Source organism: Ziziphus jujuba, chromosome 2 (genome assembly GCF_031755915.1).
Source record: "Ziziphus jujuba cultivar Dongzao chromosome 2, ASM3175591v1".
Lineage (NCBI taxonomy): Eukaryota > Viridiplantae > Streptophyta > Magnoliopsida > Rosales > Rhamnaceae > Ziziphus > Ziziphus jujuba.
In genome coordinates, this window is record NC_083380.1 from 4042933 (window position 1) to 4115021 (window position 72089).

The 72089-nt window shown below is 33.6% G+C and overlaps 5 protein-coding genes across 5 annotated transcripts; all 5 read left to right on the forward strand.

Moving 5' to 3' along the window:
• Positions 1-257: 257 nt before the first annotated feature.
• LOC107403907 (ABC transporter A family member 10-like) lies at positions 258-13730 on the forward strand. The gene is given in 19 exon segments (XM_060814869.1): positions 258-339; positions 637-876; positions 972-1054; positions 1167-1273; positions 1369-1529; positions 1635-1765; positions 1871-2035; positions 10472-10634; positions 10720-10845; positions 10957-11034; positions 11202-11533; positions 11792-11992; positions 12211-12320; positions 12453-12532; positions 12654-12787; positions 12878-12983; positions 13110-13198; positions 13454-13689; positions 13691-13730. Coding segments are annotated over 19 exon segments (2664 nt in total).
• A 3973-nt stretch (positions 13731-17703) lies between these two features.
• On the forward strand, positions 17704-20457 carry LOC132800661 (uncharacterized). The gene is made up of 4 exons (XM_060814870.1): positions 17704-17960; positions 18085-18189; positions 18369-18495; positions 20134-20457. The coding sequence occupies exons 1-4, from the start codon at positions 17704-17706 to the stop codon at positions 20455-20457; spliced, it is 813 nt and encodes a 270-aa protein (XP_060670853.1).
• Positions 20458-22022: 1565 nt separating this feature from the next.
• LOC125422391 (deoxypodophyllotoxin synthase-like) lies at positions 22023-23243 on the forward strand. The gene is made up of 3 exons (XM_060814871.1): positions 22023-22408; positions 22502-22826; positions 22998-23243. The coding sequence occupies exons 1-3, from the start codon at positions 22023-22025 to the stop codon at positions 23241-23243; spliced, it is 957 nt and encodes a 318-aa protein (XP_060670854.1).
• A 28746-nt stretch (positions 23244-51989) lies between these two features.
• On the forward strand, positions 51990-53959 carry LOC132800427 (probable inactive 2-oxoglutarate-dependent dioxygenase AOP2). The gene is made up of 3 exons (XM_060814021.1): positions 51990-52449; positions 52561-52885; positions 53257-53959. The coding sequence occupies exons 1-3, from the start codon at positions 52070-52072 to the stop codon at positions 53503-53505; spliced, it is 954 nt and encodes a 317-aa protein (XP_060670004.1). The 5' UTR covers positions 51990-52069; the 3' UTR covers positions 53506-53959.
• A 16585-nt stretch (positions 53960-70544) lies between these two features.
• On the forward strand, positions 70545-71855 carry LOC132800662 (deoxypodophyllotoxin synthase-like). Its single transcript, XM_060814872.1, has 3 exons — positions 70545-70924; positions 71023-71344; positions 71495-71855. Exons 1-3 carry the CDS (start codon positions 70545-70547, stop codon positions 71756-71758), a joined length of 966 nt encoding a protein of 321 aa, XP_060670855.1. The 3' UTR covers positions 71759-71855.
• The last annotated feature ends 234 nt before the right edge of the window (positions 71856-72089 follow it).

Sequence of the window (72089 nt, forward strand, 5' to 3'; positions counted from 1 at the left end):
CCTGGCATTTACGTGGCACTGACAGAGTACATATATAGTACAAAATGTAGAGACTAAGATACAATCTGTCTTTTCCTTTCTTCTCTTTGGTAAGTATTTTATCCTCAGAAAATTGGAAAATCCGTTTCTGTTCTTTAATTTAATTTCCAATCTGAATATATGTTTTTTTTTTTTCAATAATTTATTTTGAAGAATGGTTTTTGACTGGAAAAATCAAAGTTTTGGAAGATAAGTAACGTCCTTGATTTGGGTTTTCAATGGCCGATCGCTCACGTGGTCATGCAAGCTTTCTGATCCAGTTCAATGCTTTGCTCAGAAAAAATTTGACTTACCAGGTCAGTGACAATTGCTCTGTGTATTTCTCTGTTTTTTTTTTTTTTTTTTTTAGTAAAACTGTTACTTGTGTATCAATTAGACAAACAAACAAATAAAAAAAAAAAATAGTAGAGAATGTAAAATGTATATATATATATATATATATATTTGTTTAATTATGAATATAATTTCTGATTATGATATCAATTCCATATTCATCTTTACGGAAAAGAAGATGGTGTGGAAATTTGGTGCTCATTTTATTTCCATGCATTTTCTGTCTGTTGGTTTTTGCTCTCCAACAAATGGTGAAAACTGCAGATGATAATCCCACCAACAATAAGTGTGGCTCAAACAACTCAATTATCGATCGGACTAATGGTTGTCCAATTCCAAATCCTCAAGAATGGCCTCCTCTGCTGCAAATACCGGCACCCCAATTTCGTGCCTCGAGTAATGGTTTCGATCAGTTTCCAGATTTGCCAAATGAGTCTTGCAAGCTCAATGGATCATGTCCTGTAACCATACTTATTACAGGGAACAATCAGTCTATTGGACAAAGTATGTCTAATGTGAAAATTGTTCTGTTTTATTATTACATGTGATTTAATTGTTTCATTTCTAATGGCTTTTTAATTTGCAAAATTTTGCAATAGTTTTGGATGGCAATATGTTCATGAGTCCGGAATTTATGAATTCCTCTGATGATGATACCTATGATTTAGCCTATCATGTTCTGGTAAATAGCAATTGCTTCTTGTTTCTTTTGTTTCATTTCTTTTTGCGGGGGGGAAGAAGTTCATTATGTATTAAATTTTCTATTAATATGAAAAATTTGTACATGTTTTCAGGGCTCAGAATCCATGCTTGGTACTTCCTATTTTTACGATTCTGCTTTCTCTTCTGATTTTCCTATCTATTATGTGCAAAAAAAAGTGCTTGCCAAACTCTACTCTAGATATTTCTAATTCACTGCAACAATTAAACATCTCAGAGGGACAAGGTATAATTCATTATTATTATTTTTTTTCGAACTTTGTAATTGTATTTATATCTCAAGTTTAAACTTGTACACTTTATCTTGAATCTAGAGGTCAGATGCATTGAAGGACTGCCCTTGTGGCGCAACAGTTCTACTGCAGTTAATGATGAACTATTTAAAGGTTATTACCAGAAGATAAAACCAAAGGGGAACATCAATAAGATACTTGCAGGTTATTCTACTTGATATTTTTATGATTTATTTGTTGATTTTAATGTAATAAAAGACTGTACCAAGAAAAAAAACTATGCTAGACAGTTTCATTTTTTCCTTACAGCCTATGATTTTCTAAACTCAAGTGGGAACTATTTTACTGTGAGCATTTGGTTCAATTCAACATATAAATTTAATGATGACAGTACTGGTGATCAAAGTAATTTACTACGAGTTCCACGCTCTGTGAATCTGGTAAACATTTCGTACATGTTATAAGTACCGTGTATCTCTATCTCATTGTTATGCTAGATTTGATGATGACTGCTGCTGAACATACCCAATACATGCATTTTATAGGCATCCAATGCCTACCTTCAATTCTTGAAAGGTTCGGGTACAAAGGTCCTGTTTGAGTTTGTGAAAGAAATGCCCAAATCCAGTTCAACCGACCCAAATATGATCAATATCTCTTCCTTTCTTAATTCACTTTTCTTTACATGGATCTTGCTACTGTTATTCCCTGTAAGTAAGGCAACGAGTTGACATTCTCATTCAGATTTTTGTGGTTTTTTGTTTTCTTTTCTAATGGTTAAAGGCATTCGGATTGTTGCATATATATATATATATATATACAGTGAGTCTAGAATAGGGACCGACTGCACAGAAATCATGCGGACCAAAAACATGCTTATTTTGCTGGCCGTTGGATTGAAATTGATGGTCCAGATTAGATCGCCATTTCCCTCCCATTCCTTTCCTTTCCCACCCATCTCCGGCCGTGTTCGACGCCCATTTCCCACCGTGTTCGAGCAAGCAGCCATCCCATTCCTTCCTTTCCCTCCCATCTCCCATCTTTCCAGCCAGAAGTAGGGACCGTTCGATAGCTAGAGCCACTGCCGTTCAGCCCATATCGACATCCTAGACCATCCAAAACCCATGGCCAGAAAGAGCCACCGTTCAGGCCAATGTTCGTCCGAAACCACTGCCCAGGCCACCGCTCAGAGAGACCATCTTTCTCTTTTTGATCTCTTTCCTCAACGAACGGCAGCGATTGTGTTAAGGCTAGGGTTTTTAAATACATTATTAAAAATTTTCATTCAATTTTTTATTTTTTATTATTTTTTAGGTTTTGATCGATCTTATTCTTTTTCTATATATTGATTTATTTATTTTGAGATTCTATATCATGAAGATAGGTTTTTGAATTTGTATGTAAGATGCACCATCAGAGACACCATCGACAAGGTTCTTGTCTTCTGATTTGGTCGTGCTTCCTATTCTGTTTGTCTCCTTCTCGACGATGTCGTATGCCCCCCCCCCCCCCCCCTCCTTCTTTTTCTTAGGGTTTCCTTTTTGCTATTTTGCTTGATTCTGTGTAATTTGTGAATTTTTGGTACTATACTGCTATCTGAACAAGCACCCCAGCTTTCTAAGTTCGCAACCATCGTACATGTTGATATGGATTCGAAGGACGTTCAACCAGGAACCCAGAATTCTGCTACTCTCTCTGTATGTTTATTCCAATTTATATACAGTATCAGAGGAAACAGTGCTGGATACCAGAGAGAGATTTCTTTTGGAGAGGATGTTGTGATTGTGGTGTGGGTTATTGATTTCGTAATTTCAGATAATTTAATAGCAACTCTCTTTTCTTTTCTTTTCTTCTTCTTTTTTTTTTTTTTAATGGAAGCTTTTGTCTTTCATTATCTCCAATAATTCGCTGCAAAAATCATGGTAAAGACAGTGCATACCGCACTGCCATTTCCAAATCAAATTAGGGGTGGTTTCAAGGACACACTTCCTGATGATTTGCTTGCTGCTATTTTGAAGGTTGGATACCTTTGATCAACTTTAGTTAAAATTTTCTACAATTTTCAATAATAAATGTTTAGAATGAAGATTGGTTCTGCTGCTTGGAGATTATGCTTTTCTGGAAGTTTGGTTATTGTGAAGCTATAGTTTTTATAATTTTACACTTATATATTAAAGCTTATCAATGCAGGCAGTGATAGAGAAAAAAAAATTTGAATACAGGTGAAGTAGGAGACGTAGTTGTTGGCACAGTTTCAGCAACTGGTTTGCAGAGAGCAACTGAATGTAGGAAGGCGGCATTTTATGCTGGATTCCCCGGTAACTTTTCTTTATTTTTCCTTTTAAATTTATGTTTTATCAAATTAATGTGCAGTTCTTCACTACATTGTTTTGAACTTGATAAATTCTGCTTCATGGTATAAGACTACACAACTTGTATTTTAAAGTGTTCATTACCTGTATTTGGAACCCATATTGTAAACTAGGATTGGATCAATAATGAGTAATCGAATATTACAAGTTACTCTTCACGTTTTCAATATTATAATCTTTCTTGGACATTTGGTGCCCTGATGTAAGATTCCATTTAGCTTATATTTCCACTGTACTGTTTAAAACAGAAACAATGCTCATAAGAAGCATCAACAGAAAATGTTCATGAGGCCTTTAGGCTGTTGCTGATGTTGTTGCTTCTATTAAGGTGGGATTTTATGACATCAGTAAGGAACATCCTCGAATATGTTTTACACAACCTCAACTTTTGGCTCTGACCATTTTTGTATTCAGTGCAGGAATTGGAGCAGTATTGGAGTCCATGACAATAAATAAAATGAATAGGGTTACTAAAGTTAACCCAAAAGTATATTTCAAAGGCTCCATTTTTGTTCTTCATTTCTTTTTCTTCTTCGAAAAGCGATTGAAGTTGAATAACTTGTTTGGTGTATGATACGGTGTCAAGAGGTGGAGATCTTTACACATGCCCGTGATTGTCTTCTTCCTGATGGTATTACATCTGAAAATGTCGTACAACGTTATGGTGTGACAAGTGAAGAGCAGGATATGGCTGCTGTGAGGTCTATAGATTTAAATTGTATCTTTATGATTGTTTTAGTAAAATTTAGTAGACCATCATAAGGATAAAATATATAATAAAAATTATTTATTTATTTTTTAAAGTAAGTAAAATAGAAGGGATATTGTTGGGAACTCTGATTCTGATTACTCACATTACCTGCGAATTATAATATGCCAATTTGTTGTGGATTACATTGTTCTAAAAAATATAACAGAAGTGAAAGGGAAAACAAATTACGGTACTAAATGTTACAACAGGTTATATTATATTTAAATTTTGGAATAGAGTTCATCCAAAATAGATTTGGAACATCAAACATTAACATAAGAATTCTCATTCATGTATAATTCTTACACAACTTGTCAGCTAAAGCTAATATCCAGGTCAATATCATCATTTAATAGGTACATCCTCTGATTGATGCCCCAACGGTTTGTTGGGTGCTTAAATTGTTATATTTTTATACATTGGATTTATAAGCTGGAAAGTCCCCTTCCAGCATCACCTTCATCTTTACCAAGGCCTGGAGCAAAAATCAAAGTTAAACACGAGTTATATTAAATTGCATCATGCATGATAAACCTCAATCAATCACCACAAAATTGACCTATAAGTGTCTATTATATATATATATATATATATTAAAAAACAAAGAAAAAAAAAAAGGAAAACAGAGTGCAAAACCAATTAAAAGAATTCACTTGCCTGAAACCGTATTCTGAGATGAGTCACTTGCAAAGTTATAACACGTTACCAAGCTTTTTTTTTTTTTATTACACATTCCTAAGTTTTTAACTCTAAAGTACCATATACTCCAGGTTTATCATATGCGAGAGACCACTCCTTAACAATGGCAAGCAAAAATTCACATCGTAATTGAGAAAGTCCCTCTTAAAGTCTTCATACCAACACCCAAAACCAAGGGATTTATGCAATGCTTGCATATAAATCAAATGACTAGAGAAAATTTAATACCTTGGAAGCCCATGAGGCTCTTACATAGAACTACTTGCTTAAGCAACAAATGCCTGATGCTCACACCCAAAGGACTGTCCACAAAAGAAGAAAAAGATATTAACAAAAGACTCTGTTGGCAAAATATCTTAGCGGGAATAATGAAGAATAAAAAGTATGTACTAGTAAGAATTTTATCTATCTTAGAGGGAATTACCTCTCAGACATCCTCATGTAATAACTGATATTTAGGTATTCTTTCTAGGGGCAGAAAGTAATTCACTATCAGCTTCCTTGTCACTGCTCCCTTAAATATTGCCTGCAGAAAGTGCAAAGAAACTTCATCTAAGACCCATCATACATATATCTAGAAGCACATATATGAAAGAGCAAGAAGAAATTCTTAGAATCACAAAGTAAGAAAAAACATAGAATCTAAAACAATCATATGAAATGGTTAAAAGTAAAGAAAACTGCAGCAAAGAACCTTATATATACTTTGATGTATCCTAAAATTACCAGACTTTTGTCACTTAGATACAAATAATATTGAAACACATATTTTGCCTGTACAAGCAAATTTTGTCTAATCCAACATACTAATTGAGCTAAAATTTTATATATAGTTTATGAATGTTTTCTAAAAGCCTGACTGCTAATAGAAATGGATTACCATTAAGACATATACAAGGCATGTATTAAGACCATGATGTGACATGGCCAACAACTACAAGAAACGTGGCTGCTAATAGAAATTAGAAATAGGCATCTAATTTCAATTCAGGAAATTATGTGTCCTCATATTTATATGGCATCAAAAACACCCATAACTTGGAACTAGTGTTGTATTTGAAGAAAGTTAAAATAGTTATACTAAGAAAGTCAAATGGTTTATCAGAAAAAAAAAAAATTCTTATGAGAGTGCCAGTTCATTCATGGTTTAATTTATAAGAACCAAATGCCATTTACCTCCACAACATCAATGAAGTCCTGCTTTTGGTAAAATGTGCCAACACATTTAGTGTGATCTGCAATCCTGCGTGACAACAAAATAATAGTCCAATGTGAACCACTATTCTCTCAAGATCTCACTTGCGGGATGCTACTTAATATATCTAAAAATTTAAAAAGATTCTCCTTTCCCCCAAAGCCCATCTAAAAAAAGAGATAGATTCTATTTCTTTAAAATGCAAAGTCACAACTTTTATCCACTCAATTCATCTATAATGTACAAAACATCAATAAAGGAGTGCAAAATGCATAAGGTCCCATTTGCAGTCACATATATTACATAAAAATCAGTTCAATTCAAATCCAATGACGTTCAGCATCAAAAAGTAATTTACGAAGTGGAAAGATGGGCCTTAATGGAGGGTTTTTAAGATCTGATGGTTTAAAGAGAAAAAAATACAATGAAACAAATGAGAGGGAAAAAGGATTAAACCGTAGAATGAAAAAAAAAAAAAAAGAAATAATATCCAGAATCCATCGTCGAGAAGGAGACAAATAGAATCAGAAGCACGGCCAAATCGGAGAATGAGAACCTTGTCGATGGTGTCTCTGATTGTCAGGACCCGTCCAGAATTCCTTCCCCGGAACCCTAGACAAGCCCTGATCCTAGGGAAATACCACCGAACCTTCCAACGAAAAATCCGACAGCACCTCCCCTAAAGGTAGGACTTACCAAAAATCACCTGCATTGAAAACACACTTCTATACTCAACCCCTTATTCCTCCGGCAAAACTACAAATTGATTCCATAAATTTACAGCACTTCACAACAATAACGGCAAACCAGTGCATAAATAAAACATAAGTGTCCGAATAGTACACAGAGCTTCATGAAGTGATAATCAACAGAAAATACAACAAGAATGGAAGAAATAATACAATTGAAATGAACGAGTACAAAAGTACTTCTCGAAACACGATAGCGACGGAGAATTTGTTCGCCCCGGAAGAACGTTTACCACCCCTTGCACCTAAGGGAACGGAATTTAAAAACGTGAGATGCTAATCATCTCAATGAGTGACCCTAGCTACTGAACACTTTTAATAATAATAATAATAATATAACAAATAAAGAAATTGAATTAATACCAACAATTAATTAATAAATAATAATATCAGTTGGAAATAATAATTTTCCCTCAAGACTCTCACTAATCACTCCTTTGGAAATGTTCCATTTTTAAAACAATTTCATAAAACCCGATATTCGTACTTCCCGAAAACCAAAGGATCAAACCATTTGATAAACAATAAATAAATAAATACCCCAATATAATTAAAATGTAATATATCATAATAAATGATTTTTGAACACTTTTGGGGTTTGAAACTTTATCTGAAAATTACACTTGACGCACCACACCATATACCGGTGATGTCCTCCGATACCCAGCGTCCTGAGCACCTACTGGAGGGGAGATTAAAGAGAAAAACTTGCAAACGGCACTTCGGCGTCCCGACAGTACCGCTGCTGAAACCGTCATCCCGGCCAAGAAGGGGGGCGGCTGTGGCCAATATCAAACTTGCCTGCCCACGGTCCAATGGCAACTCACGGGAGACATAATAATACTTGCGCGCTGAACCACAATACATATACCAGAACACCAATACTGTATGAATGCGTCTAAAATAATTATTAAATCAACCGTACCGTTCTTTCCAAAATTTACCGTGGGAAATATACCAAATTTTCACACTTACCATCCCACATATTTTTATTTAACAAACCGGTACGAAAACATCGATAACCAATAAAACCATAATTTTTCTCGTAATACGAGGTCCAACAAATAAAATACCGTGGGCATAATTATAAAATTAAACCACCAATTTAACAAATATTTTCATAAAATATTTAAACCAATTATGCCCAAAAATAATACTTGAAACCACATACGATTATCACCGAAATATACTTTGCTCATGCATAATAAATAAATTAAATCACAATCAAATCATAATTAAATTGTACCACATGAGCATAATTTAAATACCAATTAAACATAATTAATTGCCCAAAATATTTTTTAAAGGTGGGTCACTCACCTTAAGCGCGTAAATTAGCTAAGATCCTTCGCAGGATCAACTCCACTACTCGTACGCATACCTAAAACACCCACAGTGCACCAACCAAATATATTAATATTTTAATCGGGTAACTCCCAAATGCGTACCCGGGGAGCGAACACAAAAGACGACTAAAAGTTACGAGTTATATACCCAATCGAAGCTTGAGTGATGAGGATCATGGATTCGGTCTTACTTTCTGGAGATCGGACCCGAGGTGGCCGGAATCTCGCCGGAAAGCTTTCAGGATTCGACTCCTCAATTCTCCCAAACTGTCAAAAATTGGCGGAAAAGGATGCCGAATTTGGATTTAGGAGGTCGGAATCAGTGGATAGGGACCGGCGATGCAACTGGGTACTTGCCGGAACAGTTACTTTTGGCGAGCCGTAGCGGTCACTGGCAACCGTCGCCGGCGGCGGCACGTGCGGTGGCCGTTGGCTGAGATTTTTGGCGGTTTTGTAGATCGAGGGGAGAGGATTCCAACGGACTGGCGGTGAGGCAAACGAAGGCCGAACGGCGGAGAAATCGGGGTTTGAAGATTTTCGGCCCCTCGCAGGAAAATGCTCCGATCCCGGTGCGTCGGAGGTCCGGTGGCCGTGAAATTTGGTGGGTAGGCCGGACTTGAGGAGGTGGTGAGGGGTGGCTGGCCCGTGTGGCCTGAAAATGGCCGGAAAAAGGGCAAACGACGGTGGCCGGCGGTGGAGGGAAAAATAGCCGCCGAGCTTCGCCGCCTCGATCCGGGCGCGTTTGGCGACCAACGGCTATGAGATTTTGGGGTTTGGCCAGAAATGGGAAGCCGCTTCCATCTGCCCAGTGCGTGTAGCAAGATTCAGCCGGAAAAGTGGACGATTTCGGCGGCCGGTCGGTTCTCTCTCTCTCTCTCTCTCTCTCCTCTCTCTCTTTCTCTCTCTTCCCCGACGTTTTTGCCAAATAAAAGCCACCGTGGTGATACTATTCATCCACGTGGATCAATCAGGTGATGACACATGGTGTTACTGTGCATTTAAGCCAGATATAATAAAATATTACGGTATCCGGCGAACTTCAAACGTCCATAACTTTTTAACCAGATGTCCAATTTAAGCATGCCGCTAGTCTATGAACTCGTATCGACGAGTACTTTACAACCATACAAGAGTCAAAACAAAATTACAGAACAAGAAAAAGTCAACTCCCGGCACCTTTTGGACTGTTTGCACCTCGACTTGTTTTGCCCATAACTTTCAAACCGTAGCTCCGTTTTCGACGTGCTACTAGTCTACGAACTCGGGGTATCATGCACTTTGCCACGGTACCCTGGTAAACTAGAAATTCCAATTGGAACAAAGAGTCAACTTTTGACCCACTCGGTCAACGGTCAACCTCGGTCAACGTGCATGAATTCTAGTGTGATTTGGGACGGGGTGTTACACTGATGGTGCATCTTAAATACAAATTCAGAAACCTATATTCATGACACAGAATCACAAAAATAAATAAATCAATATACATAGATAAGGAATAAGATCGATCAAAACCCAAAAAAAAAAAAAAATTGAATAAAAAAATTCGAATAAGGTTTTTTAAAGCCCTAGCCTAATGCCATCGCCGCTGCTCGTCGAGGAGAAAGATCAAAAAGACAAAGAGTCTCTATGAGCAGTGGCCAGGGGGTGGGTTTTGGATGGTCTGGGACATCGATATGGGCTGAACAGCGGTGGCTCTGGCTATCGAACGGTCCCTACTTCTGGCTGGAAAGATAAGAGATAGGTAGGAAAGGAAGGGAATGGGATGACTGCTTACTCGAACACGATGGGAGATGGGCGTCGAACACGACCGGAGATGGGTGGGAAAGGAAAGGAATGGGATGGAAATGGCAATGTAATATGGACCATCAATTTCAATCCAATGGCCAGCAAAATAAGCATGTTTTTTGTCCGCATGGGCTTCTGTGCGGTCGGTCCCTATTCTTGACTCCCCCTATATATATATATATATATATTTTTTTTTTTCTCTTAAATTGTAAAAACCATTGGTGAAAAAATATTTATATTCTGATGTAGGTTATCTTGACATCATTGGTTTATGATAAGGAAAAAAAACTCATAATCATGATGAAAATGCATGGGCTTGGAGATGCAACGTATTGGACGATATCCTATGCTTATTTTCTATTCATATCCTTGATCTACATGTTATCCCTTGTGCTGTTTGGCTCGGTTCTAGGTAATCTTTTTTATCAATATATTCCCTGCTTTCTCATACAGATTATGCTTCAGGTTTACTTAATTGCTGTTGATTTCCTTTGCAGGGTTGGTTTTCTTTAGAATGAATGACTATACCATCCAATTTGTGTTTTACTTCGTCTATGCAAACTTGCAAATTTCTCTTGCTTTTCTAGTAGCAGCATTTTCTTCAAATGTTAAGACTGCTTCAGGTATATATATATATATATGGAACAGTTATTTGGATTTGTTCTTTCACCTTTCAAGCATTGAATTTGCATAAACTAGCTAATCATTTTTGGTTCTGATTATTACAAAAATAGCTTACATACTCGTATTCGGAAGCGGGCTTGTAAGAGAGTTTCTATTCAGATCTTTCATCCAAGATTTAACATTCTCAAGTAAGTGAAAGAATTTGTGAATGAGTTTAGGCTTTTCTGATATATATGGTTCAGTTTGTTTCTATCAACGGAAACTTCAAGTTAGCTTGGGATCTCTTAAGAGTGTAAAGCATGGAAATTATCTGTGTTATTTCTGCTTAATTTCTGGACCTTTAGTATTTCTATAGGAAGTGGTATGATTGTTTTGGAGTTATATCCCGGATTCTCTTTTTACCGTGGAATATACAAACTTTCACAATATGGCACCAAAGGGATTCATATTAGGACAGGGATGAATTGGAAATATATGAATGATGGTGTGAATGGGATGAAGGAGGCCTTATTTATCATGCTTATTGAGTGGTTAGTCGTGCTTCTTATTGTATATTATGCAGAGAAAGTTCAATCATCAGGAAGTGGTAGAAATCCTCTAATTTTCTTGAATAAATTATGGAAAAAGAATCAAAGGCAGCGACGAAATACTTCTGTTCTCATGGATATGCCTGATGTTATTCAAGAGGTAAATTATTCTTCTTTTTATTTATTTATTTTATTTGCATTTCAGCATAGAATTGTTCAAGCAGGTGCATATTTTGATGGGCTGCCCATATGTGTCCTGTCTAAGCAGTGTTTCAACTTTGCTTTCACTCTTATTAATTTTGTAATTTGCAATTTGCAATTTATATTCTCATCTAATCTCTGTAATACAAAACTGGACCAAATGTAATCTGGCTAAGTAATGTGTATAACTAATATTCACCATCAATTTACTCGACAGAGAGAGAAGGTTGATCAATTTTTACTTCACCCTGATGCAAGTTATTCAATCATAAATGACAACCTCAAAAAGGTGTACCCAGGAAAGGATGGGAACCCTTAAAACTTAGCCGTAAGAGGGTTGTCTCTTGCTCTGCCACCAGGGGAGTGTTTTGGTTTACTCGGCCCAAATGGTGCTAGAAAGACATCTTTTCTTAGCATGGTAAGCACATCCAGATGCTCTTTTATTTTCTTAAAGTGTATATATATATATATGAGTGAAATAATTTGAAATATTTTGCTTTAATGGTTTCCTTGTTCAAGTAAAGATTACTTTCTTTTTACATCACATTCTTTAAGTCTTCGGAGGTAGAACTTTGGTCATGTTCATGTTTGAGTTCTTTATGCTATTTTACAAGTTAAGATGTTTGATTTTAACAGATGACAGGTCTCACAAAGCCATCCTCTGGCACAACATTTGTTCAGGGTATGGATATAAAAACTCATATGGATGAAATATATACCAGCATTGGTGTATGTCCACAACATGAGTAAGCTGGAATATTTCCTATGTTCCAAATTTCATTTTTCATTTTTCTTTTTCTAGACTAGTTCCAGCATCTAAATATTAGTTTTAATTATATAATTTTTAACTTTTTTTTTTGTTTGTTATACTTTTTTAGCTTGCTCTGGGAGACCTTAACAGGAAGAGAACACCTATTATTTTATGGGAGACTTAAGAAACTTAGAGGTTCTGCCCTAAGACAAGTGAGTATTATGTTTGCTTTAAGATATTCACATGAAGAGTCATAAGCATTTTAGAGTGAAATCAAATATTTCTTGATTGAGCTGACAGTGAGTTGCCTTGTTATCAATTTGCATTTTTCAAGCAATTAAGGATTCATTAAGTAGCCTTAATCTCAATTATGGAGGAGTTGCTGACAAACAAGCTGGAAAATACAGTGGGGGTATGAAAAGGAGGCTTAGTGATGCAATTTCACTAATAGGGGATCCCAAAGTAATATCTATTTTCAATTCTTTCTATTCTGCTCTGAGACTTTTTGCATAATTAGCTTTTTTGCAATAATAGTTATAACACTTTTGCAAGGTTGTCTATATGGATGATCCTAGTTCTGGATTGGATCCAGCTTCGAAGAATAGCTTGTGGAATGTCATGAAGCATGCAAAGCAAAACATAGCAATCATCCTCACAAGTATTATATAGTGGCCTAGTTCTACTTCTAATCTTGTTACGTAACAGAGTATGATTTCGCTTTCACATCATCAACTCATTGATAAGTTGGTTCCATTTTTTTTTTTTTTTTTTTTGGTTCTTTCAGCTCATTCCATGGAAGAGGCAGAGTTCTTTTGTGATCGGTTAGGAATTATGGCCAATGGCAGCTTGCAGTGCATAGGGAATTCGAAAGAGGTAACTTAATTTCTGTAACATGAAGAATTTGAACATATAGGATTCTCCCCTTTAGTTTCACCTTAGTTTAGTATGCATCTTATTCAAATATGCTTTTCCTTGATGTATAAGATACAAGTTTTCTAAATACTTTTTCTAAAGGCTCAACTACAAAATGCAGGAAAATTTACAATCTATGGCTTTTTATGTCATATATATTCTACCAAATACATTTGGCTGAAACTTAGCACTGCAATGTTGTCTTTGTTATGACAGTTGAAAGCTAGATATGGTGGAACTTATGCGTTTACAATGACAACATCTTTGGAACATGAGGAAGATGTAGAGAACTTGGTCCGGTCTCTCTCAATAAATGCGAAGAAGATATACCATCTGTCTGGAACCCAGAAGTATGAGCTACCAAAAGATGAGGTTAGAATTGTAGATGTGTACAGAGCAGTGGAGTATGCCAAGTACAAGTTCACAGTTTCTGCTTGGGGTCTTACTGATACCAGTGGAGGATGTGTTCATCAAAGTTGCAAGTGGGGCCTAATGATTCAATTTCTCGACTTGATTACTACGCGTGCATTTGTTCGTCAAACTGCCATACTCCTTTCTTTGTTCTCTTCTTTTTTCTTTTTTTTTTCTTTTTTTTTAATATCATATTTTGTTGTGGGTTTCAATGGGTTTAAATTATAACTTAGGTGTCATTTGGTAACATTTTTTTTTTCATTTTTTGCTACCTAATTGTATGTAATTTGCTTAGCTCAAATGTCAATGGTGGTTAGAGTTTGTTAGGCATCTTAATTTACTAAATAAAAAATAGACACCAAATTAAACAAAATTTTTATTTTTTATTTTTCTATTTTTTTGCCTTTCCTTAAAATTTATAGTAAATTTAAATGCTTAACAAATTATAACCATCACTAACAAACCTTCTAGATAAGTAGATTACACATAATTAAATAGAAAAATCGATTGGGATTTTGGCAAAATCGATTACTTTGGTGTTCTCAGAAAGAAATGCTTTATATTTTCTATGCATTAAGGTTAAAACTATAAGTCCAAGAGAATTTTAAGCAACGCTAATTAATTAGTCTTGTTAACCCGAGAGCTATATAGGGAGAGGGAGCTAGTCTTGGAGTAGTGACAAAATGAATTGATTTTGAAGAAAAAGAAGTCCTAGACATTTAGCTTTTTTCCCCCTTTTGTGTGTGTGTGTGTGTCTGCTTGTGTATGATTGCTCTATTAACACTTCAAATATATTTCAACAAATGTTTAAATTGATTTTTCTTGTTTTGTAATTTTTTTTTGTTTTTTAATGAAACGGTTTGATAATAATCATTGGATTAATAAGCCATGGTTAGGACTAAAAGCCAAACATAGATAAGGATGGCTAAAAGCAAAGTAGAGGATCTTCATTCAGTTCAATATAGAGAGATCTAGAGGGAGTGTGCGTGTCTCGGAGTGGTGACTAATTTATCAATATATATATATATGTTATTTTTCTGGCTCTAAATTAATGGTGAACATGAGGAGTTGATGGGATGATGTTTGGTGATGAAGTGAAATGGAAGATAGTAAGAGAAGAGAGAGAGAGAAAAAAAAAACTAAAATTATGATTTTGCCCTCTTTAATGATATTTTAGCCTAGGAGTTTGAGCCAGAACAGATGAGGGGACTTTTCTAGTGGTTTTAGAGAGAGAAACAATGGGTTCTTCAAAATCCCATCAATGGTTCGATGCTCTTGGTGATTAAGCTTGTAATCTCTTCAAGATAATGAAAATCATCATCTCTTTGCTTGCCCGTGCATGTAGGTCACCTTGATCGAACCATGTAAAAACATTTGTGTGTTTTTCTCTCTCTCGCTCTCTCTCTCTCCCCTCTTATATTTATGTGCTTGTCTCTTTCTCTCTCTAGATTCTTCATATGGGTTTGTTCTGAGATATTCTATTTTATCTATATTTGCTTGTTTGTGGACTTTTATGGGTTGTGTGCTACTTTTGGATATATATATTGCTTGCTATACACAAGTTGAATATCTACAAATTGGTATCAGAGCCTAGGTTGGTGAAAATCTAGGGATTGGAGTTTGGAGATTTGGGGCTTTTATGTAGCTTGTTGTTGTTATCTTGTTGTAGTGGAATTGGAGGTTCCCTTGGTTGAAGCTAGGTTGATTATAGTGTTCCCAAGCAAACTTGACCATGTCTACGAAGTTTGAGGTGGAGAAATTTATGGGCTCAAATGATTTTGGCCCTTGAAAGATGAAAATGAAGGCGGTGTTAGTCAAGGAAGGGTTAGATATGGCTTTAGAAGGTGAGGGGAACTTACCGAAAATAATGGATGTTAGAGAGAAGAGTGAATTATTGAAAAAGGCATATAGTTCAATAATTCTTGGTCTTGGAGACAAGGTGTTGAGAAATGTGTCAAAGGAAACAACGGCGGCGGATGTTTGGAGCATTTTGAAAGAGAGGTACATGGCTAAATCGGTACCAAACCGCATCAATTTGAAGCAACGGCTATATGGCTTCAAAATGAAAGAGGGAAGGTCTTTGAGTGATAATCTTGATAACTTCACTAAGTTGATTCAAGACATGGAGAGTACGCAAATCTCAATTGAGGGTGAGAACCAAGCGGTGATTTTGCTTAATTCTTTGCCTCGAGGAAACAAGCACTTTGTGGATACTATCAAGTATGGAAGACAAACCCTGGATGTGAAGGAAGTTATAGTAGCGATAGTTGCTAAGGATGCAGAGAAGAGCTTGAATGGCAAGAGTAGTGATGGGTTGGGGCTCACAGTGACAGGTAGAACCTCAGATCGGCCTAGTAGTAGAAATTGGCGAGGTAAAAGTCGGGGTAGATTGAAATCAAGGGACAAAATGAGATGTTTTTGTTGTAATCAATTAGGGCATTTCAAAAAGGATTGTCCAGAGAGGCTTGGAAAGGGGAAGGAGAAGCAATCCGATGGAGATGCAAGTGTTGCCTCGGAAGGTTATGAAAGCTCCAAAGAATTGCTTGTAATTGACCGAGACAATGGTGTTGAGTGGATACTTGACTCGGGTTGTACTTTCCATATGAGTCCTATAAGGAGTTATTTTGATACATTTGAGGAACTAGATGGAGGATGTGTTCTCATGGGGAACCATACAGTTTGCAATGTTGAGGGGATTGGTATGATAAAGTTGAAGCTTCATGATGGAGTTGTGAGAACTTTGTCGGATGTACGGTATATTCCCGAGTTGAAGAGGAATTTGATTTCTCTTGGTACATTGGATGAGCATGGATATAGTTATAAAGCCGAGAAAGGCACTTTGAAGGTCTTGAAGGGTTCAATTGTAGCGATGAAGGCTTCTAAGAAGAATAGCTTGTATGTGCTAGATGGAAGTGTGGTTCAAGGTGAAGCTTCGGTCTCGGTGAATGAGAAAGTGAGCGACACCAGACTTTGGCATAGAAAGCTAGGCTATATTAGCGAGAAAGGGCTAATTGAGCTTAGTAAACAAGGGCTTTTATGTGGACACAAGGCAAAGAAACTTGACTTTTGTGAGCATTGTATCTATGGCAAGCAAGCTAGGGTGAAGTTCAACATTGCGGTGCATCAAACTAAGAGGATCTTGGATTATGTTTCATTTCAATGTATGGGGCCCCATGAGAACGAATTCAATGGGTGGTTGTAGGTACTTCATGACCCTCATTGACGATTACTTAAGGAAAGTGTGGGTTTACATGTTGAAAACCAAGGATGAGGCCTTCACTAAGTTCAAGGAATGGAAAGTTATGGTTGAGAACCAAACTAGAAAGAAGATGAAGTAGCTTCGAACGGATAATGGGCTCGAGTATTGCAATGAGGAGTTCAATTTCTATTACAATGAGCATGGAATTGTGAGACACAAGACCATATGGATGACTCCTTAACAAAATGGTCTTGCCGAACGTATGAATAGGACCATTTTGGAAAGAGTGAGAAGTATGCTTTCCAATGCTAAGCTACCTAGAAGTTTATGGACGGAGGCGGTGTATACCGCGGTGTACTTGATCAATCGATGTTCGTCAAGTGCTATTGAGTTCAAGAATCCAATGGAGAAGTGGTCCAAGCATGCACCGGATTTAAGTAATCTTAAGATCTTTGGTTGCACTTCGTATGTTCATGTAAATGAAGGCAAGTTACATCCAAAATCTATGAAATACATTTTCTTGGGGTACCTAGAAGGTGTCAAAGGCTATAGACTTTGGAATCCGAATACAAGGAAGTGTGTGATTAGTAGGGATGTGGTGTTCAAGAAGATGCTTAGGTTGGTGAAGGATGGAGAATCTTCGAGTGGAGGTGAAGTTGTCAAGGTGTTATTTGATCTTAGGATTGAGGATAATTAAAGGAAGAAAGTGACTCATGAGGAGCACCGTGATACACAAGTGGCTTAAGAACAAGTTGATGAGGTAGTTGATCATACCGATGAGGAGGTGGTTAATGTTGATAACCTCCATGATTACAATTTGGCTCACGATAGAGAACGGAGATAGTCTAAGGCACCGATGAGATATGGTTTTGCAGATTGTATTGCATATGCTCTCAAAGTTGCGGAAGAAATGGACTCGGAGCCTAACACTTTTGAGGAAGCTTTAGCTTCAAAAGATTTGGTAAAGTGGAAGGCAGCCATGGATGAGGAGATCGATTCCTTACATAGAAATCAAACTTGGAAGTTAGTAGATAAGCCTAAAGGTGGAAGGGTTGTAGGTTGCAAGTGGGTGTTCAAGAAGAAGGAAGGTGTATCCAGAGTTGAGGCACCAAGGTTCAAAGCTTGATTGGTTGCAAAGGGTTATACTCAAAAGGAGGGAGTGGATTTCAATGAAATATTCTCTCCGGTGGTGAGACACACTTCTATTCGGATCTTGTTATCACTTGTGGTTCACAAGGGTCTTGAATTGCATCAATTGGACATTAAGACGGCATTCTTGCATGGAGACCTTGAGGAAGAGATTTACATGGCTTAACCCAAAGGATATGCAAAGGGTGCCAAGGTATGCTTGCTTCAAAAATCCCTTTATGGCTTGAGACAATCTCCTAGGCAATGGTATAAGAAATTCGGCACGTTTATGCTTAGTACTGGCTTCAAGAGGAGCACGTTTGATCTTTGTGTGTATTACAAAGAGTTGTCGAATGGGGAGTTCATTTATCTCTTGTTGTATGTTGATGATAGGTTGATTGCGTGCAAACATATGTATGAGATTGATAATTTAAAGAAGTTGATGAGTTCTAAGTTTGAGATGAAAGAACTTGGAGAAGCCAAGATAATTTTGGGGATCGATATATTTCGGATAAGGAGAGTAAGGAGATATTTGTCTCTCAAAGGAAGTATATTGAGAAGGTCTTAGGGAGGTTCAACATGGGCAATGCAAATCCTGTGATCGTGCCTTTAGCACCCCACTTCAAATTGTCATCCAAGCAATGCCCAAAAAATGAACAAAAGAGGGAGAGCATGGCTAAGACGCCATATGTAAGTGCCGTAGGTTGCATCATGTATTTGATGGTGTGTACTAGACCAGACATCACTCATGCGGTTAGTGCGGTGAGTAGATTTATGAGTAATTCGGGCAAACCACATTAGGAGGCTTTGCGATGGATTCTAAGGTATTTGAAGGGATCCATGGATTTTGGTTTGTTGTATCTAATCAGAACAATGGTAATGGTAATTGTGTTGTCGAATATTGTGATGCGGACCTTGGTGGTGATCGAGACAAGAGAAAGTCCTTGACAGGTTATATATTTTCAGCTTGGGGTAATACAATTAGTTAGAGAGCATCGTTACAACCGGTGGTTGCACTCTCAAGTACCGAAGCGGAATATATGGCGGTCATGGATGTCAGGACCCATCTAAAATTCCTCACTGGAACCCTAGACAAATCCTGATCCCAGGAAAATACCACCGAACCTTCCAACCGAAAATCCGGCGGCATCTCCTCTAAGGGTAGAACTTACCACAAAATTTTTCCTGCGTGAAAAACACTTCTAGAAACATTCCCTTATTCCTCCCACCTTACAACAATTTGTTTCCACAAATTTACAGCACTCCAAAATAATAACAGGGAATCAGTAAGCAATTAAACAAATATCTGTCCAATCCGTATATAGAGCATCATACAAATAATTATGAAATTAATACGATGACAGATGAAGCAATACAAGATGGAGAGGAAAAAGGGCGGAAATACTTCTTGGACTTTCGGCAATGAACTGAGACATCGGGCTCGCCCCGGACGATCAACGTCTCCCAACCTGGGCCTAGGGGAATGGAATTTAAAAACATGAGATGCTAATCATCTCAGTGAGTGACCCAATCTATCACACAATTATAATATTAATAATATAACAATAAAAGAAACTTAATGAATCAATACCAAACAATTTTTTAAATAATAATAATAATAATAAAATAATAAAAATAATAAAATAATAAAATAAATAAATAATATTAAGATAATATAGTATTTAATATGGTTGACATGTGGCATCTCCTCATTGTGACACATGGCACCCTTTCTTAAGTCACACGTGGCACACTGTTAACATATTTAAAAATAATATAAAATAATACTGTATTTAAAAATTTTATAGATCAATAACTTTTCAACGAAATGTCCACATCAGGTGTGCCGCTTGTCTACGGACTCATACCGACAAGTACTTCACATCTGTACATGAGTCAAAGCTCATATCCCCAAAAATAAAAAGTCAACCCGACACTTTTAGACAATTTGGACCTCAAATTGTTTTGCTCATAACTTTCAAACCGTAACTCCGTTTTCGACGTGCTACTACTCTATGAACTCGTGCCAATGTGTGCTTTTTAACGGGACCTCAGTCAATGTGAAATTCCACCAGGAGCAAAAAGTTAACATTTGCCCCCTTCCCCGTCAACAACTGTCAAACCCAGTCAACCTTGGTTAAATTTGAGAAATTTTCAGTGTACTCGGAGTGTTACAACGGAAGCAACAAGGGAGGCATTATGGTTAAAATGGTTGGTAAATGAGCTTGGTGTTCCCCAAAACCAAGTCATTGTGCATTGTGACAACCAAAGTGCAATCTGCTTGGCAAAGAATCAAGCTTTCTCGGATCGTGCAAAGCATATCGAGAAGAAGCACCACTTTGTTCGAGAATTAATTGACAAAGATGAAGTGGATTTGGTGAAGATTGCGCGTGAAAAGAATCCAGCAAATATGTTGACCAAGATAGTGCCAACAAAGAAGCTTAGGCTTTGTATGAGTCTAAGCAATGTGCAAACCAAATGACGAGGATGTGTGTGCAAGCAAGGAGTGATGGGAAGTATTTGAAGAGTTTGTGAAATATAGAGTCAAGGTGAAGAAATGTTGTTTTTGTGACTCTAAATTAATGATGAACATGAGGAGTTGATGGGATGATGTTTGGTGATAAAGTGAAGAGGAAGAAAGCAAGAGGAGAGAAAAAAAAAAAACAAAAAAACAAAAAAAAAACAAAATTATGATTTTGCCCTTCTTTAATGATATGTTATCCTAGGAATTCTAGCCAGAACAGATGAGGGGACTTTTCTACTGGTTTTAGATAGAGAAACAGTGGGTTCTTTAAAATCCCATCAATGGTACCATGCTCTTGGTGATTAAGCTTATAATCTCTTCAAGATAATGAAAATTATCATCTTCTTGCTTGCCCGTGGACATAGATCACCTTGATCGAACCACGTAAAAACATTTGTGTGTTTTTCGCTCTCTCTCCTCTTATATTTATGTGCTTGTCTCTTTCTCTCTCTAGATTTTTCATATGGGTTTGTTATGACATCTTCTATTTCATCTATATTTGCTTTTTTGTGGATTTTTGTAGATTGTGTGCTGCTCGTGGATATATATATTGCTTGCTATACACAGGTTGAATCTCTACAATATATATAGTAGTTTTTCTTTATTGGGATTTTGGCAAAATCCATTACTTTGGTCTTTTAAGAAAGAAACGCTCTGTATTTTCTACGTATTGAGGTCAAAACTATATATCAATAAGTCCAAGAGAATTTTAAACTACGCTAACTAATTTGGCATATTAACCTGAGAGCTATATGAGGAGAGGGAGCTAGTCTTGGAGTGGTGACAAAATGAATTGATTTTGAAGGGGAAAAAAAATAATAATAAAAAATAAATCCTAGACATTCTGCTTTTTGTGTGTGTGTATGTGTCTGCTTGTGTATGACTGTTATATTAACACTTTAAATATATTTCAGCATATGTTTAAATTGAATTTGTTTTTTTGTTTTGGGTAATTTATTTTTTGATGAAGTGGTTTGATAATAATCATGAAATCGATGATCTACGGTTGGGATTAAAAAAGCCAAACATGGATAAGGGTGGACAAAAACAAAGCAAAGCATCTTCATTCAGTTCATATAAAGAGATTTAGAGGGATAGTGTGTCTTGTAGTGGCGACTAATTCATCAAAAGATATATATATGTGTGTGTATATATATGTATGTATACATATATTAGTTTTTCTTTATTGGATTTTGGCAAAATCGATTACTTTGGTCTTTTCAAAATTAATTAGGCTGGAGCTATCTGTGTAGCACAAGGTTTCGATATAATTAATGCATGTCTTAAAAAATCCTTTGAATGAAATTCTGTCCTGATTTAATTTGGTGCCACTTGAAATTAAGAAATTCTCTTTTTCATTTTGATATATATGTCATCAACTACTTTATTATTGACAAAAACAAATTGAAAAGAAAAATGTGGAAACTTCTATAAATAGCAAGAGAATACAAGACCAAAGTGCATTATCCATCGCTTAATTAGCTTTAATTTTTGAAGACAGTTATTTGTGAAAAAAAAAAAAAATGGGTTCCCAAACAGAGCTCCCTCGAATTCCTATTATAGATTTTTCGAAGGAAGAATTGAAGCTTGCAGCTTCATCTTCTTGGCTTTCACTATGCAATAAAATCCAGTATGCATTAGAGAATCATGGTTGTTTCATAGCAAAATATGATCAACTTTCTCCTGAGCTTTCCAAGAAAATTTTTAGCCAAACCAAGGATATGTTTGAGGTTCCAACAGAAATCAAAATGAAAAATACTAGTCATGTACCTTACCGCGGTTACCATACTGGACCTTCAGATCCGAATATGCCAAGGTTTGAAGGCTTAGGCATTGACAATGCAACATCCCTGGAAGAAACTCAAAAGTTCATGAATCTCATGTGGCCTGCAGGAAAGGACCAGCTCTGGTAAGTAATAAAAAAGTTAGTGTTTTTTTTTTTTAATTTTTAATTAATTAAATTATGTTGAATGCATAAATTAATACTGAACTGTTTCTGCAGCGAAGTTGTTAATTCTTATGCCAAGTTATTAGGAGATTTGATTGAATTCATTTATGAAATGGTGTTCGAAAGCTATGGTGCAAGGAAACACTATGCCTCTTTTGCTGCTTCCAATAGTCATGTTCTTAGATTCCTGAAATTGAAGCCTAAGGATGCTAGTTTAACGACCAATATAAGGTTTCAATCCCATAAGGACCTTAGCTTTGCAACTATAGTTCATCAGATTGATATTCCTGGATTGGAGGTACAAGCAAAGGATGGAACCTGGATTGCAATTCAACCCCAACCTTCACACTTTGTGTTCTTGGCTAGCGAAGCAATGCAGGTAAGTGTGTGCGTATATATATATATAGCCAGGTTCACTTCAAGTCGAATTGATGGTTCACAACCCAAAGTCTTTATTTTAAAACTATAAGATTGGTCGATGTAAGCATATATTTAATTAATGAATTTGAGATATATTAATTATTGATTAATTGGTTAATTTATGAATCAGGTATGGAGCAATGACAGGATAAAAGCTTGCAACCATCGAGTGACGATGTCAGGAAGTGGGGAAAGATACTCACTAGGGTTGTTTACTTTCAACAATGGAGTCATACAAGTACCAGAAGAACTTGTAGATGATAAAAACCCATTGCTATATAAGCCATTTGATCATCCTGAGTTTATTCGTTTTTTCCTTGATGCTGATCTGGCAACCAGGTTAAATAATCCTATCAAGACCTTTTGTGGTGTCTAACCACCACAAAGCAAATGTTAATCAGTTTATGGCCAAACAAATTAAGTTTTTTACAAGGTCAATTTTTATTTTTTTTTTTAATAAATGGTTGTTGAATTTTTCTTTTTTAAAAGAAAAAGCGACCTTATAAAAGACTGACTATATATATAATTGATGCATGTACCCGATGAATGTGTGATGAAAATGTGTATCACTATCTTAAAATTTATATTTCAATAATATCTCTTGTTAGAGATCTATTTACTGAAAGCCAAGCTTTATTTCCTCTCTGTATTCAGGTCAGAACTATATATCTATTGTCTAACAGAATTGTCTATTCTTAGCTGCCAGTTTTCATTTGATGTAAGTTATTGAACCAATATTTCTTTTTTTAATCAACATTACAACTGGAGGAGAGAAGCTTTTCTCATTGGTTTTATCACCAAACCAAAGCCTACGTACGAATACTGTTACTGAACTTTATTGCCATTAATTGTACTTTCAACTGTCAGTAGTCTCTCTTTTTTCGGCCCTCTAAAATGAAGATATATATTTGAAAAACTCACTTAATTCAAGCACTTTAATTTGCAAATTAAAGAGAAAACTCAAAGACTTATTAGGTCATGAATCTGGCATTTATGAAAGACAAATTAAGGTAAAGAAAAAACTTCAAGTTGCCAATGGAGTTCGGTATGACAGTTGTCTTTCATAGAATCTCAAAGATAGAATCGTCAAGGCTTAAAACATTGTTGGCCATAAAATGACAAAATAAGAATTGATTATTATGTATGCAAGATTCTGAACCAAAATGTAGTTTGCCGGCCAGCAATTAATAATTTGTATGTTTCATAAAGCAGCATTGCTTTGCTTTTACTAACTTTAATTTGTTTCATACAGATCGATCGATTAAAACAATAGAAACATTCACATACATATTTAATTGTTAAATCCTAAACTGCAATATAACCCTTTAATTACAAGATTTTTGGTAATATTTATACATTGTTCATTGTGCTCTGCTCCAAAAATTTACGATAGAAATATCCTATTTGGATCTAGTGTTGAAATAGGATACCGCAATATTGTTCATTTTTCTGCACCAAGAAATTAAATGTTATTACTGAGTTGTGCTTTAAATTTCTTGTCTAAGTTTAAAGATGTATCCTCTTTGTAGTTAATAATGTTGAAAAGCACTCTACCTAATTACTTCATGTTGAAAGTGTTTGATAAGTGAAAGTCCACCTTGAAAAGCACTCTGCAACTTGCACTCTGTTTTCTGTTGTTTGGTTACCTACATTTATTTCTTTCATTTTCTTTCCCAAAAAAAAAACAAAAAAAACAAAAAAAAAACAAAAAAACAAAAAAACAAATGAAGGTACTTTTATTTTTTTGGGTGAAAAATTTAAGGGGGGAAAAATTAAAAAAACAATAAAAAAAAAAACAAAAAAACAAATGAAGGTACTTTTATTTTTTTGGGTGAAAAATTTAAAGGGGGAAAAATTAAAAAAACAATCACTCTTAGACATTAGGCGAAAAAAACAGAAAAAAAAAAAGGAAACTTTAATGGGGGATTTTGATGAAAAAGTTGGGATGTTGAAATTAATATTTTAATAATACATGATATTGCAAGTAAAATTACCTCATTTAGAAGAATTAAAACATGCTATATTAGATCGGATCGACTTTTGTTTTGTGGATGGGATTATTATAAGTCCCACACATCAGTCACATACTCATTCAACTCATCAGGTCACATGCATATACTCTTTAAGCCATTTGACCATCCTTGGTTTATTTGCCTTTTCCAGTAATGCCAATCAGGAAATCAAGGCTAATAATCCCACAAAGGCCTTTTGTGTTTTCTAGTCAACGCAAACATATATATATATATATAAATCAATTGATCCATAAAATTAAGTCACTCGTAAGGTCGAACTTATATTTTTCTTTTCAAATGTAGACTTCTTCTCATGGTCCTTGGATAACCAGGACCATAAAATATTTGTTTTAATATTATATTTTGTTAGAGATCTATATAAATTTATATATTAAGATTTAAATGCTCAGCATTTTATTTGTATTCTAGTCATACATAAAACTCAGAAATGGTAGCTGGAATATCTACTTTTTTCTTTTTAAAGGGAAAAAAAGAAAAAAGAAAAAGGAAAGTCAACTTGAATTACTAATGTATTAGAATATTAGCAATCCAAAAGCTAACTAATTAGTCGGTACTTTTGAGTGAGATTACGCAGGATATTACCACATGGAGGGGACCATGCTATTGAAGCTCCCTAGGTGATGCGGTGAGGCCACATAGCCGTGGTGGAGATCACAATGAGATGGTGACAAAATTTGGATTGTAGGATTGTCAATTTGAAGGGGTGCCAAAATGGAATGGGCAAGTAGTCCTTAGTTTGAGAGGTTCGGGGTACTCTTCTTATTGTGTTAATCTTTTGGGTGAAATCTTAAACCTCAACAAAACCAATAAGTAATGGCACACACGAAGTTGCGTATATGTTTTTTAATCAAATTTTGATATCAATTATATAAGAGATATATTATATAAGAAATTGATAAAAAACAAGAAAGGAACAAAAAATGTGCTTTGTGTATACTGTATTACTTAACTGTTTACTACTCTTTCTTGCTTACAATATTGACTTTTACAGCATTATTTATACAAGTATTTCACCATACGTTAGTTACAAAAAAAAAAAAAAAAAAAAGGCAAAATAAGGATTACCAATGACAAATAACTACACCAACTACACCAGCTTTATCGGTGATAACATTTATCCTGCACTAGTTTTGTTTTTATCACTTGGAGGTGATTTGTTTGAAGTAGACTCTTGTTGATCCAGATTGTATGATGATGTGGCTATGTGATGACATGGCTGCAGCACAGTCAGCTTATCATCCCCCACTGGCAAGTGGGATCTTGTGAACTCCCAGTTTGCCACAAAAATGAAGAAATTGAGAACGGCTGAGAGTTTTTATAAACAGATCTGCAATCTGAGAAGAAGATGGCAGGTACTGGGTGGTAATTTCTCCAAAGGCAACCTTCTCTCGAATGAAATGATAGTCTAAATGAAAGTGTTTGGTTCGATTATGAAAGACTGGATTGATGGTGAGATGAAGAGCACTAAGATTTTCACAATACAGCTTCAGTGGCCTATCATACGAGATACCGATTTCTTGCAGTAAGTGAGAGATCCAAGTGAGTTCGGTAGCAGCGGAGGCTGTGGCTCGATATTCAGCTTCTATACTTGAACGAGCAACAGTAGGTTGTTTTTGGGAGGACCAAGAGATCAAGTTGGCACCAAAGTAAATGCAAAAACCCGTACTGCTGCGTCTGGTTAAAGGGTAGCTAGCCCAGTCCGTATCAAAGCAACCTTGAAGACAATTGGAGCTTTGTTTTAAAAAACGTAAACCATAGACCATGGTACCACAAACATATCAGAGGATACGCTTAACGGCCCTAAGATGCTACTGTTGGGGAGTTTGAAAATGCTGACACACATGATTAACAGCTTGCTAAATATCCGGCCGTGTAAATGTGAGATATTGAAGTGCTCCCACCAGGCTTCGATATTCGGTTGCATTGATAGGAAGATGATCATGGCTGTGAAAGGTTTGTTTGACAGAAATTGGGGTGGCCATGGGCGCAGCGCCTAACAAATTGGCCTGCTGTAGAAGATCATGAGCATATTTGGTTTGAGATAAGAACAAACAACCAGAAAAAGGCCGAGCTTCAATACCCAAAAAATAACGAAGAGAACCAAGATCCTTTAGAGCAAAATCAGTGTTTAAGCGGGTGGCCAAAGCAGCAAGTAAAGAAGCATTAGAACCTGTCAAGAGAACATCATTGACATAAACGAGGAGAAGAAGAATGTCCGTGGTACTTTTAAACATAAACAAAGAAGAGTCAGCTTTACTACACTGGAAACCCAAGCCGAGTAAGCATTGTGAGAGATGATCAAACCAAGCTCTAGGAGCTTGTTTGAGGCCATAAAGAGATCTTTTGAAAAGGCACACATAATCTGGGTTGGTATGATCAACAAATCCAGGAGGTTGCTCCATGAAAACTTGTTCTTTAAGATGCCCATTCAAAAAGGCATTTTTTACATCAATTTGCTTAACTGGCCACCCATAGGAAAGGGCAATGGATATGATCAACCGAATAGAAGTGGGTTTCACCACCGGGCTAAAAGTCTCATCACAGTTAAGTCCTTCAATTTTCGTGTAACCTTTATCCACCAAGCGTGCTTTATAACGATCCAAAGAACCATCTTCTTTGTATTTCACACAGTAGACCCATTTGGAACCGACCACATTAACATTCATCAGCCGAGGTACTAAGACCCAAGTGGCATTGGCATGAAGAGCAGATAATTCTTCAAGCATGGCATTGTGCCATTCAAGGAGAGTAAGGGCTGTCTTGACTGATTTGGGAAAGGGACAAGGATTGTTTCAAGGAGAATAGCAGTGTTGGTGTTATTATGAGGATGAAGCTCAATGATATGGTGGGGGTTTTGTTTGAGCTAATGGCGTGTGAGCATGGGGTGATGAGGTTGAATGGAAGGTTGAAGGGAAGGAGATGGTAGCGGTGGGAAATCTAAGTCCAGAAATAATTGAGGGGAGATGTCTTGAGTGGGATTAAGAGGAACTGTGATGGTTGTAGGAGACTGTGGGGATGTGAGGCTGTGAGTTTGAGAGAAACAAGAGGTTGGCATATGTGAGAAGTCACGAGAAGAGAAGCTCGAGTTTGGTGTTGTAGGTGAGGGTGGCACCTGATCAAAAATTGATTGTGGGTGAGTGGGGACCGGTTGTGATGTAGTGCAACAGGAGGTAGGTGACATGGGGGTGTGTGTTTGAGTGGGGACCGATTGGGATGGAGGGTAGCAGCTTGGTAGGCGAGGAGGAGAAGACAGGTTGTAAGTGGGTTGTCTCATCACAACAACTGGTGGGTAATATAGGTGCTGTTGACTAGTTCTTGTTGTATGAACTGTTGGGTAAGGGGTTGGGTGACCAATTTTGGATTTAAGTGTCGTGTGAGCCTTGGTCCTTGGGTGTGGCATACCACTCATCAACATTAAAGAAAGTGGTCAGTTCAAGAGGTTCCGGTGAAATAGAAGAAATATTAGTTTTGAAAGGGAATAATGTTACATCAAATACAACATGCGTTGAAATAAATACTCTATTCGTCTTTGGATCCAAGCATTTGTACTCCTTATGAGAAGGACTGTAGCCAATAAAAATACACGGATAAGTTTTCTTCATAAACTTACTATTTTCTGATTGTCTCAGATATGGATAACATCTACAGCTCAGAACTCGAAGACTCATATAATGTGGCAATTGGTCATATAATTTTTTATATGGAATTTCCATTTTTAAAGAAGAAGCTGGCAGTCTATTTATCAAATATGTAGCAGTCAAAAAAATATCTACCCAATATTTAGGTGGTATCTTAGCATGAAACATCATAGTCAAACTTGTTTCAACAAGGTGATGATGCTTTCATTCAACAACACCATTTTGTTGTGGTGTTCTTGGACAAGAAATTTGATGAAGAATACCACAATGATCCAAATGAGATATAAATATCTGTGATTGAAATTCACTGCCACCATCACTTTGAAAGATTTTAATTTTTTTATCAAATTGATTTTCAACCATCTTTTAAAATTTGAGAAAAGTATCATAGAAATCTGATTTCCTTTCTAAAGGATAAAACCAAGTGAATCTACTATAATCATCAATAAAAATAACATAATATTTAAAACCTTGAGTAGATAAAACAGGTGCAGGTCCCCATAGGTCACAGTGTATCTTATTCAAAGGAGCAGTAGAAAGATTATTGGAAGTACCAAAAGGAAGTTTACGGTGCTTCCCTAACTGACAACTTTCACACACAGAGGAATTTGTTATCCAACTTGAAACAGAAATATTTTTATTTATATCTAAGATTTGTAAGAACCGAGTGTTTGAATGACCCAATCTGAGATGCTATATTTCAGATGAACCACCTCCACCTTTTATTGCTGCCAACACTTGATTGTAGCTGTCATCATTCAAAGCATACAATCTACCTTGTTTATGCCCTTTGGCTATTATTTGATTGTTGAGGTCCTTAATCAAAAAATCAAAAGAGGTGAATTCCACATTACAAGCATTATCATCAGTCAATTTACTAACTAAAAGTAGATTTTTCGTCAATTTTGGCACTACCAAGACATTTTTTAAAGAAATATTTTTCTGACGAGATTTAAGTGCAGTGTTTCCAATATGGGAAATTGATAAAGCTGTCCCATTACCCACATAGATAACATCTGATCCCTTGTAAGGTTTAGAAATTGATAAGGTACCTGGTCATTAGTCATGTGGGATGTAGCTCTAGAATCTGCAAAGAATGTGGGTTCTTCTTGAACTTTATGGGCAATATTAGCTTTATGGTGTTCACCAGGTTCATCTATAGGATCATATCTGTTCAAACAATTGGAAGCAGTATGATAAGGTCTACCACATATTTGACATATGACTGCTTCTTTTTTAGAGGATTTCAGGATCTGAGTGATATTAGAAACTGGTGCAGGAGCTATATTACGAGAAAAATAGTTACCACGACCTTGTGTTGAAAAGTGACTTCCTCCACGATTATGGACAGAAAAGTTTGTAGGACTAAAACCTCCACAATTTTTCACAGAGAAGTTTGCAGGTCCAAAGCCACTCCACAGGAACTGAATCTGCCACCACGTCCTCTTCCTGTTCCACGACTTCTTTAGCCAACAAATGCATATTCTTCATTCAGGCCCTGTTTTTCTTCTGAAAAATTACTTAGAGCCTGTTCATGAGACCTTAAAGAGAGAATAAACTGCGTGTATGTTGGATATGAGGGCTTTGACAACATCGCCAACCTAAAATCTTGATAAGTATGGCCTAATCCTTTAGATAAATGAAAGGATTTATCCAAGTCATTCACTGGTTTTCCAATTGCAGATAAATTATCACAAATAGAGTTAAAGTTTTTGAAATACTCATCTAAGGTTGCAGATCCTTTCTTCAAACCCATCAAACGATCAGTTAAGTAGATTTCCTTCTCCTTCATAGCTGGTAGCAGTTGCTCTTCAATGGCGTGCCAAACATTGAAAGATATCTCCAGGCCGAAGGTGAAGCTGAGTACATCTACTGTCATTGTCCCGAGCAACCAAGTTATAAACAAGCCATCATTGTTGATCCATAATTGATAATTTGGATTACAAACTTTACTGCTTCCACTGCCTCCAGTAGTTTCTATCTGAAGTTCTTCTAATGGATGTTCAGCATCAGTAATGTGATGTAGAATTTTCAAACTTCGAATCAAGGGAAGCATTTGTGATCTCCATAGTAGATAATTTGAAAAATCAAGTTTTAAAGATATCAAACTGGAACATTGATGAAAAGATTGGATGGTTAGTCTTGGTTCAATTTCCAAAGCTACATTCAGATTAAGCTTTGGAGATTTTCCAAGCTCTGATACCATGATAAAAAACAAGAAAGGAACAAAAAACGTGCTTTGTGTATACTGTATTACTTAACTGTTTACTACCCTTTCTTGCTTACAATATTGACTTTTACAGCATTATTTATACAAGTATTTCACCATACGTTAGTTACAAAAAAAAAAAAAAAAAAAAGGCAAAATAAGGATTACCAATGACAAATAACTACACCAGCTACACCAGCTTTATCGGTGATAACATTTATCCTGCATTAGTTTTGTTTTTATCACTTGGAGGTGATTTGTTTGAAGCAGACTCTTGTTGATCCAGATTGTATGATGACGTGGCTATGCGATGACATCGATGCTGACTGTGACATGGCTGCAGCACAGTCAACTTATCAAAAATATCGTAAGGTTTTGATATCAATTATACATATAAGAGATATAATAAAGAGTGGTAGAAATAATCACGTAATGGCACACTCTAAAGTTGGATATATTTTTTTTTAATCAAATTTTGATATCAATTATATAAGAGATATCTTACAATATCTCTAAAAAAAATTGATCGTGTGAATCATGAGGAATCATATAATAACTTGTAATAAATAGCTCTATTGATTAGAAGCCTTTGATCCTGTGATCATGTTAAATCATTGCAAAATTTCCACATCACATTAATACATTATATCATCATCTATATGTTAACAAGTAAAAAGTTGAAAAATGTGCAAAGGATTCCCTCTATAAATAGCATAATAATACAAGTCGTAAGTGCATCCAGAGCTTGAGCTTGAGCTTAAATTTGTACACACAGAAAGTTACTTGTGAAAAGAAAATGGGTTCCCAAACAGAGCTCCATCAAATTCCTGTTATAGATTTCTCTGAGGAAGACTTGAAGCCTGCAGCTTCATCTTCTTGGCTTTCATTGTGCAACCAAGTCCAATATGCATTAGAGAATCATGGTTGTTTCATAGCAAAATATGATCAACTTTCTCCTAAGCTTTCCAAGAAAATTTTAGCTAAACCAAGGATATGTTGAGGTTCCCATTGAAATCAACAAGAAAAATATTTGCCATGTGCCTTATCGTGGCTATTATATTGGACCAGCAAACTCGAATATGCCACAATTCGAAGGCTTAGGCATTGACAATGCAACATCACTGGAAGAAACTCAAAAGTTCATGAATCTCATGTGACCGGCTGGAAAGGACTAATTTTGGTAAGTATTTACTAACCTTAATTTTGTCACGATCATGAACCCTTCTTCAATTAATTAAGATTTAATGTCAAATTAATTACGTACTTAATGATTTGTGCAGCAAAGTCGTTAACTCTTATGCCAAGTTATAGGAAATTTGACTAAATTTGTACTACAAATGGTGTTTGAAAGCTATGGGGACAGGAAGCACTATTCCTCCTTTGCTGCTTCCAACAGCCACGTTCTCAGATTCCTCAAATATAAGCCTATTGACATGAATACAAAAATAATGAACTTAAGGTTTCAACCCCATAAGGAACTCAGCATTTCAACTATAGTTCATCAAATTGATAATGGTGGTCTAAAGTACAAGCAAAAGATGGCACTTGGATTGGGATTCAACCCCAACCTTCACACTTTGTGTTCTTGGCTAGCGAAGCAATACAGTTGACATGTTTATATAGTCATGCTCACATCAAGTCAACCTCATAATTTAAAATAAAAAACTGCTATTGCAATCAAATCTTTTTATTTTAAATCTATAAAATCGGTCTTATAAGAGCCTGTCTATATATATATATATATATCCATTTTTAATAAATGAATTTGAGATATATTAATTATTAATTATTTGGTTAATTTATGAATTAGGTATGGAGTAATGACAGGATAAAAGCCTGTAACCATTGAGTGACAACATCAGGAAAAGGAGAAAGATACCCACTAGTGCTGTTTACTTTCAACAATGGAGTCATACAAGTACCAGAAGAACTGGTAGATGAAAAACATCCATTGCTTTATAAGTAATTTGATCATCCCAAGTTTATTCGATTTTTCCTTAATGTTGATGAGGCAATCAGGTCAGCTAATCCTGTCAAGACCTTTTGTGGTGTTTGACCACAAACACCAATTAGTCTCTGTCCAATAAATTAATCTCTCATTAGGTCAACTCTATTCTTTTAAAACAAATAGTTAAAGACTTCTTTCATGGTTGTTTTGATTTGCTTTTAAGAAAGTAAAGTCGATCTTGTTAGAGACTAACTACATTTATATATATAATGGGTGCATGTACCTTCCAAATGCGTGATGAATGCATACTACTGTCTTAAATTTGTGTTGGTTATGTGATTCAAAGAAGTCAAAGCTTGAGTTATTTTTTCTGCATAGTTGCTGTCATCAAAACTACGTCATTTCAACCTTATATCATTAAACAAAACTGTGAGTTTTGGCTTGGTGGTTTAAAGAGAAGCTGGCAGTCACGTAAAGGCTTTCCAAGAGTCCTAACAGCAATAGAGATATGCAGCAATAGTTCTACAGTAGCAACAGTTCTGCAGCAACCGTTTTCTTTGGTGTTAATATAATTTAAGTTATCTTTCTCTTTCCCTTTAAGGTTTTCTCTTTAGTATTCTCTTGGGAGAGTTGTGAGGTGCGAAAGGTTGTAAAAGGGGATTTTGGGTCTGGTATATGGGTTTTAGGTGGAGCTTCTAAAACAAAGAAAGAGAATTAGATAAGCTGTAAAACACATTCAGTTATAATGCATTTGAACTCCTTGTGGAGCTCCGAAGACGTAGATTCAATCTTGAATCGAACCTCGTAAATTCTATGGTGTTTTGATCTAGTTTATTATTATTTAATTTCTTGAATGTTTGTCTTGCTGAAATTGTAACAGTGGCATCAGAGCATTTTCAATACATTCAAGGATTAGAGAAATTAATTCCTGCCTGCAACGTGTTTGATAAAATTCCTAAGAAGCAACTTATGGGTTCAAAAGTTGAACTTGAAGTATTCAATGGCAAAGGGGATTTTCTTCTCTGGAGGCAAAAGATGAAGGCTATTCTAGTCTAGCAGAGAGTGGCAAAAGCACTAGACAATTCCTTCCCTCCAGAACTGACCGAATCACATAAGAAGGATATGGATGAGATAGCTTATAGCACCATAATCCTCCATCTTGCAGATAGTGTTCTGAGAAAGGTAAATGATTCAGTTACTACCTTTGCTCTTTGGAAAAAATTAGAACAATTATATTCTGTAAAATCTCTTCCCAACAAAATATATCTTCTAGAAAAATTCTTTGGATTCAAGATGAATCCTTCTAAGGATTTAGATGAAAATCTAGATGAGTTTAATAGGTTGTGCTTGGATTTAGCAAACTGTAATGAGAAGTTTTCAGATGAGCACCAAGCTTTGATTTTACTAAATTCAATTTCTGAAAGCTACAAGGAAGTAAAGAATGTAATTAAATATGGGAGAGAGGTTCTAACTACTGACATTGTAATAAGTTCTTTAAGATCCAAGGAATTGGAGATGAAAATTGAAAAACAAGAAAATATACATGGAGAAGGACTTATTACTAGAGGTAGAAAAGGTAGTAGAGATTCTGGAAAGTATAATAATAACTGGAGAAGCAAATCTAGAGGGAAGAGTAGATCTAAGTCCAGAACAGGAGGAAAAAGGTGCTTCTATTGTCAAAAAGAAGGCCATTTTATCAAAGATTGTTACAAAAGGAAGAACAAAGAAAGCAGCGAAAATAGAGAAAGATCTTAGGAAGATGGAGATGCTGCTCTAGCCAACAATGAGAGTGAAATTGGTGATGTTCTTGCTGTATCAACTGATCAAGCAAGTCAAGAATGGATACTAGACTCAGGCTGCACCTTTCACATGTGTCCAAGAGAGGATTGGTTTAGGAACTACAAAAGGATCAGTGGTGGACAGGTTCTATTAGGAAATAATATGGCTTGCAATGTGGTTGGGATAGGCAATATCTCAATCAAAATGGCAGATGGAGTGGTTGGAATATTGAGCAATGTGAGGCATGTACTGGATTTACAAAGAAATTTGATTTCTGTTGGGGTATTGGATGAAGCTGGATACTCTTGCAAATCTGAAAATGGACAAATGAAGATTTCAAAGGGAGCTTTGACAGTTATGAAAGGTATCAAGAGGAATGGACTATATGTTCTTCAAGGGCAAACAGTAATAGGCTCTACGGCAGCTGCAAGTTCAGAAAGTCATGATGAAACACAACTATGGCATAAAAGATTGGGGCACATTAGTGAAAAGGGGCTTCAAGTACTGAACAAACAAGGTTTCTTTGGAACAAATAAGATCAGTAAAATAGAATTCTATGAGTATTGCATTTTGGGGAAGCAACACAAGTTGAGTTTCAAGCTAGGCTCACACAAATCAACCTCAATCTTGGATTATGCACATGCAGATTTATGGGGACCTTCAACAACACTAACTCATGGAGGTAATAGGTATTTTTTATCTATTGTTGATGATTTCCCTAGAAAGGTTTGGGTTTTTCTTTTAAAGCATAAAAATGAAGCTTTTACAAAATTTAGATTCTGGCATGCTTTAGTACAAAACCAAACCAGCAAGAAACTCAAAGTTCTAAGAACTGATAATGGTCTTGAGTTTTGTAATTATGAATTTGATAATTTTTGTAAAGAAAATGGCATCTTGAGACACAAAACAGTTCTATATTCCCCTCAACAAAATGGTGTTGCTGAAAGGATGAATAGAACCTTATTAGAAAAGGTTAGATGTATGCTCACTAGTTCTAGTTTACCAAAGCTTTTCTGGGGTGAAGCTATTATGACAGCAGCATATTTAGTTAATAGATGCCCTTCAACAACTATTGAGTTGAAAAATCCATAAGAAAAGTGGAGTGGTCACCCAAGGGATTATACAAAACTGAAAGTTTTTGGATGTGCAGCTTATGTACATCATAATGATGGAAAACTTGAGCCTAGGTCTATTAAATGTGTTTTTCTAGGCTATCCCGAGGGAGTTAAAGAATATAGACTATGGGTTAGAGACTCAAAAAGCTATAAAACAATTATTATTAGAGATGTTTTGTTTAAGGAAGATATAATGCCTTGTTTGAGTGACCAAGTTGCAAATTCTAGTAAAACACCTACTAAAAATACGGTACAGTTTGAGGTGGAGCCTTATAACCAGCCAAGTAGTAAAGAAACTCAACAGCCAGTAGGTGAAACAGGTGAATTTCAGCAAGTACAACTGCTGGAAGTAGTAGATGTACCTCAAGAAGAGACAACACCTCAACAAAATCAAAGATCTGTCATCTCACAGCAGTATAATCCACTACAACGTTACCAACTTGCCAGAGATAGAGAACGAAGGGTGGTAAGAACCCCAACCAAATTTAATCCTTCTGATTATAATATGTTTGCTTTGGTTTCATATCAGGATCTTTCAGAAAATGAACCACAGTCATATACCAAGGCAATAAGAGGTAAACAAGCTAAGCAGTGGCAAAATGCCATGTTAGAGGAGTTAGAATCTCTACATAAGAATCAGACATGGATTTTAGTTCCCAAACCAAAAGATTAGAAGTTGGTAGATTGCAAATGGATATTCAAGGTGAAAGAAGGTATGACAGATTTAGAACCTATAAGATTTAAAGCTAGACTTGTGGCCAAATGATTCACACAAGTAGAAGGTATAGATTACAAGGAAATCTTTTCTCCTGTGATCAAGTATACAACTATTAGAGTAATACTATCTTTGGTAGCTCATTTCAATTGGGAATTGAAGCAGCTAGATGTTAAGACAGATTTTTTACATGGAGAATTAGATGAGACAATTTATATGAAACAACCTGAAGGTTTTGAGGTGACGAATTCAAAACAGGAGCTGGTTTGCCTATTAAAAAGGTCATTATATGGGCTGAAACAATCCCCTAGGCAATGGTACAAGAGGTTTGACACCTATGTAATTAGAATTGGTTTTAAGAGGAGTAGTTATGATAGCTGTTTGTATTACAAAGGTGAAAATATTAATTTTTCAGTTTATCTACTTCTATATGTGGATGACATGTTGCTTGCTGGTCAAAGTTTAGAGACTATTAATCAAGTTAAGGAAGCTTTGAAAGCTGAATTTCATATGAAGGAGCTTGGACCTGCAAAGAAGATTTTGGGAATGAGTATTAAAAGAAACAGAGGAAAGAATTGGTTATTCTTGAATCAGGAAGATTACATTCCAAAAATCCTTTCTAGATTTTCAATTTCAGAATCAAGATCAACAAGTGTTCCTTTGGCAAATCACTACAAGTTATCTACAAACCTTTGTCCTAGCACTGAAGAAGAACAAGAGGAAATGGCTGGTGTTCCATACTCCAATGCAGTTGGTTCTGTCATGTACACCATGATTTGTTGTAGACCGGATTTGGCTCATGCGATTAGTGTTTTGAGTAGGTATATGGCTAATCCAGGAAGAGAACATTGGGAAGCTATGAAGTGGCTGTTAAGGTATTTGAAAGGAACTTCAAATTTTGGTTTAGTATTTAATCATTGCAAAGATGGTGTGGTACTTAGAGGCTATGTAGATGCTGATTATGGAGGAGATAGAGATAAAAGAAGATCTACTTCAGCTTATATATTTACTGTGTGTGACAATTATGCTAGTTGGAAAATCACAATTACAGTCTCAGGTGGCTCTTTCCACAGCTGAGGCTGAATATGTTGCAACAACAGCAGCTATGAAGGAAGCACTTTGGTTGAAAGGCATGTTAGAAGAGTTGAAGTTGTTGAAGCAAAAGGTAGTGGTTTATTCAGATAGTCAGAGTTCTATTCAACTTTGTAATAATCCAGTTTTTCATGAGAAGACTAAGCATATTGATATTAAATATCATTTTAATAGAGATGTGGTTGAGGAAGGTTTGGTAAAGTTGGAAAAGATATCCACAGAAAGGAATCCTGCAGATATGGGAACTAAGGTGTTACCTGTGAGCAAGCTTGAGTTTTGCAAAAGTTTGCTCAAGATTGATACAGTTTGATAATGAAGAAAGTGAGTTGAGAAGCAAAGGAAGTTCAATGGACTTTATATTGCTTGACTTATTTGAATCAAGGTGGAAATTGTTGGTTATGTGATTCAAAGAAGTCAAAGCTTGAGTTATTTTTTCTGCATAGTTGCTGTCATCAAAACTACATCGTTTCAACCTTATATCATTAAACAAAACTGTGAGTTTTGGCTTGATGGTTTAAAGAGAAGCTGGCAATCACGTAAAGGCTTTCCAAGAGTCCTAACAGCAATAGAGATATGCAGCAATAGTTCTGCAGCAACAACAGTTCTGCAGCAGCAACAATTCTGCAGCAACCGTTTTCTTTGGTGTTAATATAATTTAAGTTCTCTTTCTCTTTCCCTTTAAGGTTTTCTCTTTAGTATTCTCTTGGGTGAGAGTTGTGAGGTGAGAAAGGTTGTAAAAGGGGATTTTGGGTCTGGTATATGGGTTTTAGGTGGAGCTTCTAAAACAAAGAAAGAGAACTAGATAAGCTGTAAAACACATTCAGTTATAGTGCATTTGAACTCCTTGTGGAGCTCCGAGGACGTAGATTCAATCTTGAATCGAACCTCGTAAATTCTGTGGTGTTTTGATCTAGTTTATTATTATTTAATTTCTTGAATGTTTGTGTTGCTGAAATTGTAACAATTTGTATTTCAATAATCTCTTTTATTAGAGATCTATATGGAAAAAAATGAATGTGTAATTGTGTTTCCCTATGCCTATGAATACAGTTATTGAACCTTGTTGCCAACGTACTTTTCAACAGCAATAGTCCCTCCTCTTTCAGCCCTCTAATATCAGGATATATTTGAAAAACTCAGTTAATTCAGTGTTAATTAGCAAATTGAAGAGAAAAGTCAAGGATTTTAGGTCATAAATTTGATGTTGGTGAAGGACAAACTAAGATAAAAGAAAAAACTTCAAGTTACCAAATAGAGTTTGGTATGACAATTAACTCTCGTAAACTCTCAAAGAGGGGAATTCTCAAGACTTAAAACATTGCTGGCCACAAAACGACAAAAGAAGATATTGGTTAATTATGTATATTAGATTCTGAACCTAAAATGTAGTTTGCCGGCCAGCCATTGATAATTTGTATTTTTCCTATCGCAACATTATTTAGTTTTTACTATTTTTGTTTCTTAGTGGATGGATGGCTTAATTACAAGATTTGTGGTAATGTTTCTACATTGTTCATTAACAAAAATTTACAATAGAAAATATCCTATCTAGATTTAATATTTAAATCGGACACTGCAATGTTATTCATTGTTGTGCACCAAGAAATTAAATGTTGTTATAGATGTTCTCTTAAATGTTAAATGTTAAATTTCTTATCTAATTTTAAAGATGTTCTCTTTTTAATCATGTTGAAAGCACTCTGCCCATGTTCAAAGTAATTTGATAATATATAAGTGAAAAAATATATATATATATACGGAAATTCTATGGTGAGGACGGTTCGCATGAGGACTGCAGTATTAGTGACAGTTTTTCATAATATTAACGACGGTTTTTTAGAAAATCGTCACCAATACTATGAAAAACCGTCACCAATACTGTGGTCCGCATGAGGACCGTCCGCACCATAGACGGACTATATATATATATATATATATATATATATCACTTACATTAGAAAATGGAAAATTTCATGGGATGTTGGGATGTTGATCTAAGGCTTGAAAAAGTTGGGATGTTCAAATTAATATTTTAATTACATTATATTGCAAGAAAAATTACTTCATTTAGAAGAACTAAAACATTCTATATTAGATTGGATAGAGTTTTGGTTTGTGGATGGGATTACTATAAAATCCCACATCAGTCACGTATTCATTCTATATTATTGTAGACAAAAATGGATTTAGAATCCCATAAATATTTTCTTAGCAACATTTATTACAAATGGTATTAAAGTGAGTTTATTAGGCTCTGAAATACTTAATAAAGAGAGGAATATATCGTCTTCTACAAAGCAATTTTGCTGCTTTGGTTTGTCTATGGATCTGGGAGACGTCAAAGTATATTGGCCTTTTTGTTTTTTTGTTTTTTTTTTTTTTTTTTTTACGCTTTGATTTTTAATTTTTAAATTCAACATTAAATTATATAAGTTCATTTTTTATGTTGGAAAATGTAATTCCGGGCATAGTGTAATTACTCATTTTTATACCAAAAAAAGTGATGAGCTCTGGAATGAACGGTAATTACCAGCCTTTCTTTTCTGTGAACCAATTTCACTAATCAGCAAAGCTTACAAGCTTATAGAAAACTCAGAAGTGACAGCAGGAAAGTCTACTTGAATTATAGAAAGCCTAAAACAAACAAAACACAACGTTTTGAATACAAACTATTATTTAATAAGCAAAAGACAAAATCCAAATGGAACGGCTCCGTTTCAATGAAATGTAAGAGTAACAATTAGTTTCAAATGGTGTCGTCTTGAATCTCTGATTCTCTTTTTTTTCTTCGCTGCATCAATTTCTTTGCTATTTATTCGTTAATAACTTTTGGATCTTGATGCCCTTCAAACTTTTCAGCACCTAAAGCACTTTTTGCATATAATGACAGATAATCAAAATTAAAATCAATAGTTCAACATTAATGTAAAACAGAACTAAACAAGCTTTAACCATGTGTAATTTATTCATCATAAGAAAGAAAAATCTTGTTGATTCCTTTTTGGTAATGAAAACTTGTGTAATATAAGTAAGATATTATCGTTAGAAATTATACTATTGAAGTCAACAGTAGTGATGCTGACCCTTTCTCCCAAAGAATTATGGCAAATCCCCTGGCCAACACAACAAATACATGTCTTTAGTTTAGTTTTAGTTGAAGTATTATTTAAATAATTAGCCTGATTAGATGCTTGGACATTTATATATAATTAAATTAACAATGAGAATGGAAGATTTGGTATCATTATTAAAGAAAACAATAGCCTAACCAGGTAACATATTTCAATAGATAGTACACACACACACACACACACAAACACACACACACACACATATATATATATATATATAATCTTTTTCTCCAAATTACTTTCAGCAAAATTTTAAGAAAAACTTTTTTTCTAATTCAATCTATGTATGGATATATAAAAAAAATTTGCAAAATTTGGTAGTTTTGGGAGATGAAATTAATCCACTGATACCGTTCAATGGTAACCGAGTAGTAATAACTATTAATTACCAAAAATAAAATAAATAAAAAGTAAGTAGCCATAGCCTTATTTTCGTTTCATTTTTTTAATGAAAAGTAGCACAAGGGTCGTAGAGTCGTAGATTGTGGGGTTGGAGGGGCCCACGGGGGCGGTAACAAAACTCAAAAAAATAAACAAAGGAAATTGAGGAGAAGAGATTACAAGAGGAAGGCCCATGCTTATGAAAATTGTACATGTTTCAGGGCTTAAAAAAATATCCATGCCCACGACTTCCTATTCTTCCATTAATATAAAACATCCTAATCCGGTAATAGAGCCAGAATTTGCCTGGAAATAATGTTGTTCAATGAAAATAAACACCAACCCACATTAATTAATTATAAAATTGAGGTGGCTGGTAGAAAGAGACATTTAAAGAGATTGAGTGAAAGTCAGAGACTCAGAATAAATTATTCTTTTTTTAAGATGGAGAACCAATTAATAATAAATAAATAAATAATCCCTTCTCCATTTGACTTCCACTTCTCTTCCAAAATTCTTCACTTCTTATAATTTTCTTTTGTTTCTCTGCTAATCAAGAGAATCTTATGAATTCTGTCCTAATCTTCAATTTGTTAAAAAATGAAATGAATTACACTCACTCACATTGGTAGATGAATACTTTTAATTGCTTCTGAAAAATCAAGTGGCATTAATAATTGTGAAATTTCTCCATTACTTCTTGTATATTTACAAAAAATGTGCTAACCTCTACAAATGACATAATCATAATACAAGTTTAAAGCGCAATCATATTTATCATCGCTTATAAAGTAATTTTGTGAAACAGTTAACAATGGATTCCCAAACACACTGGCCTCCTCAAATTCCTGTCATAGACCTGTCTTTGGAAGACTTGAAGCCTGGTTCGTCTTCTTGGCTTTTCATATGCAGCCAAATCCGGCATGCATTAGAGGATTATGGTTGTTTCGTGGCAAAATATGATCAACTTTCTCCACAAAATTTCTAAGAAAATATTTGGCTAATCCAAAGATCAGTTTGATCTTCCCACGGAATTAATCAAAAGCAGAAATACTAGTGCTGAACCTTATCGTGGTTATATTGGTCCAACAAAACATATGCCACTCTAGTAGGCTTGGCCATTAACAATGCAACAGTGCTTGAAGAAGCCCACAAGTTCATGGATCTCACGTGACCTGATGGAAAGGACCCATTATAGTAAGTAATTGGTTAATTTTTTGGTCATGATCATGAACCTTTTTAAAATTAATTAAACTCTGTCTAAATAATTTCCTTAATTAATTGTACTTGTGCCGTGAATGAATTAGCAGTGGCAATGATGTTTGAAATTAATGATGCAGGAAAGCACTTCGCCTCCTTTGCTGTTTCCAACCGTCACCTTTTGAGATTCCTCAAATATAAACAACCTTAAGACACCGAAACTACGAGCATAAGGTTTCCAGCACATACAGAACTAAACTTTGCAACCATAATTCATCAGAATGGTACCGGTGGTTTGGAGGTACAAGCAAAGGATGGCACCTGGATTGGCTTTGAACCCCAACATTCACACTTTCTGTTCTTTGCTGGCCAAAGAATGCAGGATCTATATATATATATATATATATAAACCTCCCTATATATATATATACATATTTATATTATGTTTGTAGAAATGAAAATTCTCTTATGCTAGCAGGTTCTCTTATGCTAGCTAGATTAGAGACTAAAAGGAAGTCTAGAAACAGCTTACAATCGCTTATATAGACGCCTTTGTGAGCACTTGAATGTGCCTGTTAGTGCTTATAGGCTGTTTTTGAACTTTAACTTTTAATCGAAAATCCTGAGGAAGAACTTCACTGTAAGAGCATGATTGTTTTCTGAAAATGATATGTGAAATTATAATAAACGGAAGACAAAGAGAAGTGGATGATTATTTATATGCTGATTTTGATTAATTAATTGGTTGTTTCGTTTATTAATTTAGGTATGGAACAATGACGGAATAAAAGCGTGCTACCATAAAGTGAAGGTATCAGCAGGAACTGGAGAAAGATATTCAATGGGGCTGTTTGCTTTCAACAATGGGGTTATACAAGTACCAGAAGAACTGGTGGATGACAAACATCCATTGCTCTATAAGCCATTTGATAGTCGTGGGTTTATTTGCTTTTTTCATTAATTCCAAAGAAGTAGTCAAGTTTAATAATCCTAAGAATGACTTTTGCGGTGTTTGACCATCGCAAACATAAATTAATATACGTTAAAGGTCGACCTTGTCAGCAACTAACAATAAATGTTATATAAAAATGACGGATGCATCTATATATATGTAATGGAGATGTATCCCTGCCTTAAATTTGTATTTTCTTATCAATACCTATATATATATATAAAGAAATGCAGATCATTTTCTCTGTTTTCAGATCAGAACTATTTCAGCCCCTTTATTCTCAGACTGTTCAATTTCCTATGATTTGCAAAGTTATCTATCCTCAAATGCAACTAGATCTATAATTTGAGTTTGCAACCTAATTAACTTATCAAGGTTACAACAGGGGATCAATCTTTCAATGTCTTGACTTGATTAATAGTTAGATCATGTTCATTGATAAGATATTATAATATTTCTAACATAAAAAAGTGATAAACAAGCACGTCATGGCAATTGTCAAGGTATCACATGTTGAGATCACTAATGTTAGAAATATGAAATATTTTATAATATCTCTAAAATAAATGCTTATAACATTTATTAAAGAGATATTAATCTTTCTTGTTAAAAATATGACTATGTTTTCCTCATCTCTCCTGCTTGCTAGTTTTCTTTTCATATGAGTTACTGAACTCAGTTCATAATGGTACTGTCAACTGTCAATAATGTACCTTTCGCCAGACTATCACCTTTGATATGCTAAATTTCCAAGATCTAATCAATTTATCTATCCTCAAAGCCAGCTAGCTTTACAGTTTGTGTGGTACTAATAACAGCAAACATTCTTTATGGAATTAATTTATATCATTCATAAGGAATTTGCTTATATATGTAAGATTCTGAACCAAATGTTGTTTGCCTTAGCCATCGATAATTTGTATCATTCATAAAGCATCGCATTGATGTCACAAGTTTGTTTTTGCTTTTATTTTTTTAGAAGATCAAAACAATAGAACCATATTTTTGTATTTGTATCTAATATTTATTTAATATTGGATACTGTAAGATTAATTGTTCATTGTGCTCTGCACCAATAAAATGTCTTACTGGGTTTTGCTTTAAAAATCCATGTATAATTTTAGAAAGACCTTTTTTTTCATTCATGTTGAAAAGAAATCTTCCTTTGCAGCCCATCTTAGTCCACGATAGCTAACTCATAAAGAAGTGTTAATCAATGAAAGACCTCTAGCAGTCTGATAGCTTGGTATTTGATGCCTTGTTTCTCTTAATGCAGAAATGTTATTAACACAAAAGGTTGTATTTATATGTTAATTTTTTCTATCAAAGATATGTCAAATATCTTGACCTTTAAAAACTTAAAGAACAAAAAATCAACTTGGTGGTCTGATGAGATGCAAGAATTTTACTGGGTTTGAAAATTCAGTAACTTGCGCACTGTTTACCATTATATTTATCTATCTAGTCAAGAAAAGTACTTTAATTATCTTACTCCACAATAGCCAACTAATTTTAATGTCTGCAAGCAATTAAAATTGGTGTAATCAAAATTTCCATTGCTTTTGGAGTCTACTTTCACTGAACTTCAAAAGCTGGCAAATTGTGTTTACAAAAAAAATAAAAATAGTATACCAGTTTCATGTACAGAGAAATAATTATTATGAAACAGTTCGAATTGGAATAATTAAGGATTTGAGGTAATTGCTATCTTATAGTACCTGGATTACTAATAAGCCTTTGATCATATGGAATTATTGCAAAATTTCATTTTGTCATATCATCAACTATATATGTACTAATAAAAATAAGTTTGAAATAAAATTAATTATTAATTAATTGGTTAATTTATGAATAAGGTATGAAGCAATAACAGAGTAAAAGCTTGCAAGCATCAATGGAACATATAAAGAAATGATGAAATGTAATCAAATAATGACAAGTGTATATCTTGTCGGAGTACGTGCTCTCCCCTTCTAATATAGGGATGGAGAGTCCGTACTCTGGAAATACTAATATTCTCCTGTATAGCTAAGATATCTTGTAATATATAATATCACCTGGATATCTTGGAAGTCTTTGTTCGACTATAAGAGCAACAAAAATAGCCAAACTTCCCCATCAAGTTAATTTCTTTTCTTTTATGTCATCAACTATAATTAACTACAATAAGTTGAAAATCTTTGCATGGAAACCTCAATAAATAGCCTGATTATACAAGTACAAAGCAAATATCTATCTCTACAATTAGCTTTAATTGTGCTTTACATGAAGTTGTGTGTAAAAAAAAAAAAAAAAAAGAAAAACAATAACGATTCCCGAATTGAGCTCCCTCAAATTCCTATCATAGATTTCTCTAGGGAAGACTTAAAGCCTGGTTCATCTTCATGGCTTTCAATGCGCGACCAAAACAATCATGCACTAGAGGATTGTGGCTGTTTTATAGCAAAATATGACCAACTTTCCGAGAAACTGCTGAGCCAAACTAGGGACATGTTTGAGCTTCCCACAGATATCAAAAAGAAAAATACTAATGATGAACCTTAATTATCATGGTTATAAACTCCACCACCAGTTGAACAATCTGTCTTCTTCGAAGGCTTGGGGTTTGACAATGCAAGAGTGCTGCAAGAAACTGAAAAGATAATGAATATGGTCATGTGGCCTGCTGGGAAGGACTAATTTTGGTAATTAGCAATGGTTAATTTTATTTCATGATACTCATGAAGCTTATTTAATTAACTACTACTTTTTGTGTAATTAGTACTTATTTGATAGCAGAGAAGTTGTTACATCTTATGCCAAGTCAATAGGAGCTTTGAATGACTTGGTACTAGAAAAGGTGTTTGAAAGCTATGGTGCAGGGAAGCACTATGCCTCTATTGCTGCTTCAAACAGTCAAGTTCTTAGATATTCCTCAAATTGAAACCTCAAGACACAGAGAACATTATAAGGCTTCCAGCACATAAGGACCTAAGCTTTGCAACTATAGTCCATTAGATTGATAACCCTGGTTTGGAGATAAAAGCAAATGAAATCACCTATATTACAATTCAACCTGAAACTTCACACTTTGTGTTCTTGGCTTGCCATGGAATTTAGGTCAGTCGCACTCACATCAAGTCAATAAAATGGTTAATTTAAAGATTTTATCACAGTCCAATCTTTACTTTTCTTATATATATAGATTTTCTCATCCAAGGTTTATCCTATTAAATGGCTCCTTATTTACTATTATATATAGTAACAAACTTCGACGAAAATTTGTCAATGATTATTGGATAAGAGAAAAATTGTACATATATTGTGAAGTCCCACATCGGTTGGAAAGGAAAACGAAGCATGCCTTATAAGGTTGTGGATACTTTTCCCTTGTGGATGCGTTCCCATTAGAGAAGTAAAACCATGAGGAGTAGGATTGGGCTCACCACTTAGCTTCCAAAGCGGACAATATTCTGATTGGGCCTGGGAGGCTCGGGCCAGTGGGACTGGCAGGTGAGGAGTGAGACCTCTAACCACTAAGATGCGTTTTAAACCCGTGAGGGGTGGATTATAAGAGGATTCCTCAGTACCAAAGCGGACAATATCCACATGGGGGTTGACTGGGCTATTACAGTTGGTATCAGAGTCAGACCCAGATCGGTGTGCCAGCGAGGACCCTGGGCCCCAAGAGGGTGGATTGTGAAGTCCTACATCGGTTAGACAGTTAAAATAAGAGAATAGATGAAGACGAGACACACAACAATGCACAGTCCCTTAGGAATTCGAGAACCTAGATCTCTGATACCAATTTTCAGGACCCATCCAAGATCCCTCACCGGAACCTTAGACAAGCCCTGATCCTAGGAAAATACCACCGAACCATCCAATGGAAAATCCAACAGCATCTTCCTTAAAGGAAGGATTTACCACAAAATTCACCTGCACAAAATGCACTCTTATATGATACCACCTTATTTCTCCTACCTTACTACAATAATTTCCACAAATGACAACACCTCGATAATAATTCGTATAACACATATGTATATACAATAGGATCAATTTACTAAATAAACAATCAAAATACACCTTTAAACAGTCACGTTCGCCCACACCACTCACTAAGTGCCACACATATCAAATATCGTTTTAATTATCATTTTAAAAAATATATCAATGTGTAATATAGAAAGAAAGAAACAATAACCGCATCAACAATAATACTAGTAGCAATCCCATGAGGGAAGTAAAACACTAAAGGGTAGGATTGGGCTCACCACCTAGTTTCCAAAGCGAACAATATCCCGATTGATCCTGGGAGGCCCGAGCCAGTGGGAGTGGCAGGTGAGGGGTGGGATCCCTAACCATTAGGACTCGTTTTAAACTTGTGAGGGCTGAATTGTAAAAGGATTCTTCAGTGCCAAAGCGAACAATATCCACATGCGGATAGAGTAGGCTGTTACATATATATACAGTAATTTTCTATTGGGTGATGGGAGGGCATGGAGTAGATTTCAATACCAATCAAATGTGGTGGAAAGTTGAACGTTTGTCACCTAGCTCAACAACCCCCATTGGAGCAAAATTAAATATTATGCATATGTTGATTTTCATTAATTATTGAATTTGAGATAAAATTAATTGGTTAATTAATTTTTTTTAATAATAAGGTATGGAGCAATGACAGAGTAAAATCTTGCAAGCTAGCATCGAGTGAACATATCAGGAAATGGGGAAAGATACTCAATGGGGCTGTTTAATTTCAACAATGGAGTGATACCAGTACCAAAAGAAATGATGGATGATGAACACACATTGCTTTATAAACCATTTGATCATCCCGAGTTTATTCGCTTTTTTAATGCCTTTGTTGTTAATTTTATCTCAACCATTAAATGACTTCAATAATTGAGATTTAAAAATACATTTATGGTTAATTGGATTTTAATAGAGTTTATTTTTTCTAAAAAGGATTTTAATATGCCACTAAATATATATTAAGTCATTAATTTATTTTAAATTCCAGTCTTAAAAGCAATAAAAATATTTATAAATGATGAAATGATATTAAAACTATCAAGTGGACTTGATATGAGCTTACTATATATATATATTGCTGAATAGTTAAGCTCAGAGCATTCCTAATGCCTTTATCTATTGAAAGTTTTTTTTTTTCCCTTACACATAAAGAAAATATATAGTCACTCTAAAAAAATACATTTTTAATGGATCTGTTTAAATATTTTATCGAGCTTACTTAATAAGAAAAATAAATAGATAATGCCAAAGTAACCCTCTACTTTAAGAGGCTCCATTTGATATTGTAAAGTTTCCTTAAAAGCAAAATTTTTTTTTGAGAAAATATATATAATTAATTAATAATCATAAATATTTCTCTATACATTACCTTTAAAAAAATTAAAATTAATTAAATATTTATGTCACCTAAATTTCAATAATGTTAGTTTCTATCTCATATAAGTATTAATTCATATTCACCATTAAAAATGCTTCTATTATAAAAATTATTCATGTATATCTTGAAGCATCTAGATTAGGTGATGTATTTTCAAGAAAGCCTTGTGCATATATTGTTTTCTTCTTCTATGGAAAAGAAAAATTGAAATGAATGAAATCAAATGGTCTTCTAAATATTCTTGACTGATACAGTGATTTTATTGGGATTTTTCATATTTTTACCGGATCCAAATGGGTACATGTTCTTAAATATTGCAAATTGCAAACCATCAATTTTTTTTTTTTTTTTAAACATTGCACATTAATTTACTAATGTTTGGCTAGCTAGCTAGTTAAGAAAGTAACTTTGATATCTTTAGAGGTAAAAGGTAGGAAACCTAAACCACTTTTTGCTTATACATTAAGGGGGGAAAAATAAAGAAAAATTATAGAAATTTGTAATGGACAAATTAATAAAAAAAAATATTTATTTATTTATTTATAAGAAAACTGAAAACATATATTCTGCCATAGCCAATCATTAATGGGGGGAAGTATAAGGCCATGAGGCAAGAAAAATAACTATATCTGGAAGAACTGGAACATGCTATACAAGAGCCACCAAAAGTTGAAGTTTAATAAACCTATCAATTTAACATTCAAAAAAATATTAAATAAACAAAAAATAAAATCTATAATTTCTCTAGAAACGATTGACTACTAAAATTTAATTATAGAGCAACTTTTTGTTGAAAATTTAACAGCGTAACTTTTATTCAAATCATCTACCAATGACACATTAGAGCGACATTTATGGCTTCAGGAAACTGAAAAAACCATCACCTATCACCCTTTTTCTTATAAAATTGCGTTGTCAAATCAACTACCAATGACATTAGAGCTGTATTTATGGCTTTTGGAAACTAAAAAAACCATCGCCTATCACCCTTTTTCTAATAACATTGTGTAATGGTGATGACCAGTACCATTGTGAGACTTGTTAACATGGTTATCCTTCATTGATTGCATTAGTTATATATGAATTTATTATTTTAAAAATCTAATTTGTATAAACCCGATCCGACTCGGTTACCATATCTAATTTTGTAAATATTTTTAAGTAAGGTGTCTATTTCTCATTGGAGGGATAGAAAAAGGACTAAAGACATAGGATAAAAAGTTCATATCCTTTAAATATAATATATATCATCCTATTACCAAAGATGAAGAATATAGACATTTGGATGTTAACAGTGGTCATTATTCTTTATATTGAAAATTGTTAATTAAGTATATTTATTAATTTTTTATTTTAAAAATCTAATATTGAAAAGTAAATAATTATTTAAATTGTGAAAAATAAACAACGATAAACTTTGATATCTACTCCCATTTGCTAAACAACTATAATTATATTAAATAATTACATTTTCCATGATATAATTTTGATTATTATTTTATGATAATACTTACATTATCTAAAATTATATAATATTTAAAGAAGCTAAAACTTTTAATTATCAATAATACATTAAATTGAGCTTTGATTACCATTTACGATCTGTTACATTATTAAAATAATATAATATTAAAAAAATCAAGAAAAAAATATTAGAAAATAAAAATTAGTCTCTACTTTTCAACTCAGCATAGCAAAGAAAGGGCAAAAATAAAATAAAATAAAATAAAAAATAACAACGTTTTAGGGGAAAAAAAATTAGTCATAAAGTGTCAAATATACTGTGGCAAAGAAAAAAACAACGGCTTTTTTATTTTTTTAAACCAAAAAAAAATTTCAGTTAAAGTTCAAATATAGTTCATAAGTTGAGATGTTGATGTTTCTTTCCATCAAGGCTACCATTCGTATCTATAAATTTTACAACTTAACGTAAAAAAGAAAATGAAAAAAAGAAAAAGATGCTTTAGGGGGAAAAAATAAATAAATAAAAAACGTTAGTTATATTTTTTTTCTAGTTGCATCAGTTATATCATAATGCAATTTCAATTATATAAATGTAATACGCAATTTGCTTTATTACCAAAGGAAAAAAACAGAAGCAGCTTTTTCGGGAGAAAAAATAAAAAATAAAAAAAATTAGACATACATGTTCAGATGTGCAAAATGGTGGGGCTCCACGATCCATTTGGTTTTTTTAAAACAAATTATATAATTTATAAATTATTCAAAATTTTTGCTCATTCTATATGATTCGAACTTAACTTATCTTCTCGTCAACATAGATAAAAAATACTCCATCGTTGAAACTATCGGGTTCAAGAGCGATGATCCTTTGGTTTATGTGGCGCAAATTAAAGGGTCCCAACTCCTTGTTGCGTTCATACAGTGCGGCATAAAATACATAAAACGTGGGGTCCACAAAGTTGTGTACACATTTGGGGGAATGTGCTTTCAGCGACCACCTCAATGTCTTGACTTTGTAAAACTCATCGTTTAATACTTACTTGTAAAACGCATCGTATGATACTTCTAGAAGTGTGGTAGTCCTAACCGACAAGGTAAATGGATGGGACCCACATCTGGGTTTTATTTTCTTAATGTGGGTTCGACTTTCTTTGTGAGTTGGTGAAGTCCTTTCTTTTGTTTTTTGTGTAGTCCTTAGTTTTTGGTGGTGTCCTTAACTTGATTAATATATAGTAGTTTGTTTTTTTTTTTCTTTTAATAAATTAATGGATATTAGTACTTTTTTTTTTTTTTTGGCGCTTCAAAATAAAAAGTAGTTATACATAATTAAAGCATGGTTTTACAGAATTAATCACGCATATTTGGAGTTTTTGATTGTAGATGGACTTATTGTATGTTAGTCTCACATAGGTCACACAGAGAGTCACTATTATTGTATATTAGAAAATTCAAAAGTTAGGTTAACTAGTCAATACTACTTTTACAAATACAAAAAAAAAGCCGGTTACGGCTTTGAAATGTTCAATGAAAAGAACATACACATGAAATTGAATAACCAAATAGCAATCTTCATCTTTGACAATTTAATTTTTACTTACACATTAAATTACAACTTCATCTTCTTCTTTTTTTCAATTTAAAGTGTGCAAGCATTAAAGTTGTATATAAGAGAGGCTCAATCATTCATTATCTTGACTAGTAAAAATCTAGAACACTTGCATGAGTACATCTTTTCAGGTGGGACCCAAACGAGATCTAGTCAAAAATTTCGAACTAGCACACGGATGGATTTTAGAAATAATAGTAGAACCATTTATTGCTTGAAATATGCTAAGGGGATACGCCAACCAACGAGCCATATATCCCAATATACTGCAATGGATTCGGAAGGTAAATTAATGTCAAAAATATGTTTCTTATTACATTTGCGTTTGACTCACAGAGTACGTACCAATTCTGTAATAGGTTTTTATTTTTATTCAACATTTGGCATCCGCTCATAGTAATTGACTTTCGGTCCAAGAACAGTAACACATTGTTACAAAGAAATCTTATAAATTCTTTCCTAAATGACATGATCATAATACAAGTTCAAAGCGAATTCATATTTATTGATTCACTTAGAAAGTAATTTTGTGAAGAAGTAAATAATGGGTTCCCAAACACACCAGCCTCCTCAAATTCCTGTCATAGACCTGTCTTTAGAGGACTTGAAGCCTGGTTCAGCTTCTTGGCTTCCCACGTGCAACCAAATTAGGCATGCATTAGAGGAATATGGTTGTTTCGTGGCAAAATATGATCAACTTTCTCCACAACTTTCCACAAAATTATTTAGCCAATCCAAAGATCTGTTTGAGCTTCCAGTAGAAACCAAAAAGCAAAATACTAGTGATGAACCTTATCGTGGTTATATCGGTCCAACCAAGTATATGCCACTCTACGAAAGCACGGCCATTGACAAAGCAACAGTGCTTGAAGAAGTTCACAAGTTCATGAATCTCATGTGGCCTGATGGAAAGGACCAATTCTGGTAAGTAATTAATGGTTTATTATTATTTTTTTTTTGGGGGGTTATGATCATGTACCTTTTTAAAATCAATTAAACTTTGTCCGAATAATTTCCTTAATTGATTGTGTGCAGTGAGGTTGTTGATTCTTATGCCAAGTTACTAGGAGCTTTGAATGAATTGACAGTGGAGATGCTGTTTGAAAGCTATGGGTTAAGAAAGCACTTTCCCTCCCTTGCTGCTTCCAACAGCCACCTTCTTAGATTCCTCAAATACAAACAACCTCAAGACACCGAAACCACGACTATAAGGTTCGCAGCACATACAGACATAAACTTTGCAACTATAGTTCATCAGTATGATATTGGTGGTTTGGAGGTACAAGCAAAGGATGGCACCTGGATTAGCGTTGAACCCCAACCTTCACACTTTCTGATCTTTGCTGGCCAAGGAATGCAGGTGCGCTCTCTCTCTCTCTCTCTCTCTATATATATATATATATGTATATGTAGACACTTCCCTATTATACATATATATATATGTATGTATGTATATTTGGAAAAATGAAAACTCTCTTATGCAGGAATAGATGCTAAAACGAAGTCCAGAAACAGCTTGCAAGCGCATTTATAAGCAATTGAATGTGTCTGTTAGTGTTAATAGGAACCTCATTAAGTACATAAATATTTGTTCCTCTGAAAATTATATATATGTGAAATTATATTAAAATGGAAGATAAAGAGAGATGGATGATTACATATATGCTGATTTCGATTAATTAATTTATTTGACATATATAATTAATTGGTTTGTTTGGCTTATTAATTTAGGTATGGAGCAATGACAGAATAAAAGCCTGCTACCATAGAGTGAAGGTATCAGCAGGAAACGGAGAAAGATACTCAATGGGGCTGTTTACTTTCAACAATGGGGTTATACAAGTACCTGAAGAACTGGTGGATGATAAACATCCATTGCTCTATAAGCCATTTGATAGTCGTGGGTATATTCGCTTTTACATTAGTTCCGATGAAGCAGTGAAGTTAAATAATCCGATAAAGGCCTTTTGCGGTGCTTGACCACACAAACATAAATTAATCAGTGTTCAATATATATAATAAAAGGTCGATCTTATAAAAGATTGACTATATATATATATATATATATTATATAAATGATGAAGGCATATATCTAACGTACTTGTGTTACTGCTTTTAAATTTGTATTTTAATCATTTCCTATTAAATATCTATATTACCCATATAAAAGAAATGCAGAGCATTTTGTCGGTATTCACTTTGGGACTATTTCAGCCACTTATTCCCGGACTATGACCTTTTCCAGATCTCTGTATCACAAGCTTGCTCAATTTCTTAAGATTTGCTAACTTATCTAAACTTAAACGCAACTAGCTCTGTAATGTGTTTGTGTGTGCAACTTACCATCAAGGTTGAAACAGGGGATCAATAATTGGATGTGTTTACTCTGTACTTGATTAACAGTTATATATATTCATTGAAATTAATTACAATATTTTTGTTTTTCTAATTCTTCCTTTATGTTTGTCTCATCTTACTATTTTAGTATTTTTAATTTGAAGAGATATAGGAATTGAGAGGGACACTTTTTCCATATTTTTTAGCTGAGTCTAAAAGTGGGATTAAATTTCAGTAACTAAGCCTGCCCACAGACAAGAAACTCTACATCTAGTCACGGCACAATATCTGATTCTATGGCCAAGTTTGAAGGATCATTTAATATTTTTCAATAAAAGATTTTCTGGCTTTGACCCTCATCGCCCTTTGACCCTTCTTTCTCTTACTACATCCCCAGTGCCATGTAGCTTCATAGACTCTACTTGCGGCTTGCCAAACATAATTGTCGGTATTGAATTGTCACTGGGATGGTTATTATGAACAAAATATTATTTTATATATACATATATATATCTATATATATATAGTTTGGTTTTAATGATAACCTAACTCAAACATATTATATAAACATAAATTCCTTAACATATTATATGATAAATTTTACTCCATGTTGCATAATGTACCTTTCAACGATAGCATTTAAACTTATATATATATATATATACAGTTCATCTATGATACAGATGGTACTCATACGGATCATAATAGTGGTGACGGTTTTTTATAGTATTTGCGACAATTTTTTAAAAAACCATCGTCAATACTATAAGAAACCGTTACTAATACTGCGATCCTCATACGGACCATTCTCATTATAGAATTTCTTTTATATATATATATATAAAATAAGTTCTATGTCAGAACTATATATAGAATATTAAACAATCCCAATTAGACTTATTGTACGTTCAACTGTCAATGATCTCTTCCTTTTTAAACCTCTAATATTAAGGTACCTTTGGGAAACTCGGTTATTAGCTCAGTGTTTGAAGACAACTCAAGGATTTAGATAATGATTTGACAATGCAAAAGCTTCACGTTGCCAACGATGTTTTATATCTGAAATTATTTTTCCTATGTTTATCTGAAATTATATTATAGTTGTAATACTTATTACCAATGTTTTAGTTACATCGTGCTTTATATCAATAATAATAAATAAATAAAAAGTAGTAATAGAAAAATAAATTTATAATCGAAACTAGAAATATACTTTTTGAACAATATAATATTTATTTAATTATTTTTGGTTTATTGTACATAGAAATAGAAATTTATGTAAACTTTTGATTTTAGTAGCCAAGTTCTTTTATTATTTTCCATTTATTTTTGTGATTAATTTTATTATTTAAAATATATGTTAACTTTGGAACATTCATGGCCAGATCTTTTAAATTAATAAAACATTTATTTCATAATCATTAGAAGTTAATGTTCAAAAAAGATTTTGTTTGCCTTCTATCTCTTTATTCATATATCTACATACATATATTCAAAGAAAAAATTTGTTTTAGTAAACATACTATTTGGTTAGACTTTTCTTCTTCTCTTTTTTTTTTTATTTTTTTTTTATTAACTGAGAACTAATTGGTTAGACTTGCATTTTTATCTATATATATATATATTTCAAAACACGTATTAAAAAACAATTTAAGGCTTAATTTTGTAACGATGTGCCCTTTAAAAAAATTTTCGGGCTCACCACTGGCATTATCTTCTCCATATCCAGGTGAGAAAGACATTTTTGCAAACATCTTTCCGTTCAATTTGGCAAGATTTGTCGACTCACCTAGAATATATGTTTTTCAAAGATAGAATTTGTGTGGAGGTTGCATATAAGAGAGGCTCAATTATTCAACGTCTCAACTTGTGAACCACGTTCCACAATACTTCTAAAAGTGTGGTATTCCCAACTCACGTGGAAAATGGGATATCCATACCTGGAAAATGAGACAAATTAATTATTAAATTTGGAATTAAAACATTGTATTCTCGATTTAACCACTCATATTTGGAGTTTTGGATTTTGGATGGATTTAGCGTACGTAAGTCTCACATTGGCCACAGAGACTCATTATTAATATTGTATATTAGTAAATTCAAAAGATAAGTTAAAAAAGAAAAAAAAAAAAAAGGAGGGTCTATTCATATTGACTATTTAATTTTTAATTACACATTAAATTACAACTTCTTTATTTATTTATTTATTTATTTCATTTAAAGTGTGCAAGTACCAAGATTGTCTATAAGAGAGGCTCAATCATTCAGTATCTTGACTTGTAAAAACTCTATAATGCTTGCGGGAGTCCATATTCTCAACTTTCAGGGAGATGGGAGCCATATGTGGGTTTTATTTTTTTTATTTTTTATTTTTATTTTTGGTGTGGTTCTGTTTTGTTTGTTTCAAATATTTATTAATTTTAATTAATAACAGTTAAAATTTTTTGAAAATCTTAAAAATTAAAAAAAATAAAATAAAATTGAGATCAATTTAATATTTTTATTTATTTTTTAAATAGTAATTAATTAAAATATCAAACAAATTTTAATTAACATTAACTAACAATTAAATTAATAAAACTACATACAATTAAATAGATAAATAAATAAATAAATAAAAAACAAACATATCATCTGAAGGACATCTGGTCAGACGATTTCGAATGAAGACTCAGTTGGATTTTACAAATAATAGTAAAATCATTTATTGCTTGAAATATGCTCAATGAAAAAGAAATACAGCAACCAAGGAACCATTAATTCCCCATATACTACAATGGAAATTAATGTTAAAGTATGTGTTTCTTATTACATATGCGTTTGACTCAAAGAGTATGTACCAATTCTGCATTAGGTTTTTTTTTTTTTTTTCCTCAGAGCAAATATATATATATATATATTTCTGCATTAGTTTTTTTTTTTTTTTTTTCCTTATCAAATTCAACATTAGGCATCCGACCCTAGAAATTGACTTTTGGCAAAATTAGGTGCGTCAAACTTGCTTCATTTGGTCCAAGAAAAGAAGCACACAGATACAAAGAAATCATACAATGCAAGCATGATTGGACGTAATTCTTTCAAAAACGACATGAATCTTTCATATATTGTTTGTCTCTCAATCCCTTTACATCATTTTTTTTTCCCCAAGGAAAAGTAAACATCCTAATTGTTAAGAATTTATTTATTTATTTATTTATTTTGTTTTTTAACTGAGACAAATTGGTTAGACTTGCATTTTTATCTATATTATTATTTCTTCAAAATACACATTAAAAAACAATTTGAAGTCTAATTTTATAATGGTCCCCCCTCTGAAAAAATATCTTTGGGCCAATCACTGGCATTAGTTTCTCTATGCCCAGGTCAGAAAAACCTTTTCTCAGCATCTTTCCCCACCATTATAACAGGCTCAATTTCCCAAGATTTGTCTACTTCACCTAGAATTTCTATTTTTCAAAGGTAGAATTTGTGTTGAGGCTGCATATAAGAGAGGCTCAATCAGTCAATGTCATCGAGAAGCGTGGCATTCCCAGCTCACGAGCAACGAGGAAATTGGGATCCATGTGTGGGTTTTATTTTCTTTATGTGGGTCCTACTTTCTTTGCTAGTTGGGAATAAAACTCCAGCTAGAGCTAGAAATTTACTCCTTAATTTTTGATTCTTTGGTATGGTAGTTTTTTTTTATTTTTTTTAATAAAATTAATATATATAGTAATTTACAAAAAATTATTTAATAGGATAGATTTATTATGCCAAGAGTGAATTCATCTAATTATATTATATTAATTTATTAAATATGATTCATTGTTTATATTATTTAATGACTTTCAATATAATTAAATTCTAAATTGGAAAATTATTAGTTAACAAATCAAATTCTTTTAATATTTCATCTAAAAGAAATCAGTTCCTCTAGTAATATATTTAGTTTTTTTGAAAAGAATTGTCTTATTTATTTTATTTCTCAAACAATCTAAAAAAAAAAAATTCAAATACAAGTGTTATTATATATATATATATTATTGCTTTATTAAGCATTTTTGGGAAAATTGGTTTGTATATATATATATATATATATATCTTATAAAATAGTAGCAACCAAAAAAAAAAAAAAAGGTATAAAAAAATCTTTCTTTCATTTTCAAAAATGAAAAAAAATATCCCTTTCATTTTATCAAATTAAGCTCAAAAATATGTGTTTATATATATATATATATACACTTACTTTAAATAAACTAAATGACATTATTTTTTGCATATAATAAAGTAATAATATAATTATTTTTTAAAAGGAAATTAAATATATTAATAAATGGGTTAAATAAGGAAGTTTAGTTAATGATAAATAAATTATCAATTTAAAATTTAATTATATTAATTTCAAAAAATAACATAAATAACATGTTATGTTTGATAAATTGATATAATATAATTGGAACGTAATAAAATAAACCTATACAACTGAATAATTTCTAATAGTTATAGTGTTGGGAAAAGTTCGAATATTAAATATAACATTTCATCATAGTGCAATTCTGCAAGACAAATTAATTCCTACATTTGGAATTAAATACTATTATTGAATTAACCACCGATCGGAGTTTTGGATTGTGGTTGGGCTTACCGTACGTAAGTCTCAGTCACAGACACTCACTGTTATTGTATATTAGTAAATTCAAAAGTTAAGTTAAAAAAATAATAACAAAAAAAAAAGAAATAAACAAAAGCAAAATACAAAAATAAAATTATAAAAATTGAAAAAAAAAAAAATTTCACATGGTTAGGTGTGGCTTTATTTTCTCACCATCTTCTGCTCGCACAACGTCTAGCCTATTCTAATATTTTATTGTAAACTGATAATTCTAAGCTAGCTTTGAATTGCTGTCTTGTGAATGGAGTATTGGTGCTATCATTCAAGATATTAAAATCCTTAAATATATATTTTTTTTATTTTTATTTTTTTTTTCCTTGCTGTAGAATTAGTTATGTGCCTAGTTCAGCTAATTGGGCTGCAGACCCTCTGTCTAGGTTTGCTTTGGACTTTTACAGGGCCTGAGTCCAACTCGTTCGTTTATTCTTGTATCCTTGCTGATGAGGTGCCCATTTCTTCTTCTTAACGGAATACAATTTCAAGTTGTCCAAGAAAAAATAAAATAAAACCATTCGTAAAAAATTTATCACACTTCCAACCGTATGGGACCCACATGTGAGTTTTATTTCCTTCGTGTGGGTTTTATTTTGCACATTTCGATTATTTGTTAATATTAATTAATAGCAGTAAAAATTGATAAAGAAGATAATTTCAATAGTTGATTATCTTTATTTATATCATAAAAATATAGATTCGAATTATAAAAATGAAATTTGGAATAATTTATAATTTTTTAAAAAATAAAAATAAAAAATAACAGTGAAAATTTATAGCATTTTAACAAATTATAAATTTGAAAAAACAAATTAAAATTGTGATCAATTTAATATTTTTCTTTATTTTTCAGTTTAAATTGTAATTAACTAAAATATTTAATAAATTTTAATTGATATCAATTAAAATTTAAATTAAGCAAATTACATAAAACAAAACAGATAAATAAAAATAAAAAACAAACACATTACCCAAACGACATCTAGGCAACAATTTCGAGCGAAGACCCGCATAGATTTTAAAAATAATAGTAAAACCATTTATTGCTTGAAATATGCTCAATGAAAAGGAAATACACTAACCAAGGAATCATTAATTCCCCTTATACTACAATGGATTCAGAATAGAAATTAATGTTAAAATATTATGTTTCTTTTGACATATGAGCTTGAATAAAATTAATAAAAAAAATCAATAGCTTTCATTTTGACTATTAATTTAATTGTTATTTTATATATTAAATTAATTAAAATTTTAGTTTTCCATTGTATATTTAATAAAAAATGCTAAATATTATAGATTCACTATTGTATGTAACACCCCGTCTTAAACCACATCGAAATTCTTGAACGTTGACCGAGGTTGACCGTTGACTTTGACTTTGACCGTTGACCGAAGGGATTAAAGGTTGACTTTTTGACTCGGATAGAATTCTAGGTTGACTAAGGTACCGTTATGAAGTACACATTGGCATGAGTTCATAGCCTAGTAGCACATCGAAACAAAGCTACGGTTTGAAAGTTATGGGTAAAACAAGTCGAGATTCAAACTGTCCAAAAGGTACCGGGAGTTGACTTTTTATCATTGTAGAATTTTGTTTTGACTTTTATATGGTTGTAAATTTCTCGTCAATACAAGTTCATAGACTAGCGGTACGCTTAAATTGGACATCGGGTTGAAAAGTTATGGACGTGTGAAGTTTTCCGAATATCGTAATATTTTAATATTTTTGAATCGGTGAACAGTGAAACACTACGTGTCGACATTTGAGAGGTCCACGTGGGTGAACAGTGTTACCCACGATGGCTTTTATTTTGCCAAAATGGCAGGGGAGGTGAGAGAAAGAGAGAGAGGGAGAGAGAAAGACCACCGGCCGCCGGAGTTGTCAACTTTTCCGGCCGAATTTTGTCACACGCGTCCGCCAGGCAGGAGCGCCTCCCCATTCCCGGCCAAACCCCAAAATTTCACGGCCAACCGACGGGCGATGCGCCCGGATCGGGGCTTTTTCCGGTGGCTTCAAACCCAGATCTCTTCGCCGTCTGGCCTCTGTTTGCCTCACTGCCGGTCCCGTTGGAACCCTCTCCCCTCGATCTACAAACCCCCCAAAAATCTCAGCCATCAGCCACTGGAAGTGCCGCCGGCGGCTACGGTTGCCCGTGATTGCGGCAGCTCGCCGGGAAATCACTATTTCGGCAAGTACCCAGTTGCACCGCCGGTCCCTCCCTACTAATTCCAACCCCCTGAACTCAGATCCGGGATCCTTTTCCTCCGATTCATGACGGTTTGGGAGCATCAAGGCTTTAAAGGCTGAAAGCTTTCCGGCGAGATTCCGGCCACCTCGGGTCCGATCTCCGGGAAGTAAGACCGGATTCGTAATCCTCGTCACTCAAGCTTCGATTCGGTATATTACTCGTCAATTTTGGTTAACGTTTGTGTTTAACCCCCCAGGTATGAGGTATTATTTACCCGAATAAAATATTAATTTATTTGACTGTGTGTGAATTGTTGTTCTAGGAGCACGTGTGCGTCGTGGAATTGATCCCATGGAGGATCTTAGGTTAATTGCATGTTTCAGGTGAGTGACCCACCTTTAAAAATATTTTGGAGTAATTAATTATATTTATGTGGTGTTAAATTGATATCTGGAATTTGTGCTCATGTGGTGGAATTTGAATATAATAGGGAAAAAAATATTATTTTATATATATATTTACCCATTGATGCTAAACGGAATTTTGGGTTACTAAGAATTTTCCGATTATTATTTTATTGTGATTTAATTGTATTTATTACACATGAGCAAAGTATTTTCATTAATTAATTGTATTTGGATTTTAATATTATTTTTTGGCATAATTGGTTTAATTGGTGGTTTAAATTTTATAATTATGCCGTAGAATATTATTTGTGGAACCTCGTGTTACGAGAAAAATTATTTTTATATCGTTATCGATGGTTTCGTACCGGAAATGTTAAAAGAAAATGTGAGATGATGAATTTGAAAACTGGTATATTTCCTACAGTGATTTTGGAAAATCGGTACGGTAATAAAAAATTTAATAATTATTTTAGACGCACTCATACAGTATTGGTGTTCTGGTTGTATATGTGGATTAGCGCGCAAGTTATTATATCTCCCCTGAGTTGCCATTGGACCGAGGGCAGGCAAGTTTGATATTGGCCATAGCCACCCCCCTCCGTGGCCGGGATGACGGTTTCAACAGCGGCGCTGTCAGGACACCGAAGTGTTGTATGCAAGTTTCTCTCTTTAATCTTCCCGCCAGTCGGTGCTCGGGACGCTGGGTATCGGAGGGCATCACTGGTATATGGTATGGTGCGTCAAGTATAAATTTTCGGATAGAAATTTCAAACCCCAAAGTGTTCAAAAAATTATTTATTATATTTTATTATATTTTATTTATATTTGGGGTATTTATCTATTGTTTATTAAATTAATTGATCCATTGGTTTTCGAAAAATACAAATAACAAGTTTTGTGAAAATGTTTTAAAAAGGGAACATTTCCAACGGAGTGAATGAGAGAAATTATTACTTTCAAATATTTATTATTTATTTATTTATTTAATTGTTGGTATTAATTAAATTCCTTTATTTGTTATATTATTAATATTAAAAGTGTACAGTAGATAGGGTCACTCACTGAGATGATTAGTATCTTATATTTTTAAATTCCGTTCCCCTAGGTTCAGGTTGGGAGACGTTGATCGTCTGGGATGAGCCCGACGTTTCAGCACATTGCCGAAAGTCCAAGAAGCATTTTCTTCCCTTTTTCCTCTCCATCTTGTATTACTTCTTTATCTGTCATTGTATTAATTCCACATTTATTTGTATAATGCTCTGTATACTGTATTGGACATTTAGTTATTAATTATGCATTGATTTACTGTTATTCATTTGGAGTGCTGCAAATTTGTGGAATCATATTGTAGTAACGCGGGAGGAATAAGGGGATGAATATAGAAGTGTGTTTTCAGTGCAGGAAATTTGTGATAAATCCAACCCTTAGGGGAGGTTCTGCCGGATTTTCCATTGGAGGGTCCCGTAGGATTTTTCTGCGATCAGGACTTATCTAGGGTTCTGGTGAGGAATTTTGGACGGGTCCTGACATTGTATATTAGTAATTTCAAATGTTAACTTAGGTACGTTTTGTCGAAGCTCGATTGTGTATGTTATAAATGATATTAAAGCAGGTTTGTGAATTTAAATGCACAGGAAAAAAAACCAACTAACCCTCCATATGTGTATAATACAATTTTGAATGAAAATGTTTAATGCAAAGGAAACATAAATCAATGTTCCATTTGTTTCCTTCTCTCTCCTTTTTTTTTTTGGTCAACAATTTGTATCCATCACTGATCTGGGATTTTTCTTGCTTGAATTTCCAGTTGACTTCCATTTTTCTTATCTATTAACAATTACATATATTGTTTCTCGTAAATATAGCACAGCAAACTAAACGGTCAATAGCTAGCCTTCATTTCCATCTCTCTTCTGGGAATTTTTAGATATATATATATATATATACCTAGATTCTCCATTTGACTTCCTTTTCTCTTATTTGCCAATCCCAATATTTCTTGTGCATATAAGCTTAAATAATAAATCACAGTTAGTAACCTTCATTTTTGACAACTTAATTTTTAATTTATATGTTAAATTACTGCTTCCTTTTTTTTCTTTTTTCATTGGATATATAATATCCTAATATAAAGAGCGATAAGCAATCGCATCATGGCTTATGTAGGTTACAAATAAAATTATGTTAAAGCAATTATCAGATCAAGCTATATTATCACTAGGTTTTTAAATCACTTAGAAGATATCATATAATATATATATATATATATATATATTTGTATATATCCACTAATCAATTGCTTAGAAATCTTTGATCATAACATAATAAATAGCAAAATATCTCCATAGCATCTTGTTACATCACCATCACTTAACTATAAATTAACAAAAATAAATAGGAAAAATGTACATTGAAACCTCTATAAATAGCATCATAATATTGCAAAGCACATCCATCCCTTTAGCAATATACTTTCTACAGATAAGAAAGTTAATTTGAGGCGGAAAAAACAAATGGATTCCCAAACACAGGCCCCTCAAATTCCGGTTATAGATTTCTCTAGGGAAGACTTCCAAGACTGGCTGCCATGTGCAACCAAATTCGGTATGCATTGGAGGATTACGGTTGTTTTGTGCCAAAATATGATCAACTTTCTCCCTGACTTTCCACCAAACTTTTGAGCCAAGCCAAAGATATGTTTGAGTTTCCCATAGAAACCAAAAAGAAAAATACTAGTGACGAATCTTTTTTGTAGTCATTATGTTGAAATACCACTTATTCTAAAAGTTTAAGCTGATGGAATATGAGCTTTCATTATATTTATATTTTTCTCTAATACTCTCCCTCAAATGGAGGCCCGCCTCTTTTAGACTTCTCTGAGTCCTTACATTTGTTTTTTTTTTTTTTTTTTGGAGTTCTTGAGTTTTGAACTCGAAATCTCTTGGATCTCTGGCTCTGATGTCATGTTGAAATACCACTTATTCCAGTTTTGAACTCGGAACCTTTTAGATCTCTGGCTCTGATATCATGTTGAAATACCACTTATTCCAAAAGCTTAAGCTGATGGAAGGTGGGCTTTCTTCATATTTATATTTTTCTCTAACACATTATACTCGAAAATCTGAAATGCCACCACTCCTCGAAGGCATGGGCATTGACAATGCAAGATTTCTTGAACAAACTCACAAGTTCATGAATCTCATGTGGCCTCGTGGAAAGGACCAATTCTATGAAGTTGTTAATTCTTATGCAAAGTTATTAGGAGATTTGAATGAATTGGTACAAGAAATTGTGTTTCAAAGCTAGGGTGAAGGGAAGCACTATGCTTCCTTTGCTGCTTCCAACAGTCATGTTCTTAGATTCCTCAAATTTAAACCTCAAGACACCGAATCGAAAAGTATAAGGCTTTCAGCTCATAAGGACATCAGCCTTGCGACTATAGTTCATCATATTCATAATCCTGCTATGGAGGTAGAAGAAAACGATGGCACCTAGATTGCGATTGAACCCGAAGTTTCAATCGGATACTGCAACATCAATATTTATTCAATATCGGATATTGCAACGTTAATTGTTCATTGTGCTTTGCACCAATAAAATGTTTCACTGGGTATTGCTTTAAAATTCCATGTCTAATTTTAAGCGGTTTTTTAATTTTTATTTTTATATTTTCATTCATGTTGAAAAGCACTCTCCCTTTGCAGCCCATCAAGAAGTGTTTACTCATTGAAAGACCTCTAGGAGGCTGATAGCTTATACTTGATGCCCTGTTTCTCTTAGTGCAGCAAATGTTATTAACAAAAACGATTGCATACCAGATTGAGCAATCCCTGTGCAACCAAACCTGGCATGCATTACTGCATTAAGGTTGTTTTGTGGCAAAATATAATCAACTTTCTCCTCAACTTTCCAAGGAATTTTGAGCCAATTAAACCAATGATACTGCTGATCTTCCAACAGAAATCAAAAAAGAAATATACTAGTGATAAATGATTTTGTGGTTCGTATAGAAATAAATATGAGCATTTTTTATCTGTATTTATGTCAGAAATATATATCAAATCCAAGAGAATCAAATTTGTCTTATCACTTCCAGCATCATTGCAAATCCTATAAAACCTTCAGACCTTGCATTTGGAGTATTGTGTTTTAGGAGATATTCCAAGAATTGGAGGATTGGTGATGCTAGAAATCCTCAGCTTGATTGGTTTTTGGATCAAAGAGTTGCCAGTGGAAATAGGTAAACATCTAAAGGTGTTGGATATGAAAGAACGTATCGGGCTTGAGAGAATTCCACGCAGTGTACTCTCAAGCTTAACCACATTGGAAGAGTTAAAGATTTTCTGCTTCAACGGTTAGAATTCTATGGAGGGAAATGAAGAGAAAACCTCCACAAGTCTTGGTAAGCTAATTCCTCGATATTTGAAAGTTTTAAATGTTCGGATACCAAAAGTGGAGTTTGTTCCAAGAAACTTTCCTTTCACTTTGAAGATGTTAGGCCCGATGCTATAAAACAGAGTGGGATTTATCCATTAGTGAAGAAATGTGAAGTTTTGGAATTATATAAGCTGTATAATTTGAAGAATTTATTTCCCCATTTTGATGAGGAGGAACAAGATGGTTTCCCGTGGTTGAGGACTCTTATGCAACTGCAACCATATGGGGTACTTGGTGAAATTCAGGTCAAATAGTAATCGGACTGATCTTCATATTCCAAAGATATTCCCTCTTTTGGAGAAATTGTGCTTGGAATATCTTACAAAAGGGTAATTAAAACTTATATATTTAAACGGATTTAAAAAATTAAAACTTATAGAAGGTAAAGGGTAATAAAAACTTATGAGAGGTAAAATTATAATTTTTAGCATTTGTCATAACCATTTAAATATCTTATTTGTTTAAGGGTTAATGTGATAACTTAAATTTTGCATTTAATTTGTCATACTTACACTTTTGTTTTTTTGTTAGTTTATTCCAATCATTATATAATGAATTTGCCAAATTGCATAATCAAACACACTACACAAAAATAAATATATAAATTAAAAAATATATATTTCAAAATAATATTTATTACTTTTGATTTATTCTACATAGAAATTTATGTAAACTTTTGATTTCAATGACCAATTTCTTTTATTATTTTTCATTTATTTTTGTGATTAATTTTATTATTTAAAATATATGTTAAATTTGGAAGATTCATGGTGAGATACTTTTAAATAAGACATTTCTTTCATGATTATTAGAGGTTAATGTTCAAAAAAGATTTCGTTTACCTTCAATCCCTTTACATCATATATATATATACATGGATATATATTTTTTTTTTCAAAGAAAAAAATTTGTTTTAGTAAACATCCTAATTGGTTAGACTTTTCTACTTTTTTTTTTTTTTTTTCTCGTCAACTGAGAACTAATTGGTTAGACTCGCATTTTTATCTATATTATTATTTCTTCAAAACACACATTAAAAAACAATTTAATGTTTAATTGTGTAATGATGTCCCCTGGAAAAAAAAATAATAATTTTGGGCTCACCACTGGCATTAGTTTCTCCATACCAAGGTCAGAAAAACATTTTTGCAACATCTTTCCTGACCATTAACTCGTTCAATTTCCCAAGATTTGTCTACTCACCTTGAATATATATTTTTTCAAAGATAGGATTTGTGTTGAGGTTGCATATAAGAGAGGCTCAATCATTCAATGTCTAGACTTGTAAAACATATTCTACAATGCTCGGAGAGGTATGGTATTCCCAACTCACGATGTATATATATGGGATCCATATGTGGGTTTTGTTTTCTTTGTATGGTCCTACTTTCTTTGTAAGTTGGGACTTGGGAGTATAACGCCAGCAGCGAGAACAAGAAATTTACTCCTTAATTTTTCACTTTTTGGTGAAATCCTTGACTTGATTAATATATATTAGTTTTTTTTTTTTTTTGGCTAAAAATTAATATGTAGTAGTAATACAACGTTGGGAAGTCTGCAAGATAAATTAATTATTATATTTGGAATTAAAACCTTGTCTTATAGATATAACCACCCATATTCGGAGGTTTAGATTGTGGATGGACTTACCGTACGTAAGTCTCACATCGGTCTCAGAGACTAGCTATTATTGTATATTAGTAAATTCAAAAGTTAAGTTAAAAAGAAAATTAATTAAAAAAAAAAAAGCTGGGTCTACTCATCTTGACTATTTAATTTTTAATTGCACATTAAATTACAACTTCTTCTTTTTTTTTATTTATTTAAAGTGTGCAAGTATCAAGGTTATCTGTATTTATTAATATATTTAAAGTGTGCAAATATTTATTAATATTAATTAATAACAGTTAAAGATTGTTGAGCATTTTAAAAAATTATAAAAAAATAAAAATGGTGATCAGTTTGATTTTTTTTCTTTCATTTAAATCGTAATTAGTTAAAATATTTAACAAACTTTAATAAATACTCACTAACAATTAAATTAATAAAACTACATACAACTAAATAGATAAATAAAAATATAAAAAATAAACACATTAGCCAAAAAGACATCTAGTCAAACAATTTCGAACGAAGAGTGGGATGGATTTTAAAAATAATAGTAAAACCATTTATTGCTTGAATTATGCTCAGTGAAAAGGAAATACAACAACCAAGGAACCATTAAATCCCCACACACTACAATCGATTCAGAATGGAAATTAATGTTAGAATATATGTTTCTTATTAGACATGCGTTTGACTCGAAGAGTACGTACCAATTATACATTAGGTAATTGGAATTGGAATAAGATGAAGTGGTCGTCTGACTCGGCCTCAGTGATAGAGAACATCATAGTTTTGGAAGACTCTTTTGGATGGGATACCAGATATGATTTCATCTTCCTTCGCTCCTTATTTGCTAAATTCAACTGGTTGTTATGCTGGAACTTTAAAGAAGCTAATAGGTTGGCTGACTGTTTAGCTAAATTAGCTTTAAATGACAGATTGTTTTTTAATTTGGAGAGATTTTGCTGTGAATATCTCCCAAGGGAGGTCTCAGATATTTTGTTTTCAGACATATTTAGCTCCTGTTTAGGCTTGTTTTAATCCTCTTTTGGAGGTTTTCGTGTTCCTTTTGGCAATAATATTTCCTTTCATCAAAAAAAAAGAAAAAAAAAATTATACATTAGGTAATTTTTTTTCCCTATCAAATTCAACATTAGGCATCCACTCCTAGTAATTGACTTTCGGCAAAATTAGGTACGTCAAACTTGCTTCATTTGGTCCAACAACAGAAAACACACAGATACAAAAAAATCTTATAATTCATGCATGTTTGGACGTAATTCTTTCATAAACGATATGAATCTTTCATATATTGTTTGTCTCTCAATCCCTTTACATCATTTTTTTTTTTCAAAGAAAAAATTTGTTTTAATTAAACATTCCTAATTGGTAAGATTTTTCCTTTTTCATTTTTTCACTGAGAACTAATTGGTTACACTATTTCTTCAAATACACATTAAAAAATAGTTTTAACATTCGATTTTTTTTTTCAATGATTATCCACTTTGACAACAAATTTTGGGGCTACCACTGGCATTAGTTTCTGTATATCCAGGTCAGAAAAACATTTTCGGAAGATATTACCCCACCATTCACTCGCTCAATTTGCCAAGATTTGTCTACTCCACCTAGAATATGTATTTTTCAAAAGTAGAATTTGTGTTGAGGCTGCATATAAGAGACACTCAATCATTCAATGTCTTGACGTGTCAAACATATTGTACTATACTTAATAGAAGCGTGGAATTCCCAACTCACGAGGAAAATGAGATCCATACTACTGAAGGTGGTAGATAAAGTAGATTAACAGAAAGAAATTTCTCAGCTTTTATATCTATGAATTCAGAAATTAAGGTTCGAGTTTTAACAAGTCCTGTTAGTGTTTCAGATGATCCCATGCTGTAATATAGTGGGGCGTAGAACTACAATCTGATATTTATGATACAATCAAAAGATTTTTTTTTTCTATAAAAAAAAAAAGGAAAAAAGAGGAAAATGAGATCCATGTGTGGGTTTTAGTTTCTTTATGTGGGGTCCTATTTTCTTTGTTGGTTGGGAATAAAACAGAGCTAGTTGTCCAAAATAAAATTTAAAAAAAAAAAAAATCATCCATTTTGTTATCTTGACACTGTAAAAAATCTATAATACTTCCTTCCAACAGTCCATATTCTCAACTAAAAATGAGGTGGGATCCACATGGAGCTTTTATTTTCTTTGGTTTCTATTTTGTTTATTTATAATTGTACAGATTTTTTAAAAAAAAATTAAAATTGTGATCAATTTGATAATATTATTTATTTTTTTTATTTAAATTATAGTTGATTAAGATGTTTAATAAATTTTATTGATACTGATTAAAATTAAATTAAACAAACTATAGATAAGTAAAAATCATAAACAAATATATTACCCAATTAGACGCAACAATTTCGAGCGAAGACTCGGATGGATTTTAGAAATAATACTAGTAGAACCATTTAGTGCTTGAAATGTGCTCAGTGAAAAGGAAATGCACCAATCAACGAACCATTAATTCCCCATATAATACAATGAATTCAGAATGGAAATTAATGTTAAAACATTATATGTTACTTTTTACATATGCGCTTGAATAAAATGAATAAAAAAAAAAAAAGGGTCAATAGCCTTCATTTTGACTATTAGTTTAATTTTTAATTTATATATTAAATTGATTAAAATTTTAGTTTTGCGTTGGATATATAATAGAAAAATGCTATATTATAGACTCATTGTTGTATATTAGTAATTTCAAATGTTGACTTCGGTAGTGCGTTTTATGGAAGCTCGATTGTATATGTTATAAACGATATTAAAACAGGTTGGTGAAATTAAATGCAAAGTTCAAAAACCAACCAACCTTCCATACATATATATATAATACTATTTTGAATGAAAATGTTTAATGAAAAGGAAGCATCAACCAATATTCCATTTGTTTCCTATCTTTTTTTCTTTTTTTTTGGTCAACAATTTGTCTTCATCACTTATATGGATTTTCTTGTTTTTTACTTGATTTTCCATTTGACTTCCATTCTTCTTATCTATTGTATATTACATATAATGTTTCTTACACGTATCGCATAACACATTGAACGGTTAATAGCCTTCATTTTGACTTCTTATTTTTTAAATTGTATGTTAAATTTCCATCAATTGCTTAGAAGACTTTGATCATAACTTAATAAATAGCTAAATATCTCCATAGCATTTTGTTACATCACCATCAATTAACTATATATTAACAAAAATAAATAGGAAAAATGTGCATGGAAACCTCTATAAATAAAAAAAAGAAGATAAAATTCAGAAGCACATCTATCACTTTAGCAATATACTTTCTACAGATAAGCAAGTTAAAAAAAAAAAAAAAAAATGGATTCCCAAACACAGATCCCTCAAATTCCGGTTATAGATTTCTCTAGCGAAAACTTCAAGAATGGTTCATCTTCATGGCTTTCCATGTGCAACCAAATTCGGTATGCGTTGGAGGATTATGGTTGTTTTGTGGCAAAATATGATCGACTTTCTCCTCAACTTTCCGCCAAACTTTCGAGCCAAGCCAAACATATGTTTGACCTTCCCACGGAAACCAAAAAGAAAAATACTAGCGATGAACCATTTCGTGGTTATTATACTCGGAAACATGAAATGCCACCACTCCGCGAGGGCATGGGCATCGACAATGCAAGATTTGTTGAACAAACACAGAAGTTCACGAATCTCATGTGGCCTCATGGAAACGACCAATTCTGGTATGTAATTAATGGTTACATTTTCATCATGATCATCTTGAACCATCTAGTTAATTAAACTTTTTGTTTTAATTAGTTGCTTAATTACGTTTTTGCAGTGAAGTTGTTAATTCTTATGCAAAGATATTAGGAGATTTGAATGAATTGGTACTAGAAATGGTATTTCAAAGCTATGGTGCAGGGAAGCACTATGCCTCCTTTGCTGCTTCCATCAGTCATGTTCTTAGATTCCTCAAATTTAAACTTCGTGACACCGAGTCAAAAAGTATAAGGCTTCCAGCTCATAAGGACCTCAGCTTCGTAACAATAGTTCATCAAATTGATAATCCTGGTTTGGAGGTAGAAACAAACGATGGCACGTGGATTGCGATTGAACCCGACGTTTCACACTTTGTGTTCTTGGCTTGTGAGGGAATGCAGGTTAGTAATTAAGGCTCCTACATCAACCTAATAGTACTTAAAAGTAGAGACTTATATAATAGTCCAAGACTCTTGTGAGCATAGATGTACATATTTGTTGGATTTAGTTACTGAATTTGAGATGTAATTAATTACCAACTGGTCAATTAGGTATGGAGCAATGACAGAGTAAAAGCTTGCAAGCATCGAGTGAACATATCAGGAGATAAAGATAGATACTCAATGGGGCTGTTCACTTTCAATAATGGAGTCATTCAAGTACCAGAAGAAATGGTGGATGATGAACATCCATTGCTCTATAACCCTTTTGATCATCCTGAATTTGTTCGATTTTTCACTCGCTCTGTCATGACTTCCCATGACCCTGTCAAGAAGCAGTTTGATAATCCTTTGAAGGCCTTTTGTGGTGTCTGACCACTGCAAATATAAATTTACTTTATGTCTAATAAATTTAGACTATATAGTATATATATATATATATATATAGTCAATATTTCATCCGGTCAAATTCATGTTTTCAAAATTAAAACTTCTTTCCTAGACCCCGTAATATTTGTTGGATTTAATTTCCATATAAATAAATAAATTGAACGTGTAAGACTATGTATCATTGTTTTAAATTTATATTCCAATAATCTTTCTTGTTAAAGATATGACTACATATTTTCTACTCCAGCTAGTTTTCTTTTGATTTGAGTTATTCAACTCAGTTCTCAATGATAGTGTCAACTGTCAATAATGAATT

Bases quoted from the DNA above. Each gene is read 5' to 3' on its own strand.
- LOC132800661 (XM_060814870.1), top strand. From the start codon at position 17,704: ATGAGATATGGTTTTGCAGATTGTATTGCATATGCTCTCAAAGTTGCG. The intron at 17,961-18,084 runs GTTCAAAGCTTG...GTGGTTCACAAG, and splicing joins TCCAGAGTTGAGGCACCAAG to GGTCTTGAATTGCATCAATT. The intron at 18,190-18,368 runs GTATGCTTGCTT...TGTTGATGATAG, and splicing joins GATATGCAAAGGGTGCCAAG to GTTGATTGCGTGCAAACATA.
- LOC125422391 (XM_060814871.1), top strand. From the start codon at position 22,023: ATGGGTTCCCAAACAGAGCTCCCTCGAATTCCTATTATAGATTTTTCG. The intron at 22,409-22,501 runs GTAAGTAATAAA...CTGTTTCTGCAG, and splicing joins GCAGGAAAGGACCAGCTCTG to CGAAGTTGTTAATTCTTATG. The intron at 22,827-22,997 runs GTAAGTGTGTGC...TTTATGAATCAG, and splicing joins TGGCTAGCGAAGCAATGCAG to GTATGGAGCAATGACAGGAT.
- LOC132800427 (XM_060814021.1), top strand. From the start codon at position 52,070: ATGGGTTCCCAAACACACCAGCCTCCTCAAATTCCTGTCATAGACCTG. The intron at 52,450-52,560 runs GTAAGTAATTAA...GATTGTGTGCAG, and splicing joins GATGGAAAGGACCAATTCTG to TGAGGTTGTTGATTCTTATG. The intron at 52,886-53,256 runs GTGCGCTCTCTC...TTATTAATTTAG, and splicing joins TTGCTGGCCAAGGAATGCAG to GTATGGAGCAATGACAGAAT.
- LOC132800662 (XM_060814872.1), top strand. From the start codon at position 70,545: ATGGATTCCCAAACACAGATCCCTCAAATTCCGGTTATAGATTTCTCT. The intron at 70,925-71,022 runs GTATGTAATTAA...ACGTTTTTGCAG, and splicing joins CATGGAAACGACCAATTCTG to TGAAGTTGTTAATTCTTATG. The intron at 71,345-71,494 runs GTTAGTAATTAA...CTGGTCAATTAG, and splicing joins TGGCTTGTGAGGGAATGCAG to GTATGGAGCAATGACAGAGT.